General features: G+C 45.2%; 1 protein-coding gene and 1 long non-coding RNA gene across 6 annotated transcripts; one reads left to right on the forward strand and one right to left on the reverse strand.

The window, feature by feature from the left end:
- The first annotated feature begins 7,809 nt into the window (after positions 1-7,809).
- On the forward strand, positions 7,810-22,670 carry LOC140460889 (uncharacterized). Its single transcript, XR_011954375.1, has 3 exons — positions 7,810-8,068; positions 19,413-19,608; positions 21,946-22,670. It is a non-coding gene; the product is annotated as an uncharacterized lncRNA (long non-coding RNA).
- On the reverse strand, positions 13,827-40,765 carry LOC140460844 (uncharacterized). 5 transcript variants are annotated; one of them, XM_072555527.1, is made up of 2 exons: positions 40,640-40,765; positions 13,827-17,222 (listed from the first exon to the last, which is right to left on the reverse strand). In XM_072555527.1, exon 2 carries the CDS (start codon positions 16,815-16,817, stop codon positions 15,390-15,392), a length of 1,428 nt encoding a protein of 475 aa, XP_072411628.1. In that variant the 5' UTR covers positions 16,818-17,222; positions 40,640-40,765; the 3' UTR covers positions 13,827-15,389. The 5 variants fall into 5 exon arrangements, with proteins under 5 accessions (XP_072411628.1, XP_072411630.1, XP_072411627.1 ...); XM_072555529.1 differs by lacking the exon at positions 40,640-40,765 and adding an exon at positions 36,363-36,435; XM_072555526.1 differs by lacking the exon at positions 40,640-40,765 and adding an exon at positions 32,844-32,998.
- Between the last annotated feature and the right edge of the window lie 31,324 nt (positions 40,766-72,089).

Here is a 72,089-nt window from a genome sequence, read left to right on the forward strand (position 1 = left end):
GTAATTTTTGGATCGGGGTGCCTACTTGTTAGACACCCGTCTTGCAAGAACATTTCAATAAAATTCACTGCTTCAGAATTTGACTCGGACTGAAATTTATTGATGCGTGAACTTTGTTTCTCACAGTCATGTTCACAATTAAAATGGTAGTTTCTCATGGAACTGAGCAGCATCTAAAGGATTGGCACATTGATGCAAAATGTAGACACATGTTGCTTCATATGGTGTGTATCTGATATTCTAGGCTGTTGTGAAAGCTTCTTTGCAATTATTCTTCACCTTCTAATTTAGAAATGGAGTTACATCTGGTGTTTCTTGTCATCTTTTTTATTTAATAGTACAGCAGGAAGTCATTCAGCAACTTTACTGGCTTTCTTTTCTCAAGCAGCCCTGACATTTCATTATCACGTCCTTGATTCAGCTCCATTTCCAGCACCTTTGAAGGCAGCTTGTTCCAGGTCATTGTCACCAAAATGAAGTTTTCCTCCATACACATTTAAGGCTATCTGGCTGCATGAGGGTTTTCAGTTTTCTGTGTCCTGGATAGTAAGAGATCAGCAGGCATCTGGCAATCTATAGCAATTGCCACCAATGTTATGTTTATTTTATTGTACTGACAGTGATTACTTACGTTGTGAATTTTTTTTGCAGGCAGACATGCGGAAAGAAATCTGGAAGCAATTGCTACATCGACCTTTGATGGACCCACTTGATTCATTGCGACTTGAATATCAGCAGCCATTCAAATCGAGAAGAAATGTCTGTTTGAGAGATTTTGGACGCTGGTGTGGCAGGAAGAATACTGAGACACCTGACTGAGGGCGATTCAGTGTGCTGACTGTGAAAAGTGCTTCAAACCATTAACTCAGCTTGGGGGAATCGAAATCTCACCCCTCACGGTGGGGAGAGACTGTGTATCCATTTTGTTTGTAATTTCAAACCCAGAGTGACACAAGGAAAGCTCTCCCCATGAGGAAACCGTGGAAATGTGGGGAATGTGGGAAAGGATTCCCTTCCCCTTCGGTGCTGGAAATGCACAGACACGTTCACACCGGGGAGAGGCCATTCACCTGCTGTGTGTGTGGGAAGGGATTCAGTGATGTCAGCAACCTGCGGAAACACGAGCGGGTCCACACGGGAGAGAAGCCCTACACATGCTTGGTGTGCGGGAAGGGGTTCGCACAGTCAGCTGCCCTGCTGATCCACCAGCGGGTCCACACAGGGGAGAGGCCGTTCTCCTGCCCTGAGTGTGGGAAGACCTTCCGTCATGTGAGCAACATGCAGAAGCACAAGCGTGTCCAAACGGGGGAGCGGCCCTACAGGTACCCCAACTGCAGGACAGCGTTCGCTTGTTCGGCTAACCTGCTGATCCACCAGTGGGTCCACATGGGGGAGAGGCCATTCACCTGCCCTGACTGCGGGAGGGACTTCAGTCATGTGGGCAACTTACGGAAGCATCAGCGGGTCCACACCGGGGAGAGGCCATTCACTTGCTCCGAGTGCGGGAAGGGATTCATTGATTCTTCCGGCCTGCTGACCCACCAGTGGGTCTACACCGGGGAGAGGCCGCTCACCTGCTCTCAGTGTGGGAAGAGATTTACCTGTTCCTCCCACCTACGGAGGCACCAGCGAGTTCACGTGCCATCGCAGGGGGATTGAAGAAGAGACGGCCATGTGCCATTATCGACTGGACTACCAACCCAGTTCTGGGGACAGCCCGGTTCGAATCCCGGCATGGCTGATGGCGGAATTGGAATTCGGACAGAATCCTGGCGTACGGAATCTAATGATGAAACCATATTCTGGGAAAAAGAAACTCCATCTGATTCACTCTTGTCCTTTTTTTGGGAAGGCAACTGTTGTTGCAGGAAAGGATTCACTCAGTTGTCCCATTGTATCTTTTACCTGGTCTGGCCTACACATGACTCCTGACCCACAGCAATGTGGTTGAGTCTTGACCAACGCTAGTATTGTTAGAAAATGTAAATTTTTCAGGAGTGCAGGAGTTTCATCGGCATTGTAAAGTTTACTGGCAGCACCGGGAGGTGTGGGCTGTGTTCACTAGAAACAATCGTGGAGGAGCCAGTTTTGGACTGGGTTGGACAAAGTTAAAAATCACACAACACCAGGTTATAGTCCCACAAGTTTATTTGGAGGCACTAGCTTTCAGAGCGCTGCTCCTTCATTGGATAGCTGTGGAGCTGGAGCATAGGACACAGAATTTACAGCTAAAAATCACAGTGTCATGCAACTGAAACGATATATTGAACAAACCTGGATTACTGTCAAGACTTTCATCTTTTAGAATGGGCTGCATGTTTCGGTTCATTAGTATGTCAATCTCAGAGGTTCTTTTAAGTTACATTCTCGCCATAACTTCTTAGATTCCCTAGGTGGCATGGTGGCACAGTGGTTAGCACTGCTGCCTCACAGTACCAGGGTCCCAGGTTTGATTCCAGCTTCAGGTGACTGTCTGTGTGGAGTTTGCACATTCTCCCTGTGTCTACGTGAGTTTCCTCCGGGTGCTCCGGTTTCCTCCCACAGTCCAAAGATGTGCAGACCAGGTAAATTGGCCATGCTAAAATGCCCTTAGCATTTAGTCAGAGGGAACTGGGTCTGTGTGAGTTAATCTTTGGAGGATTGGTTGGGCCGGAGGGCCTGTTTCCACACTGTAGGGAATCTAATCTAATCCAATCTTAACAAAAAAAAAGCCAGAGATCCGGGTTCAATTCCCGCCTCAGGCGACTGACTGTGTGGAGTTTGCACATTCTCCCACTGTCTGTGTGGGTTTCCTCCGGGTGCTCCGGTTTACTCCCACAGTCCAAAATGTGCAGGTTAGGTGAATTGGCCATGCTAAATTGCCTGTAGTGTTAGATGAAGGGGTAAATGTAGGGTGATGGGTCTGGGTGGGTTGCGCTTCGGCAGGTCGGCGTGGACTAGTTGGGCCGAAGGGCCTGTTTCCATACAGTAAAAGAAATCACTTAATGTTTTATTAAAAAAAAGTGACATCTCAGCTCAGATGATGCATGAAAGGTGTGAGGTTAAAGTCTGTCTGTGTCCCAATTTTGAATCAGACTGGCTCTATTTCCAAGGTAGGAATTTATAAAATATTACATGGATTGACTACCTGCATTGACTGCCTGCAGATTGTGCGCTGTTTGAGCAAAATACATCTGCAAATTCACCCCACTGACATATATATGTGTGTGTGTATGTGCGCATGCATGTGAGTGCGAGTAAGAGAGTGTGTTTGCGTGTGTCCATGCTTGGTAAAGTGTGTGTGTGATGGAGTATAAGTTTGTGAGAGGGTATGTACGTGGGTGAGAGTGTATAGTGTACTGTATTTGGGTCATCTGTAGTGCGACATCAACCCAAGTCCCGGTTGAAGCCATCCTCACCCAACTTGGCTTTCAACCTCTGCTCGACCACTAGAAACAATGAAGCAGTTGCACAACACACAGTGGAGAGGGCAGGATGGGGCTTATCTTTTGATTTGCAGAAGGTGGGAGGCATTGGTGTCTGTCTGGTGCCAGGATTCGGGAACAGATGTGCTCCAGGCTGGAGAAGTCCTTTATATTTATAAAATGATTTGGATATGAACATAGAAGGTACAGTTTGCAGATGACACCAAAATTGTAAGTATAGTGGACAGCGAAGAAGGTTACCTCAGATTACAACGGAGTTTTGATTAGATGAGTCATTGGGCTGAGGAGTGGCAGATGGAGTTTCATTTAGATAACTGCAAGGTGCTGCATTTTTGGGAAGGTGAATCTTAGCAGGACTTGTACACTTAATGGTAAGGGCCTTAATGGAGTGTTGCTGAAGAAAGAGATCTTGGAATGCAGATTCATAGCTCCTTGGAAATAGAGTCGCAGGTAGATAGGACAATAAAGGTGGTGTTTGGTATGCTTTCTTTATTGGTCAGAGCATTGAGTATAGGAGTTGGGAGATCATGTTGCGGCAGTACAGGATGTTGGTTAGGCCACTTTTGGAATATTGTGTGCAATTCTGGTCTCATTCGTATTGGAAGGATGTTGTGAAACTTGAAAGGGTTCAGAAAAAATTTACAAGGATGTTGCCAGGGTTGGAGGATTTGAGCTATCAGGAGAGGCTGAAAAGTCTGGGGCTGTTTTCCCTGAAGCATCGAAAGCTGAGGGGTGACCTCATACAGGTTTATAAAATCATGAGGGGCATGGATAGGATGAATAGACAAAGTCTTTTCCCTGGGGTGGGGGAGTCCAGAACTAGAGGTTTAGGGTGAGAAGGGAAAGATATAAAAGGGACCTAAGGGGCAACTTTTTCATGCAGAGGGTGGTACGGGTATGGAAGAGCTGCCAGAGGAAGTGATGGAGGCTGGTACAAATACAACATTTTTAAATGCATCCAGATGGGTACATGAATAGGAAGGGTCTATCTCTAATTCTTTGACTCTCTGATTCTCTCTCTCACTCTCTTGCTCTCTCATTCTCTGTCCCACCCAGTCTTTCTCTTCCCCACACCCTCTATCCCCACGTCCATTTTCTCTCTCTCTCTCTCCCCACCCTCTGCCTCCCTGTCCATTCTCTCTCCCTTCTCCTCTCAACCCCATCCCCATCCTTTCTCGTGCCTCAAGCCCTCTTTAATCACTGTATCAAGCCCTTCTAAGAGACAGAGATTGGATGGAGGTTCCTCTGCATGGGAGGTGGGGGTGCATGAGAAATTGATGATCTTTAAAATTGAGAATAGCTAAAATGATAATATTCAGAAACATCACTAAAGTCTGAAAGCATGTTCAATTTTCTAAAAAAAAAGCTGCAGACATCTTTCTGGAACTTGCATTGAAATATGCACAGTTGAGGACAGGCTGTAAGGGGCCTATTCTTAGTCTTGTAAAATTGGTTTTGACTATGTAGAAATAGAGCCATCGAGTTACAGAGCATGGAAACAACCCTTTGGTCCGTGCTTGTGGTAGCGTGGCCGAGCGGTCTAAGGCGCTATATTTAAAGGGTGGCACGGTGGCTCAGTGGTTAGCACTGCTGCCTCACACAGGTCCAAAGATGTGCAGGTTAGGGTGAATTGGCCATGCTAAATTGCCCATAGTGTTTGGTGCATTAGCCAGAGGGAAATGGGACTGGGTGGGTTATTCTTCGGAGGGTCGGTGTGGACTTGTTGGGCCGAAGGGCCTGTTTCCACATTGTAGGGAATCTAATCTAATGTCCTAAATTAGTCTAGTCCCATTTGCTACGACTTTGCCAATGTCCCTCTAAATCTTCCTACTTGCATATGTGAGAAACAAAGCTCACACACTTCAATAATTGCAGTCCGAGACAAAATCTGAATCAGCAGTGTCCTTTATTTTACACTTGCAAGAGGGTGAGATGTCCAGTGCCTATAAGGCAGAGGACATACACACACCAAATTCAATTCATACACAATATTTATATGATTTGGTTTCTTTTGTTTTACATTGCTCCTCCCCTGCTTACATCTTCCACTTCCCTAAGACCGGCCCCCATTACCCCTGTTTATCTCTTACCTTATCCGGCATTGTCTGTGACACAATGCTTATTTCTGGCCTCACAAGGCCGTTTGACCTCATCCCGCTATAGGTCATTGTTGGGCATATTCTTTCTTCATCATTATCTACCCCCTCCATCTGTGCCTTTCCCGAGGCTGTTCTGATCCCTATGACCCTTTTAATTGGGGTTTGTTCCTCTGTCTCTGTAAAAGTGGGAAACAGATGTTTATACCTACTGTTTGTACAGGCGTATCTAGCTTAACTTCATCCCCTCACAACATCTTATCTACTTGCCCGTAATGTCTACCATTGTTTTGCAGTCACATTTCATTCTGACATACAATTTTAGCTAATACAAAAACAATTATATATTTCCTCCACATCGTTTCCATTCTTGTTGACTCAGCTCTTGGCTAAAACAATTACACACTGGTGTGAGTTCATTTTACTTTGTAAAATGGAATTGCAGAATTGCAGAAGTAACATTAATTTACCCATATCCCACACATACCTGTGAGAAACAAACCCCACTTAATCAATAATTTTCAGTCTGATTCAAAGAGTTCCGAAGCAGCATATTTATTCAAACATCTTTAAAAGATGGGTGGCTCTACGAGGAGAGACACACCCGACAGTAAAATACAGACACTTTTATACTTTTCTGGGGGTCTCTCGACACCCCTACACTGAGCAATAAACCTATCATAAGTGTCTATTTCATTCTATCCCCTTATTTGATTATTACTTGCACCCATTATTCCTTCATTTGGTAATTCCCTGCATCCAAGCCTAAGCCTATCATACTTATTAATTACCTCACTTGTTTTTCTTTAAATCTGCCTTATTTGGCTGTCCTTGTTCATTCCAGCCTTCCTGTTATTTTGTCCAGTTCCTCTTATCTTATCTAACCTTCTGACTTCTGAGATCATCCTTTACTATCTTGATAGTCCAAAAAGCGGACCTACAAACTATGAGCTTATTATGAAATGCCCCTCCTGCTTCTTTTTTCCTTTTGTGGTCAGCTACAACACTCAAAGTAATTTCTTCGCTTAAAACTATTTCTTAAGAGACCCTCTATAATCGTTAAAGTCAACATACACCTGACAACCTGAAACTTTTCTCTCTCATACCCATCCAGGTGTCTTTTAAAAGTTGTAATTGTACCAGCTATTTTCTCTGGCAGCTCATTCAATACACACACCAACCGAGACGTGAAAACGTTGCCCCTTACGTCCCGTTTAAATCTGTCCTCTGGTTCTGGACTCCTCCATCCCAGGGAGAAGACCTTATCTGTTTATCTTATCCATGCCCCTTATGATTTTATAAACCTCCATAAGGTCACCCCCTCAGCCTCCTGACGCTCCAGGGAAAACAGCCCCAGCCTTATTCAGTCTCTCCCTGCAGCTCAAACCCCCCAACCCTGGCAACCTCCCTGTAAATAATTTCTAAACCCTCTTAAGTTTCACCACATCCTTCCTGATGAGTCAGTAATAGGCTGTGAACAATGCATATTGCTCAGGTCCTAAGACAGGGCTTTTCTTGAGGTGAATTAACTTTCACACTTCTTTTCCCCCTAATCCTTAGGACCCTTTTAAATCTTTCCCCTCTCACCCTAAACCTGTGCCCCTCTAGTTTGGGATTCCCCCTCCCCTGAGGAAGAGACACACAAAAGGAGTGAGATGTTGCAGTCACAGGGACAAAGACAATTGTGGCTCCCGCCTTTTTTTATCCCAGATTGGCGATTGGACACAAAGCCTGTCAGTAACACCCAGCGCCGGCCGCCATTGGTCAGCTGGAGTAAGGTGCGCTCTGATTGGAGGGGGCGCGGATGACGCGCGACGCGGAAGGAGAAGACGGAAAAGAAGAAGAACAACAAAGATGGCGGCGCGAGGTGACAGGTCGGAGCGGAGGCTTGAAGCCCTCTCCACCCATCCCAAAACCGGCGGTCAGTGCGGACGAATCGGAGAGCGGCATTTGGGGGAGGGTGGGACAAACGGCGACGGCAAAGCCGGCCGCCATTGGTCAGCTGGAGTAAGGTGCGCTCTGATTGGAGGAGGCGCGGATGACGCGCGTCACTGAAGAAGGAGGCGGGGGGAGACGGAAAGAAGAAGAAAAACAAAGATGGCGGCGCGAGGCTGCGGTTTTCTCATCGACTCAGCGGGCGGTTTCTGACGGACGGAGGGAGGGGGGGCAGACAGGCATCGTTTACCTCAGAAAATACCTTTAAAATACATTTCAAATTAAAGCCGGAACTTTTCAAACGAAAAGTTGTGAAGAAAAGGAGCCAGTCCCCGGTGGTGGGGTGGGGGGGGGGGTTTATTGTTTATTTTTGTATAATTTCCGGGGCCCGGGAAGGGGGAGGTGACGGTTACCGGGTGAACGAGAAAACAAATTTAAAAATGTCGGCGGTGGAGGAGAGAGAGCCGGCGCCCGCGGCGGGAGGTGGAGGAGCGGCGGCGGCGGCGGCGGCGGGGGGTAAAGTCCGGCGCGGATCACAAGCTGGAGGAGAGGCTGCACTCGGTGCTGTGCTGGACCGTGTCCCTGGAGCTACCCGCGGCTTCACTCTACCAGGTACCGGGCTGGGCTGAGGGGGAACCCGGGGGATAAGGCGGATCACCATTAACCTGGAGCCGCAATCACTCCCATTCCTAAAACAAACATAATTTATATTAGAATCACCATCTAATTCTCCAGACACCTTCTCATCCTCATCCAGGGACCATCTGACTGGACTTGATCCTGTAGTTCGTTTGTGTATAATGTGTAGTTATTAGAGATGTACGGCATGGAAACCAGACCCTTCGGCCCAGCCCGTCCGTGCTGACCCAGATATCCCAGCCCAATCTCGTCCCACCCGGCCCATATCCCTCCAACCCCTTCCTATTCATACCCCCGTCCAACTGACTCCTAGATGTTGCAGTTGTACCAGCCTCCGCCACTTCCTCTGGCAGCTCATGGGCGGCACGGTGGTTAGCACCGCTGCCTCACAGCGCCGGAGACCCGGGTTCAATCCCCGCCTCAGGCGACTGACTGTGTGGAGTTGGCACGTTCTCCCCCCCCCCCCCCCCCCCATGTCTGCGTGGGTTTCCTCCGGGTGCTCCGGTTTCCTCCCACGGTCCAAGGATGTGCAGGTCAGGGTGAATTGGCCATCCTAAATTGCCCGTAGTGTTAGGTAAGGGGTAAATGTAGGGGTGTGGGTGGGTTGCGCTTCGGCGGGTCGGTGTGGACTTGTTGGGCCGAAGGGCCTGTTTCCACACTGTAAGTAATCTAATCTAATCTAAAGTAATCTAATCTAATCTAATCTCATTCCATACATGTACCACCCTCTGCGTGAAAACGTTGCCCCTTGGGTCTCTTTTATATCTTTCCCCTCTCACCCTCTAGTTCTGGACTCCCTGACCCACTTTGCCTGTTTACCCTGTCCATGCCCCTCAGAACTTTGTAAACCTCTGTAAGGTCACTCTTCAGCCTCCGAGGCTCCAGGGAAAACAGCCCCAGTCTGTTCAGCCTCTCCCTGCCGCTCAAATCCTCCACAACCCTGGTAACATCCTTGTAAATCTTTTCCGAACCCTTTCAAGTTTCGCCACATCCTTCCGATAGGAAGGAGACCAGAATTGCACACAACGTTCCAAGTGGCCTAACATAGGTATCCCTTTTTAAAAATAGACAATGTTATTTATTACATAGATTAGATTACTTACAGTGTGGAAACAGGCCCTTTGGCCCAACAAGTTCACACCGAAGCGCAACCCACCCAGACCCATTCCCCGACATTTACCCCTTCACCTAACACTATGGGCAATTTAGCATGGCCAATTCACCTAACCTGCACATTTTTGGACTGTGGGAGGAAACCGGAGCACCTGGAGACACGGAGAGAATGTGCAAACTCCACATATTAGATATAAAATATTGCAATACTTCAGAGTGCTGTATAAGGTCATAGGCAATATTGTGTGTGAGAGCCTGTGTAAACCTCTGAGGTTATGTTTTATAAATGTGATTTGAGGTAATCACCTATAAAATGTGGTCACATACAATCATTAGTTAGGTTTTTTTTAATGTGTGTCTATGTGTATAGGTATGTTATTTGGGGTTTTGTCTTGCCCAGTGATGGTTTGGCTATAGAGGAAGGGGAGTAAGGGTACTAACTAATCTTTTTATCAAATCCAGCATCTTGATCAAGAGCTTCACTTCTTAGCGATTGTCATCTGATAAAGAATCAACCTACCCAGCATTTATACAGACCCATGCATATGTATGATTGTGCCTGAATTGCTGGAAATCCTTTTTTTTAAAAAAATTATTGATCATATTTTTTGTTCTCCCTGCATGGCAAATTGGACACGTTTGATTTTTCTTCTCTTGCAAGTGTTGTGAAACGTAAGTTCTTCATAGATAACAGATCAATGTTTGTGAGTCAGACTGCTGGCCATCATGTCCTGCTCCAGCTTTGCAGTCTGCAGGTTGTTTGGCTCAGCACCCATCTGAAGAAGGGCTTATGCCCGAAACGTCGATTCTCCTGCTCCTCGGATGCTGCCTGGCCTGCTGTGTTTTTCCAGCACCACATTTTTCAACTCTGCACCTATCTTCCAGTCCGCTGGCTGTTAGTTCCACTCTGGGTTTTCAGAATTACCATAATTGTTTTTTTTAAATTATTCAGTTGGGCTTCTGCTCATGACAGGGTATGAATTTTGACAGGCACGAATTTCTGCCCCTCAAAAGTAGTATCCATGTAATAGTCGACCCCCTTAATTTTACCTTAAAAAAGTAGTCAAAAAATTACTATTACTGGAGTATATACAGGATTAATTAATTAATGTTAATTGCTTCTTTGCTTTACACTATTATGAATTATGAAAGGTTTCATGGGAAAGCACTATTTATGGATAGTGGGGGAAACCTGTATCAATACAATACAGCACAGTCACAGGCCCTTATTAGGTTTAGGCACCCCCACCACCAAGTTTGTGCCAATTCCTAATCCTTAGACCCACTACTTATTGACCATGCACAGTTTCTGTTCGCTTCCCATTCGTGTATCAATCAAGATACGCTTGGTAGTCATGATTTGGAGATGCTGGTGTTGGACTGGGGTGTACAGTTAAAAATCATACAATACCAGGTTATAGTCATGAATCCATGTAAGACTTTGTTAGCTCACTTTTTAGATTAGAATCAGTCTAAACATTATGGCACAGACAGGGAATACAGGGGGCTAACACCATCAACATGTTATCGGGCTGACTCCAATTGTTACAGTTAACCTTAGAATGTAACTTTTTAAAAAAAAGTTTTGTGATTTACATAAGAAAGAAGTGAAACTATCATGGTCATTCTAACAGATGAGAGACTCAACAAACAATCAAAATATTTTTCAATATATTATTTCAGTTACATCACACTGTAAACTTTTGCTATAAATTCTGTGTCTTACAATTGTGTCCTCCACAATCATCTGATGAAGGAGCGGCGCTCCGAAAGCTAGTGTGATTCCAATTAAACCTGTTCGACTATAACCTGGTGTTGTGATTTTTAACTTTGTACAGCACTGGTAGGGTGTTCCAGGCACCCACCATCCCTCTGTGAAAAACCTTCCCTTCCACTTCTCCCCTAGACTGACCCCTCTTGCCTTGAACCTGTGCCCTCTTGTAGTTGACCATTCCACCCAGGGGAAAAGAAAAAAGCCTTTGACGATCATAGAATCCCAACAGTGTGGAAAAGACCATTCAGTGCAACATATACGCACCAACCCTCCGAAGAGTAACCCACCCAGACCCATTTCCCCTACTCTTATTACACAACATTGACTCATGACTAATGCACCCTAAGCTGTGCATCCCTGGACACTATGGGTAAGTTACCATGGCCAATCCACCTACACAACTTTGGACTGTGGGAGGAAACCAGAGCACCCGGAGGAAACCCACACAGACATGGGGGGAGAATGAACAAACTCCACACAGGCAGTCGCCCTGTGGCTGGAATCAAACTCAGGTCCCTAGTACTGTAGGCCACCGTGCCACCCCTATCTGGCTGATCTGTGTCTCTCATCATTTTGACGAGGCTGCCCCTCAGCCTCGATCTTTTCAGTGAAAACAATCTGGGTTTATCCCACCTCTGTTTGTTGTGAGAGTCCTCCAGACCAGGCAATGTCCTAGTGAACCTTCTCTGTGCCCTCTCCCAGTATCCATGTCCTTCCAGTAGCGTGTCGACCAGAACTGCACACATTTCAAATGGGAATGGAATAAACAGCTATAACATAACTTGCCAACTCTTACACTCAAAGAAGGCAGGTGTGCTGTGTGCCTTCTTGACCTCTGTTGCCACTTTCAGGGATCTATGTGCCCAGATCCCTCTGCATGCCAGTGCTTCTAAGAACTCTGCAATTTATTGTACAATTCTTGTGTTTCCTTCTATTCCTTTCCTTTCTCCCTCATGTCTGTATCCAACTTCTCTTTAATTCTACTCCCCTGTTCATCCCTCCATGCATCGGCGAATCAGAAGACCATAGGAGGCGAAAGTAGGCCATTCAGCCGACTGAGTCTACTCTGCCATTCCATCATGGCTGTTAAGTTTCTCAACCCCATTCTCCTCGTAACCCTTGATACTCAAGGACGTATCTATCTCCGTCTTAAATATGCTCAATGACCTGGCCTCCACAGCCTTCTGTGGTAGTGAATTCCATAGATTCATCACTCTCTGGCTGAAGAAGTTTCTCCTTATCTCTGTTCCAAAGGGTCCTTTAGTCTAAGGCTGTGCCCTTGGGTCCAAGTCTCTCCTACCAATGGAAACAACTTTCCAACATGAATTCTATCTGGGCCGTTCAGTATCTTGTTGATTTCAATTGTATCTCCTCTCATCCTTCTAAACTCCATCGGGTATAGGCCCAGAGTCCTCATACGTTCCTCATATGTTAAGCTTTTCATTCCTGGGAGCATCCTCCTGAACCTCCTCTGAATGTGTTCCAGGGCCAGTACATCCTTACTGAGATATAGGGCCCAAAACTGTGCACAATACTCCAAATGTGGCCTGACCAGAGCCTCAGAAGAACATCCCTGCTTTTATATTTGTCTTGTCAAAATAAATGCCATTGTTGTATTTGCCTTCCTAACTCCTGACTCAGGAGAAAGTGAGGACTGCAGATGCTGGAGATCAGAGCTTTTCCAGTAACACATTTTTTAAACTCCTGACTCAACCTGCATGTTTACCTTGAGACAATCCTGGACTGGAACTCCCAAGTCTCTTTGCGGTTTGGATTTCTTAATTTTCTCCCCATAATCCTTCTGTTCCAAGGGTGACGATCTGGTGTCAGGGCAGCACCAGAGATTTCCCGACACACAGATTGTATTTGGGGATACCAAGGGATCTGAGGAACTGCCAGTATCTCAGGAAGAATCGTTATTCTTGGAGGAGGCGGAGAGGAATGTGGTGTGGTCCTGTAAACTCCAGAACTTTCCTAACTTCATGAGTCAGCAATAACTCTTCCTGGGCCAAGAAATGAAAAGGCCAATGAGAAACTGCTACAAAAGGAGTTACAAAACAACACGCTAGTTAACCATCCCTGGGAAGGAGGAGGCAAAACAAGCTGTTTCTTGGGAGAGATGAGATATCTGTGTTTAATAACCCCATGAAAGAAGGACAAATAAGTCTGCCTGTAGAAGGAAGGTCCTAACATAAAGGGGTTAATTGCAGGACAGGCTGTTTCAAACACACAGCTAACCCTCAAGGATAAAAAGGTAAGCTACAGACCCAAGGTCTCCAGAAGTATTGGGAGGTAGTGTTAGAATCTAAAGAAACATCACATCACAAATGTGAAAGCGAGGAAACTCCACCAGAATTCAACTCCAACAACAATGCAGCAGCAGCAGCACTTGGAAGTAGTATTTCCAAGTTCTGCACTTCCAGAAACGGGCACTTTTGGTGGAAACCCACCTAAATTCTGCCATCAATTGGGTGATAGCCAAGTTGGTGCGTGAGGTTAAACTTGTTTACCTCAGAGGTTTTAGTTTTGATTGCTATGTGCAAATAAAGTGTAAATCATAGTTTCAGCAGTTGAGTCTCTGTGTAGTTTCTGAGACAGTAGCCAAATAAAAGCGACTCACCCACAACCAGAGCGAGAGGCTGGGATTAATATCGACTCCATTGCATTCAGCAGGATGTCATGTTATAAAGCAAAGGCTGACCTCCATCCCCTGCCACCTCCCCCTCCCCAACCACCAAGATCTCAATGCGAAACACCCAAAGAGAAGCGCATTGCTCTATAATCTCTAAAATTAGCATGAAAAATAGTGTAACCTGCTCTAGTGATTAAAAAAATTGTCGACACTTTAAAATCAACAAAAAGCAATTTATTTATCCAACTATAAATGGTGAACAAATGGACTAAATTATTTACAAACCAAACAAATCCCTTCTAACTACTGACTATACCTGAATGAAATAAGATTCTTGTGGTATGTTATTCCAATAAATAAGAGTCCCAACGATACAACAAAAAAATAGAATTTAGTCTCTCGGATTACAGCCATGTTACATGAGTTCTGGAATATTCAGCGCCTTCTTCAATGGAGTATTCTGTCAGGAATGCTGTTGTCTGTTTTTTTTTTAAAAACGATGCTTTCTCTAATATGCAGATGACCGTTAAAGCCAACTTCTTTCTCTAGAGCTGAGGACTCTTAGCTCTAGTGAAGGGGGATTAGATTTGGGGCTCTGTACAAATGCCCCCTTCTTTTCTACATTGATATGTCTATTTTGTTTCCAATGGGGGAGGGGGGGGGAGCTGTAAAAGATAGAGGTTCCAATTCATCTGGGATTGAGGACTTCACAAATGGCTAACAGGTAATGGCTGGGGCAATAATCAGGGAAAAGGTTTGGAGGTTTCTTTTCTAAAAAGACTTGTACAATGAAAGGACAGTTCTCCCTTTTCTCCCCTCGTTTGGTTTGGGTTTTAGCAAGCAATCTGTCCGAAGCTGCTGGGTGGGGGGAAGAAAGGTTCCCTGATTCAACAGGTGTTTTTGGCTAATTCTCCTGTAAAAACCTGTGTTTGAACTGATCTTTTTTTTTGCCAGAGGGTTGTGTTTATGGGAATGTTGCAGAAATTGGAACAGCTCCTTTCTCGGTGGCATGTAAATAAATATTGGTTTTCCTGGAAGCCAAGTGGCTTGACCAACTATTTGGGTCTGGGCTACCTGTTTTGAGGAGGTCAGGCCTGGTTCATATCACTGTAAACCTGCAAATTGTGTCTCCAGGAAGGATGTTGTGAAACTTGAAAAGGTTCACGAAAGATTTACAAGGATGTTGCTGGGGTTGGAGAGTTTTAAGTTATAGAGGCTGCGTAAGTTGCAGGTATTTTCCCTGGAGCATCGGAGGTTGAGGGATAACCTTATAGAGATTTATAAAATCATGAGAGGGGCACAGATGGGTGGAGGAATCCAAAACTAGAGGTTTAATATGAGTGGGGAAAGATTTAAGAGGGACCTAAGGGGCAGCTTTTTCATGCAGAGGGTAGTGTGTATATTGAATGAGCTGCCAGAGGAAGTGGTAGATATAACACATCCAGACCCATTCTCCTACACTATTAATCTATATTTACCCCTGACTAATGCATCACACCTACACATCCACTATGCAACAATTTAGCTTGACCAATTAACACTAACCTGTACAGCCTTGAACTGTGGGAGGAAAGCAGAGCACCCAGAGGAAACCCATGCAAATAAGGGGTGAGAATATGCAAACTCCACACAGTCGCACCCAGAGTGGAATAGAACCCAGGTATGCCAGCTGTGAGCCACTGTGGGGGGGGGCGTGGGCTGGGTGCAGTCCAGCAGAAACAAAAAAAACCCCACCAACTCTGCCACCACACCCACTGTCAGAACGGGCAGGAGGTTCAGTCTGGGGTGTGATCCAGAGCATTGTCACTGGCAGAATCTGATCTTTGGGAGCGCTGGTGTCCCTGCTGGTGTTTCCGCAAGTTGCAGGACAATGTGAACCTCCGCCCACACTCGGGGCAGGCAAACGGCCTCTCCCCAGTGTGGACCCGCTGGTGCCTCAGCAGGTCAGAGGAATTGCTGAAGGCCTTCCCGCACTCCGGGCAGGGGAAGGGCCGCTCGCCAGTATGGACCCGCTGGTGGGCCAGGAGGGCTGAGGCCTGGGTGAAGCCCTTCCTGCACTTGGGGCAGCTGAAGGGCTTCTCACCCGTGTGGACCCGCCGGTGGGTCAGTAGGTTAGAGAAGCGGGTAAAGCCCTTCCCGCACTCAGGGCAGGAGAACGGCCTCTCCCCGGTGTGGACGTGCTGGTGCCTCAGCATGCTGGAGGAATTGCTAAACGCCTTCCCGCACACTGAACAGCTGAAGGGCCTCTCCCCCGTGTGGACCCGCTGGTGGGTGTGGAGGTGGGAGGACTGGGTGAAGGCCTTCCCGCACTCGGGGCAGCTGAAGGGCCTCTCCCCCGTGTGGACCCGCCGGTGTCGCAGCAGGTGGGAGGAGACAGCAAAGCCCTTCCCACACTCGAGACAGGGGAATGGCTTCTTGCCTGTGTGGACCCGCCAGTGGGTCTGGAGGTGGGAGGCCTGGCTGAAGCCCTTGCTGCACTCGGGGCATGAGAACAGCATCACCCTGGTGTGGACCCGCCCGTGCGCTACAAGGGTGGAGGCTTGGGTAAACCCCTTCCCACACTCAGGGCAATGGAAGGGCCTCTCCCCCGTGTGGACCCGCCAGTGCCTGAGCAGGCCTGAGGACTTGCTGAAGGCCTTCCCGCACTTGGGACAGGAGAACGGGCTCTCTCCAGTGTGGATCCGCCGGTGGGTCAGCAGGACGGAGGAATCACTCAAGGCCTTCCCGCATTTAGGGCGGGAGAATGGCTTCTTGCCTGTGTGGACCTGCTGGTGTCTCAGTAGATTGGAGGAATTGTTGAAGGCCTTCCTGCACTCAGGACAGTGGAAGGGCCTCTCCCCCGTGTGGATCCGCCGGTGGGCTAGTAGGTCGGAGGAATTGCTGAAGGCCTTCTTGCACTTGGGGCAAGAGAACGGCCTCTCCCCCGTGTGGACCCGCATGTGCCTCAGCAGGTTGGAGGAATCGCTGAAGGCCTTCCTGCACTCGGGACAGCTGAAGGGCCTCTCCCCGGTGTGGACCCGCTGGTGGTCCAGCAGGTGGGAGGAGCGAGTGAAGCCCTTCCCGCACTCAGGACAAGAGAACGGCCTCTCCCCGGTGTGACTGCGCCGATGAGTCTCCAGGGCAGATGGCACACAGAAGCCTTTCCCACAGTCACCACACTTCCACGGTTTCTCCACGGGGCGGGATTCCTCGGGTTTCTCCATGGCCGAAGCTTCAGCCGCGCACAAACGTGTGTGCGGCCCCTCCCCGGTGCGAATTCCTCTTTCCAGACTGTATAACTGTTTCAGGCTCCACACTCAGGGCACTGCAATGGTAGGGTCTCTCATCTAGTCCCACTGATGCTGGGAACGCACTGAAACAGGAGCCAAAAATCCTTGCTCCTTTTCTCACAGAATCAGATGAAAATCGTTGCAGTCCCGATGGATTGAGTGACTGTCAGACATTGACGTGAAAATGAGGACTGCAGACGTTGGAGAGTCACAGCCGAAAAATGCGGTGCTGGAAAAGCACAGCAGGTCAGGCAGCATCCGAGGAAGAGAGTCAACATTTTGGGTATGAGCCCTTCATCTGTTGATTTTGAAACTTGCGTCTTCAGATCTTCAAATATTCTGTAAGAAGGAGGTTAAAAATGTCACTGTCAGTCCAGGATAGAAATTCAGAACAAGCAATTCTATTTTCTGCGGAACATTCTTTTCTTTTGTTATTCCACAAAATTAAAAGCAACATCCCACTCAATCCCTTTATTCTCACTCCACTCTTAACTAATTCTGCTGAAGGTGCTGATTCAGGGTCTTGTAGGGACAGAAAGGCAAAAATGACAAACTGACATCTTTTGAATTTTGGATAACTCCACCTGCGAGTTAATATCTTTCACGACATTTGGGATACTGCTGAGAGTGAGCAGGTCTGATTTTGGGAAGCAAAAACTGTCAATTCAGGCTAAACCTGCAACGCAACTTCTTCAAAATCAACCAGACAACAAAGTGGAAATGAGACATCAAGGCACTGGCACCAGAGAGAAACTGAACATACAGACGTGACAAATGTTAGTGGCAGGCCAGAGTCAGAAATATACAGCACAGAAACAGTTCAACTCATACGTGCCGATTAGATTGCCTAACTAATCTATTCCCATTTGCCAGTACTTGGCCCATATGCCTCTAAACCCATCCGGATATCTTTTAAATGTCACTTTTACCAGCCTCCACCCAGCATATGCATGGGTTTCCTCCGGGTGCTCCAGTTTCCTCCCACATTCCAAAGATGTGCTAAATTGCCAATAGTGTTAGGTGCATTATTCCAGGGTATGTAAAAGGGTAGAGGAATGGGTCTGGGTGGGTTACTCTTCGGAGAGTCGGTGTGGACTTGTTGGGCCGAAGGGCCTGTTTCTACACTGTAAGTAATCTAATCCACCACTTCCTCTGGCAGCTCATTCCTTACGTACACCACCCTCTGCGTGAAAAAGCTGTTCCTTAGTTCCCTTTTACCCTTTCCCCGGCATCACCCTAAACCTTCTATGCCCGAAACGTCGATTCTCCTGTTCCTTTGATGCTGCCTGACCTGCTGCGCTTTTCCAGCCACAGATTTTTAAGCTCCAGCATCTACAGTCCTCACTTTCTCCTATTACCTTCTAGTTCTGGACTCCCCATCCCAACAAAAAGACCTTATCTGTTTACCCTACATGTCCCTCTCATAATTTTATAAACAATTTTATAAAGGTCGCCCCTCGGCCTCCGGTATGCTCGGGAAAACTACTCCAGCTTATTCTGCTCAAACCCTGGCAACATGCTTGTAAACCTTTTCTGAACATTTTCAATTTTCACAACATCCTTCCCATAGGAGGAAGGCCAGAATTGCACACAATATTCCAAAAGTGGCCTAACCAATGTTCTGTATACTCAGAGGATAGGGAATGTTTTCTACAACCCTCAAAAGGCAACCAGGAAAGAATGGAGGGACAAACCGAATTTTTGAGTGTCAGCTTGGAAGCGTCAACATCGCGGGGCGGGAGTGGGAGGGGGGTAGGAAGCCAAATGTTCTGGAGCCAAGGTGGAGGAAGAACAGAAGATGCAAAAGCTTTGGAGCCGACTTGAAGCTGCGATGAGGAATATTGCATGTGCTGTACTGGTACCTATTGCATTTATTTATGGGAATCGGGTGCATTTTAAAAATAAAAACAAAAGATTTCTCCCCCTCCCCAATCTCTATTATGACAAGAAATCAGAGCCATTATAACACCATGAGATTTAGCAGCATAAAATAGGCCATTCGGTCCATCAAGTCTGCTCCGCCATTCAATTATGGCTAACACATTTTTCAACTCCATTCTCCTGCTTGATCCCCTTGACAATTAAGAACTATCTCTGTTTTAAATATACTCAATGACCTGGCCTCCAACACCTTCTGTGGTAATGAATTCCACAGATTTACCGCTCTCTGGCTACAGACGTTTCTCCTTACTTCTGTTCCAAAAGTGTTCCCTTTACTCTAAGGCTGTGCCCGTAAGTCCTAGTCTTTCCTGCCAATTGAGACATCTTCCCAATGGCCATTCTGTCCAGTAGTCTGCAAGTTTTAATTATATTCCTCCCTCTCCCTTCATTGAGCATAGTCCCAGAATCCTCAAACATTCCACAACTCTTCATCCCTGGGAACATTCTCGTGAACCTCCTCTAGACCTTCTCCAGGCTAGGACATCCTTCCTGAGGTATGGGGCCCAAACTTGCTCACAATATTTTAAATGTGGTCTGAACAGAGCTTTAATAGACCCTCAAAAGTACATCCCTGCGTTTATATTCCAGTCCTCTCGAGATGAATGACAACATTGTGTCTGCCTTCCTAATCACCGACTCAACCTGCAAGCCTGCTCTGAGAGAGAAACATGGACTGGGATTTGCAAATCCATTGGCACTTCAGGATTCCAAATGGGAAGAAATTCAGAAAATAGAGCATGCCTCTATTCCTCCTACCCAAGTGCACGACGAGTTAGAGTGAAAGGTAAGGCTGGTATGATTAAAGAACTGTGGATGAATAAAGATATTGAGGTGCTAGTGAAGAATGGAAGAGAATCATATTCTTGGATTCAAATGGATTTCTTCAGAGGGAGATCAGGAAGGCAAAAGACGATATGAGATAGCCTGATCTACAACGGCTAAGGATAATCCAAAGAGATTCTCCAAGTACATATGGAGCGAGAGAGAGAGAGAGAGAGAGAGAGAGACCTTAAAGATTAAGGAGGTTATCTGTGTTGAAACTCAGCACATGGGAGAGATATTAAATGAATATTTCACATCAGCTTTCTGGCCCCTACACTGCACCTGCTCTGGATGATCAGCGGGCTGGCCCACATGGTGCTTGCACTGCCCTGCAGCAGTAAGGGAGGAGAGCACAGTTTGCAAACATCCTTTCCCTTCATAGAATCCCTGCAATGTGGAAGCAGACAACTCGGCCCAATGGGTCCCTCCATTCTCCTACCCCTATTGCTCTACATTTACCCCTGACTCATGAACCTAACCTGCACATCCCTGGACACTGTGGGTAAATTAGCACTGCCAATCCACACATCCCTGGGCACCATGGGGCAATTTAGCACAGTCAATTCACCCCTAATCTACGTATACCTGGAAAGCATGGGATAATTCAGCACAGCCAATTCACCCTAACCGACACATCCCTAGACACAATGGGGCAATTTAGCATGGCCAACCCACCCTAACCTGCACTTCTGAAAATAGGTATGTCCCCTGGGCCGGATGGGATTTATTCTGGGATTCTCTGGGAAGCCAGGGAGGAGATTGCACAACCTTTGGCTTTGATCTTTGTGTCATCATTGTCTACAGGAGTAGTGCCAGGAGGATAGCAAATGTTGTCCCCTTGTTCAAGATGAGGAGTAGAGACAATCCTGGTAATTACAGACCAGTGAGCCTTACTTTGGTTGTGGGTTAAGTGTTGGGAGGTAAAGTGATAGGACTTGTAATCACCTAGAGAGGAATAAGTTGATTAGGGATAGTCAACATGATTTTGTGAAGGGTAGGTTATGCCTCACAAACCTTATTGAGTTGTTTAAGATTGTGACTGAACAGGTGGATGAGGATAAAGCGGTTGATGTGGTGTATTTGGATTTCAGTCAGACATTTGATAATGTTCCCCAGGGTAGGCTATTGCACAAAATACAGAGGCATGGGATTGAGCGTGATTTAGCAGTTTGGATCAGAAATTGGTGGTGGTTGATGGGTAATGTTCATCCTGGAGTTCACTTACTAATGGGGTACACCAAGGATCTGTTTTGAGGCCACTGCTGTTTGTCTATGAGAGCATAGAAGGTTAGTAAATTTGCAGATTACATTAAGGTCGGTGAAATTGTGGAAAGTGCTGAAGGATGTTACAGGTTACAGAGAGACATAGATAAGCTGTCGAACTGGGCTGAGAGGTGACAAATGGAGTTTAATGCGGAAAAATGTGAGGTGATTCACTTTGGAAGCAGCAACAGGAAGAGTACTGGGCTAATGTTAAGATTCTTGGTGGTGTATATGAGCAGAGAGATCGGAGTGTCCACCTATATAGATCCCTGAAAGTTGCCACCCAGGTTGATCGGGTTGTTAAGGTAGAGGGTAGGTTAGCTTTTATTGGTTGAGGGATTGAGTTTCGGAGCTACGAGGTTATGCTGCAGCTGGAGAAAACTCTGGTGCGGCAGTACATGGAGTATTGCATACAGTTCTGGTCACCGCATTATAGGAAGGATGTGGAAGCTTTGGAAAGGGTTCAGAGGAGATTTACCAGGATGTTGCCTGGTATTGAGGGAAGGTCTTATGAGAAAAGGCTGAGGGACTTGATGCTCTTTTCATTAGAGAGAAGAAGGTTGAGAGATGACCTAATTGAGACATACAAGATAATCAAGATAAGGTGGACATTGAGAGCTTTTTTCCTCAGATGCTGATGACTAGCATGAGGGAATATAGCTTTAAATTGAGGGGTGATAGATATAGGACAGAGGTAGTTTCTTTACTCAGTAGTAGGGGGCATGGAACTCACCAACTTTAAGGGCATTTAAATGGTCATTGGATAACTATATGGATGAAAATGGAATAGTGTAGGATAGGCAGGCTTCAGACTGGTTCCACATCAAGGTCGGCGCAACATCAAGGGCCGAAAGGGCCTGTACTGTGCTGTAATGTTCTAGTTTTGGATTGAGAGGGGAAACTAGAGGAAACTCACGCGTTAATAATGTATTATGGTTTGGTTAATGTGACAATTAAATGCATCTATCTTTTCCAATGTGGCTGGACAGGCCACCCAAAATAATGAACTAATAATGCACAATGATAAACTTACCAGGGAGTGCCAAAAAATGGACAATGATCAGAGCGTGCTGGGAAACAGAACCCAACCTTGTCTAAACTGTCAATCCACGTGCTGCAGAATTTAGACAGGCTGCAGCTGCCCTCAGATGGTTTGCAAACAAACTGGACAGCTGCAGACCCTGCAATACACACCTGAAGTTGGACTTGAATGGGACAATGGAGTATCGACCTCAGGACAATCGGGAGCATCGAGTTATTCACTAGACACTGAGGCACTGAGTACCCTTATTTCGAGCAGGCTATGTGCATCCAGCACCAACATAATGGACACCTAAGAGCCACCTGCCATCAGTGTGCCAACACCTGACCAAGTCTGATCGATCAGGGTAATCAAACCTCAGATCCTCAGGACCCTCCCAAAAGGGCACAAAGACTCAGAAGGAGAAGAATCGTCACAAAACCCCACTCAGCGCGGTGACTTGGGAATACCCACCCCCAAGACCATCGGAACAAGAAAACATCATCAACACCTGGAGCTCGGCTAAGGTCTAGTGTGGTGGTATCCGATCATACAGAGTGGAGTTAAAGCATAATGTAGTTTATTGTTAGTTGACAGCGTACTTTACTATTCAATTATTAATTGTGATCAATAAATGAATATTATTGCTTATCAGAGTCAACTCTTAGTTCTTTGCTCGAAGTATGAGTTTAAACACACAGGCACAACACCAAGAAGCAGGTGTAACCCAGGCCATTGTGATAAAGATGGAAAATAAGCCAAAACGTATCAGAAGTGATAATGAATGAATTGTCAGTACTTAAAGCTGACTAAAACATTCACTTACATTCTCTCACTACAGACTCAGCTTAACCTGCTGAATTATTTGAGCATGTCCTGTTTTTTCAGATTTCAGCTGCTCCAGTATTTTGCTATTATTTTGTTGTTGGCATTTCTCACATCACCGAGTCTGGAAGCACAGATGCACCAAAAATGAGCTGCTTTATACCAGGGGGAAGTGTTAGATACAGATGGTGATCCCTAGCCTCCAGCATAAGTCCACTTTTAAATGGAGTTTGGATAATTTAGCCCATCATGCTCTATAAGGGTAGATCAGCTCACCCCACTCCCCAGCCCTTTCACGAACAATACTGGCAGATATTGTCAATCTCCAGTTGCCTGTGGAGATGATGAAGTTTGATCTTCTTGAACTGCTGCAGTCCACGTAGTGAAGCTGGTCCCAGGTTACTGTTCGGTGAGGTTATTCACCTCGCAATAATGAAGGAACTGTAAAGTATGTCCAAATCAACAACAACAAATTGTATTTGTACGGCATCTTCATTATAATAGAATGTCCCAAGATGATTGACAGGACATTTGACACTGAGCCACTTAAAGAGGTGTTTGGGCAGATGACCAAGCATGTTTTTGCAGTTCTCTCTCAATTACTTATTTTATATTTTAAATCAATTTTACAGGCGATTAGAAGGATTGATCTGCAATCAGGAGATCTGGATCAAAGATCACAGCAAGGTCTGATGGAATCAGTTCATTTTATCGCAATCTGAACATCATGACGTTTTGAACATGAAAGGAAAAAAATACCATTCAAAGTGGAGAGAAACTCTATACATGTTGTGACAACAGGCCTGTCAAGACACAAATGGAATCACAAGGAGAAATGCTGGAAATGTTCAGGACTGTGGAAAGGGATTTAGATTCCCATCTGAATTGGAAACTCATCATCGCCGTCATACTGGAGACCTTTCACCTGCTCTGTCTGTGGGAAGGGATTCACCGATTCCTTCGACCTGCAGATGCATTCGCGGGTTGACAGTGGGGAGAGACTATTCATTTGCTCTCAACATGGGAAGGGATTCAGAGATTCCTCCATCTTATGTCCCATCAATGTGTTCACACTCATAGGGGACCATTCACGTGCTCCCACTTTGGCATGAGGTTCAGGCGTTTTACTGACCTCAGCAGACACAAGTGGACCCACACACCGGAGAGACCTGCCAAGAGTATGGGAATGGATTCACTCTGTCAGTCATCTGGCCTGCTGACATCGGCGAATTCACACGCCAGAGGCCATTCACCTGCTGTAAGTGTGGGAAAGGATTCACTGATTGATCCAACTCATCAGCAAGTTCCCAGTAATGAGAGACCATTCAGATGCTCCCACTGTGGGTCTCGCTTCAACTGTTTATTTGAACTCACCAGCCACCAGCAGACTAACACTAGGGAGAGACCATTCACCTGCCCTTAGTGTGGGAAGCAGTTCACCTGGTTATCCAGCCCACTGAGACACCAGGGATCACACCCTGGGGAAACAGATTTTACTTGCTCTGACTATGGAGAGGGTTTACTCAGTTATCCAGGCTGCTGAAACTGCAGGGAGTTCATACTGACGAGCGATTATTTAAATGCCCAGACTGTGGAAAGTGTCAAAGATTCCAGGGCATTGATGTCCCTTCAATCTGTTCACACTTATGAGAGACTGTTAAGGTGATCTTACTGCGGGACTGTAGTCACACAGTCATACACATTGGGGAGAGGCCATTGAACTAAATATGTCTGAGGGAAGGGATTCATTCTGTTATTCAACATGCTGAACCATCAGTGATTTCATCAGTAATTAGAGTGTTTGGATTTTGCTGTTAATCTCATACAAGTTGGACCCCTGTTCACAACGTCTGTATTAATGTTAATGAACCCCAACCCAGTTATAGTCGTTAATCACTGAAATCAGGCACCTTTGGTATTGCTGTAAACAGACATATGTTGCAGATATTTTCTCTTACACTCATTGGGAGAATTTGTAAGAATATAAACTTAACTACAGAACCAATGTTTATACTGTATGAGAAATGAGCAAGAGTACTTTGGTGGAGGCATTGCCATGAAGGATGCATCAGCTAACAATGATTGACATCTAACTGCCAGGGTTGAAATGGGTGGAGTGCATATACATACCCTCTCTGTCCATGATGAACAGAATTAGTGATGTATATGTGGGCACAAATTAAGGTTGCCCAATTTGATCGTGCTAATGTTTTAACACATCTGCATACGTACAGACTGCCCTAGACACAACTAAAGCAGTCTACTTTTATGTTCTATTTCATTTTTGACCAGTTCTATCACACATAAAGGCACCAAATGTTTGCATGAATTGCTGCAACCAGTTGTCAACAATTTTTCCATTTCCACAGGGAAAAATTCTTCCCCTTTTGCAAAGCCCATATGTGATGTCAGTATATCCAGTAATGTAATGACCATGTGCTGAGTTGACATTGTGAGGCTATTCACCAATGAGCCATCGGCATCTGCACTGCAGCACCAGATTGAGGTGATCTCGATACAGCAGCACCGTGAGAATCAGAAGTCATTGAATTTACAAGCTCTCAAATTGGCAGGACCAATTCTGGGTTTACCCTATCAAACCTCTAAGAACCTGAAATTTTCAGCATGGTCTTCTGTCATTCTTCTAAACTCCAATGAGTACAGGCTCAGCTTGCTCCATCTCCTCTCCAGAGGATATCCTCCCATGTCCAGGATCAATCGCCTGAACATTCTAGGAACTGTCTTTCCTAAAATAAGGAGACTAAAGCTGTTCACAGTATTCCAAGAGTGATCTTGCTAGTACCTTATACAGTTTTAACACATTCCTATTTTTTCCCTCATTCTCTTTAAATAAAGGCCAAAAGACCTTCCTGATTACCTGCTGAGCTTGGGTGCGAGATTTTTGTCTTTTAAGCACAAAGACCCACAATTTTGTCTGTTCTGCAGCTTCAGTGTTTTTCTTCATTTAAATAATAGTCTCCGCTTCTAATCTTACGGTTAAAGTGCATAAGCTCCAGTTTTTTCCCCACATTATAATCCAAGAGCTGAGTTTTTGTCCACTTGCTTATCCAGTCTCTATCCCTCTGTGGTCTCATTGTGCCATCCTTACTACTTGCCTCCATTTTTGTGTGTTATCTGCAAATTAGGCAACAGTACATTCACTTCTGTCATCTAAGTCGTTCATACAGATTGTCGATAACTTGGCACCTATGGGACTTCACAAGTTACAATGTGTCATCATGAAAATGCCCTTTTTATCTCAACTCTTGCCATCAACTCATTACCTAATCCTTGATCAACGTTAATATATACCCCGAACAGTGTGGGTTCAAGGGTTCGTATCTTCTGAAGTAGTCTTGTTATATAATACCTTACTGATCACTTCTTGGAAAACTACATATTTCATCTTCTGGTTCCCCTTTATCTGTCTTGCTTGTTACCTCAAAATATTTTAACAAACTTGTCAGCTATGATTTCCTCTTCACAAAACCACAGTGACTCTGCTTGATTGTATAAATGTATTTGTAAATGCTCTGTTATTTCAATTTCTATAACAGATCTCTAACATTTTCCCAATGACAGAGCAAGTTGTGAAATTGAGTTGAGTTAATTTGATAGTTTCTGGGGCTGGGCACTCAAAATGTGAATATGAAAGCTACCAATTGTCACTAAAAACCCAACTGGTTTATTTGCACCCTTCAGGGATGGAACCTGCCACCCGGTCTGGTCATAGACACTCTGACCTCCATGGAATGGTGGGGATTGGGGTGGGTGCAGGGGGAAAGAGAGAGGACTGTGAGGAGGTTGTGGATGGGACAGGTATTCACCAATAACTCAATCGTAACTTTCACTAACCTTCCCAAAACTGCCACTTCCACCACCACAAATGACTAGGGAGCAGGCGAATGTGACTATGACCACTTCGACACTCCCTCCAAGTCACACAACGTCCTGCCATCTAATGCTGGATTAATAGAAATTTCCTCCAATCCAGTCTAGAACTAGGGGGCTTTGTCTGAAAATTAGGGCTGGACTGTTCAGGAGATGTTAGGAAGCAATGTCACTCACAAAAGGGTGGTGTTGGTTTGGATCTTTCCTCCAAGAAAAATTGCAGTTGATACTCAGTTGCTTGTTTTAAATGTGAGATAGATAAACTTTTATTCAGTAAAAGGTTTTCAGGGATATGGGCCAAAAGGTGGCTATATCCAGTTAGGCCACAGATGAACCGTGATTTTATTAAATAGTGGGACAGGCTCAAGGGACTGGAAAGTTAGGCAGGAATTTAAAAAGGAGGCCCTCAAGGGTAGTAATATCTGGATTGCTCCCAGTGCTCTGAGCTAGTGAGGATAGAGCAGACAAATGTGTGGCCGAGGAGCTGGTGCAGGGGAGAAGGTTTCACATTTTTGGATATTTGGAATCTCTTCTGGGGTAGAAGTGATCTGTACAAGACGGACGCATTGCACTTAAATTGGAAGGGGACTAATATACAGGCAGGGAGATTTGAGAGAGCTGCTCAGGAGGATTTAAACTAGTAAGGTGAGGGAGGGAGGGAGTGAGGAGAGGCAACCTAGGGAAATAGTGAGGAAAGAGATCAATTTTAGACTCTTACAGCTGAGAAAAGAAGAGAGTCAAACAGTCAGGGACAAAGCAGAGAACCAGGTAGGACTGATGCATTGATATAAATGCAGTTGAATGTAAGAGGCCTAACAGGGAAGGCAGACGAACTCAGGGCATGGTTAGGACCATGGGACTGGGATATCGTAGCAATTACAAAAACATGGCTCAAGGAGGGACAGGACTGGCAGCTTAATGTTGCAGGATACAAATGCTACAGGAAGGACAGAAAGGGAGGGAAGAGAGGAGTGCAGAGTGGTATTTTTGATAAGGGATAGCATTACAGCTGTAATTAGAGACAATATTCCTGGAAATACATCCAGGGAGGTTACTTAGGTGGAACTGAGAAATAAGAAAGGGATGATCACCTTATTGGGAATGTAATATAGACTCCCTAATAGTCAGCAGAAAATTGAGATACAAATTTGCAAGGAGATTTCAGTTATCTGTAAGAATAATAGAGTGGTTATGGTAAAGGATTTTAACTTTCCAAACATTGACTGATACTGCCATAGTGTTAAGGATTTAGATGGAGAGAAATTTGTTAAGTGTGTACAAGAAAATTTTCTGATTCATTGTGTGAATGTACCAACGAGAAAAGGTGCAAAACATGACCTACTCTTGGGAAATATGGCAGGGCAGGTGACTGAGTGGGGGAGCACTTTGGGGCCAGTGACCATAACTCTATCAGTTTTAAAGTAGTGATGGAAAAGGATAGACCAGATCTAAACATTGAAGTTCGAAATTGGAGGAAGGCTAATTTTGACGGTATTAGGCAAGAACTTTCAAAAGCGAGATTGGTGGCAGATGTCTGAGATGTGGGGCAGAACATGGGGGTTGCATCTGTGGGGCAGGGGACCATACTGATACGGCTTGGGGGTGTGAGACAATCGGATGTAAGTCATGCGGGCCAAGGCAGTGCGGGGAATAGAGTGAGCTGCCAGAGGAAGTGGGGGAGGCTGGTACAATTACAGCATTTAAAAGTCACCTGGATGGGTATGCGAACAAAGTAAGGGCTTAGAGGGATATGCGCCAAGTGCTGTCAAATGGGACGAGATTAGGTTAGAATATCTGATCGGCATGGACCAAAGGGTCAGGTTCCATGCTGTACATCTCTTATGATTCCATAACTTCGATCTGAGACAGGTACAGCTGAGAACGGAAGTGAGTCAAACAGCCAGGGCAATCAGGGACAAGGCAATAAATTAATATAATACATTCCCGAATACATTAAGCTGCATTTATTTCAATGAAGTGGCCTAACAGGGAAGGCAGATGAACTCAGGGCATGGTTAGGAACATGGGACTGGGATATCATAGCAATTATGGAAACATGGCTCAGGGATGGGTGGGACTGGCAGATGAATGTTCCAGGATACAAATGCTACAGGAAGGACAGAAAGGGAGGCAAAAGAGGGTGAGTGACATTTTTGATAAGGGATAGCATTACAGCTATGCTGAGGGAGGATATTCCCGGAAATACACACAGGGAAGTTATTTGGGTGGAACTGAGAAATAAGACAGGGATGATCACCTTATTGGGACTGTATTATAGACCCCCAATAGTCAGAGGGAAATTGAGAAACAAACTTGTAAGGAGATCTCAGCTATCTATAAGAATAATAGGGTAGTTATGGTAGGGGATTTCAACTTTCCAAACATCGACTGGGACTGCCATAGTGTTAAAGGTTTAGATGGAGAGGAATTTCTTAATTGGGTACAAGACAATTTTCTGATTCAGTATATGGATGTACCTACGAGAGAAGGTGCAAAACCTGACCTACTCTTGGGAAATAAGGCAGGGCAGGTGACGGAGGGGTCAGTGGGGGAGCACTTTGGGTCCAGTGACCATAATTCTATTTATTTTAAAAGTGATGGAAAAGGATAGACCAGATCTAAAAGTTGAAGTTCTAAATTGGAGAAAGGCCAATTTTGACGGTATTAGGCAAGAACGTTCGAAAGCTGATTGGAGGCAGATGTTCACAGGTAAAGGGACGGCTGGAAAGTGGGAAGTCTTCAGAAATGAGATAACAAGAATCCAGAGAAGGTATATTCCTGTCAAGGTGAAAGGAAAGGCTGGTAGGTGTAGGGAATGCTGGATGACTAAAGAAATTGAAGGTTTGGTTCAGAAAAAGGAGGAAGTATGTGTCAGGTATAGACAGGATAGATCAAGTGAATCCTTAGAAGAGTATAAAGGAAGTAGGAGTATACTTAACAGGGACATGAGATGGCTTTGGCAAATAGAATTAAGGAGAATCCAAAGGGGTTTTACAAATATCTTTAGGACAAAAGGGTAACTAGGGAAAGAATAGGGCCCCTCAAAGATCACAAGGCGGCCTTTGTGTGGAGCCACAGAAAATGGGGGAGATACTAAATGAATATTTTGCATCAGTATTTACTGTGGAAAAGGATATGGAAGATATAGACTGTAGGGAAATAGATGGTGACATCTTGCAAAATATCCAGATTACAGAGGAGGAAGTGCTGGATGTCTTGAAACGGTTAAAGGTGGATAATTCCCCAGGACCTAATCAGGTGTATCCGAGAACTTTGTGGGAAGCTAGAGAAGTGATTGCTGGACCTCTTGCTGAGATATTTGTATCATCGATAGTCACAGATGAGGTGCCGGAAGACTGGAGGTTGGCAAACGTGGTGCCACTGTTTAAGAAGGGCAGTAAAGACAAGCCAGGGAACTATAGACCGGTGAGCCTGACCTCTGTGTTGGGCAAGTTGTTGGAGGGAATCCTGAGGGACAGGATGTACATGTATTTGGAAAGGCAAGGACAGATTAGGGATACTGGATTAGTGGTGCTGGAAGAGCACAGCAGTTCAGGCAGCATCGAACGAGCAGCGAAATCAACGTTTCGGGCAAGGGCTTTTGCCCGAAACGTTGATTTCGCTGCTCGTTCGATGCTGCCTGAACTGCTGAGCTCTTCCAGCACCACTAATCCAGTATTTGATTTTCAGCATCTGCAGTCATTGTTTTTACCTCCCAGATTAGGGATAGTCAACATGGCTTTGTGCGTGGGAAATCATGTCTCACGAACCTGATTGAGTTTTTTGAAGAAGTAACAAAGAAGATTGATGAGGGCAGAGCAGTAGACGTGATCTATATAGACTTCAGTAAGGCGTTTGACAAGGTTCCCATGGGAGACTGATTAGCAAGGTTAGATCTCATGGAATACAGGGAGAACTAGCCATTTGGATACAGAACTGGTTCAAAGGTAGAAGACAGAGGGTGGTGATGGAGGGTTGTTTTTCAGACTGGAGGCCTGTGAACAGTGGAGTGCCACAAGGATTGGTGCTGGGTCTTCTAATTTTTGTCACTTGTATAAATGATTTGGATGGGAGCATAAGAGGTACAGTTAGTAAGTTTGCAGATGACACCAAAATTGGAGGTGTAGTGGACAGTGAAGAGGGTTACGTCAGATTACAACAGGATCTGGACCAGATGGGCCAATGGGCTGAAGTGGCAGATGGAGTTTAATTCAGATAAATGTGAGATGCTGCATTTTGGGAAAGCAAATCTTAGCAGGACTTATACATTTAATGGTAAGGTCCTTGGGAGTGTTGCTGAACAAAGAGACCTTGGAGTGCAGGTTCATAGCTCCTTGAAAGTGGAGTCGCAGGTAGATAGGATAGTGAAGGTGTTTGGTATGCTGTCCTTTATCTGTCAGAGTATTGAGTACAGGAGTTGGGAGGTCATTGTTGCAGTTGTACAGGACATTGGTTAGGCCACTGTTGGAATATTGCATGCAATTCTGGTCTCCTTCGTATTGGAAGGATGTTGTGAAACTTGAAAGGATTCAGAAAAGATTTACAAGGATGTTGCCAGGGTTGGAGGATCGGAGCTACAGGGAGAGGCTGAACAGGCTGGGGCTGTTTTTCCTGGAGCGTCGGAGGCTGAGGGGTGACCTTATCGAGGTTTACAAAATTATGAGGGGCATGGATAGGATAAATAGACAAAGTCTTTTCCTTGGGGTCAGGGAGTCCAGAACTATAGGGCATAGGTTTAGGGTGAGAGGGGAAAGACATAAAAGAGACCAAAGGGGCAACTTCGTCACGCAGAGGGTGGTTCGTCTATGGAATGAGCTGGCAGAGGAAGTGGTGGAGGCTGGTACAATTGCAATATTTAAGAGGCATTTGGATGGGTATATGAATAGGAAGGGTTTGGAGGGAAATGTGCCGGGCACTGGCAGGTGGGCAGGTTGGGATATCTGGTCGGCATGGACGGGTTGGACCGAAGGTTCCGTTTCCATGCTGTACATCTCTATGACTGTGACTAACTGCAATAGTTGTTCCTTCCTGTCTGAAGGAAAAAGGTGGCCCAGCCACGGCTAACAAAAGGATATTATTGATAGTACTGGATCCAAAGAAGTGGCATACAAATTGGCTAAGTAGTAGCAGTAGATCTGAAGACTGGGAGCAGTTCAGGCTTCAACCAAAGTATTGACTAAAAGGGGAAAATGGGGGATATGAAGAAAAAAAAGGATTAGTGAAAACAATTACAGTTAGAAACAGGCAAAGTTCTAATGTGGAACAAAAAAATGGCAGACCAATTAACCACATATTTTGCTTCTATCACAAAAGAGGACACAAGTAACATGCCCAAAATGTTGGGGAACACATGGTCCATTGAGAGCAGAACTGAAGGAAGTGAGTAGTTATGAGGAAATGGTGTCAGGAAATTGATTGGATTAAAAGTTTACAAATCCCCAGCACCTGGTAATCCAAATCCCAGTCTATGGCCTGAGATTAGTCATGCAATTGTTAAGTTTCAAACTTGTGACATCCTATAAAAGAAATGTACAAAAGACATTACTGGGATACAAGGCTAAAAGCTCAGTAGACAGTTCTACTTTCTATGGAACGCTTTTCCTTATCTACGAACTGAAAGTATTAAATTCAAATCCTACACATTATCCCTCCTCCTGCAATGAAGTTCAAATCCATCTTCGTCATATCTTTCCCCCTCTCCCGGTGTTCTCCCTTTTTTTCCTGTCTACAAAGTGAGAATAACATCAACACCTCAATGATTTTGCTCTCCTGGTCACTGCGATCTTGAAACCACCCATTTCCTGTTCCAGCGCCCACACATTTATCAGATTCAGTCACTTCAAAAATCACAGCCTGCCTTTGGTATTTTTCCGGATTTCTCTCTCACACACACTCCCTTTTCCTGTTTTAAAGGACACACACAGACCCAGCTCAGAAGCCAGGTCTCTTCAGAGTGAAATGAGGAAATCCTAGTTGACACAAAGGCTGCCACGAGGTTGGAATTCTCTCCCAGAAACGACAGGGGCTGGTGCCTTCACCAAGATGGCGACACGCTCCTTACCATCACAAAGATGGCGGCCAGTTATCCAAGAGGTCCTCCCCCAGTGACGTAATCACCGGGGCTTGTATTCAAGGCCTCAGGCCTCCCCCTAGGCGTTTATAACCTCCCCAGCATCCCCCGCGGTGTCCAATCCTACCCTGTCTCCTCTCCCCGGGGGCCTGGCGAGCTCCCCGGGATGCTTATAAAACATGTCGGACTTGCTCATCTTCTCCAGCGGGTCGTCTTCTTGCTCCTTCAGCCGCCGGCGCCATTCCCCGCCCACACTCAGTCACACTGCCTTTGTCCCGCTGCAGCACCCACACTGCACATGCGCGAGTCCGCAAGGGGCGGGGCGCCGGCGTCGCGTCACCAATGAGGGTAGCGTGATTGGTGGAGATATCCAACCAATCAAACAACGGGGCGGGGCGATCGCTCCCGCCACTCTTGCAAGAAACCTCAGAAAGTGTTTAAAGTTAGAACGTAGTTGTAAAGAAATTTTTCAGCCTGTTCAGAAATGTTACTCCCGCACCTGGGAAGGCGGAAACGTTGGGAAACTTTCAGACACTAACAAAGGGATACTAAAAAAAAAGAATAAAAATACGTAAGGCAAATCACAAAAGAAACCTAGCACAAAATATCAAAAAGTACAGCAAAAAGCTTCTGCTGGTATGTTAAAGGGAACTGGGTCGCTAAGGTTAAGTGTTGGTCCCTTCGAAGATGAAACCGGTGAGTTCATAAGGGGAACACTGAAATGGCAGAGATGCTAAATCAATACTTTTCCTCGGTTTTCAGGTTGGAGGACAATAGTGCCATTCCTATTGGAACGGGCAAGTCAGAGGCTACAGAAAGGGTAGAACATAATCAACGTCGAAAAGGAAAAGCAAACTATGAGGATTGAGGGCAGACATGTCCCCTGGGCCTAATGGCCTACATCCTGGATTACTAAAGATAGTGGATTCATTACTTAGAATATTCCAAAAACCCATGGACATGGGAAAGATTAATTGAGTTTATTTAAGACTGAGGTAGATAGGTTCTTGATTGTCAAGGGGATCAATGATTATGGGGAAAAAGCGGTAAAATGGATTTGAGAAACTTCTCCGCCATGATCGAATGATGGAGCAGATTCAATGGGCTGATTGGTCTAATTTCTGCTCCTATATCTCATGATGGGCAGCACGGTGGCACAATGGTTAGCACTGCTGCCTCCCAGCGCCAGATTCCCGGGTTCAATTCCTGCCTCAGGCGACTCTCTGTGTGGAGTTTGCACGTTCTCCCTGTGTCTGCGTGGGTTTCCTCCGGGCGGTCCAGTTTCCTCCCACACTCCAAAGATGTGCAGGTCAGGTGAATTGGGCATGCTAAATTGCCCGTAGTATTAGGTAAGGAGTAGATGTAGGGGTATGGGTGGGTTGCGCTTCGGCGGGGCGGTGTGGACTTGTTGGGCCGAAGGGCCTGTTTCCACACTGTAAGTAATGTAATCTAATCTAATGATTCCAGTGGATTGGAATAATACTGATATAGTTTTATGAAGGACAAATCATAATTAACTAATTTGCTAGAGTTCTTTGAAGATTTAACAACCAAAGTGGATACTGTGGATCCTGCAGATATAATGTACCTGGACTTCCAGAAGGCATTTGCTAAAGTGTCACACAAAAGGTTAGTTGACAAGGTTGGATCATATGGGATTAGGGGTGATTTATCAGCTTGGAAAGGTGACTAGCTGATGGGCAGAAGACAGGCAGTCTGAATCAATGGCTTTTTTTTTCTGGGTGGCAAGATGTAACGAGTGAGGTGCCATGGGGTTCAGTCCTTGGACCCCAGCTTTTTACAATCTACATTTGCGACTTGGACACAAGGATAAACGGCTCGATATCCAAATTTGTGGATGACACAAAAATAGGCGGGATGGTAAATTGCAATGAGGAAATAAGAACTTTAGATATGGATAAAGATAGTTTAGGAGAGTAGGCCAAAATGTGGCAGTTGGAGTTTAATGTGGATAAGTGTGAGGTCATGCATTTTGGCTGAAAAAACATAAGGCAACCTCTTGTCTAAATGGGGAGAGACTTTGGGGTGCTCTGGTGCAGAGGGATCTGGGTATCCTCATTCATGAGTCACAGAAAACTAGCATGGTACAGCAGGTAATAAAGAAAGTGAATGGAACATTGGGTTTTATAACAAAAGGAAGAGAATATAAAGGTAACTGTACATGGCAGTGCTGACTGCACCTTTAATCCCATGTTTTGAAAAGGATGTAGTGATATTGGAGGGAGTTCACGGAGGTTTCACTAGATTGATCTCAGAGATGAGGGGCTTGTTGTACAAAGATAGATTGAACAGTTTAGGAAAATACGCTCTACAATTTAGAAGAATTGGGAGCAGATCAAACTGAGGCGTTCCAGATGATAAAAGTTATGGATAAAATAAACATGGAGTGGATGCTTCTTCTTGTGGGGCATTATGGGATGAGGGGTCATAGATTTAGAATAAGTGGTAGCAGATTTAAAACAGAGTTGATGGGAAATTACTTCTCCCAAAGGGTTGTGAGTCTGTGGGATTCGCTACCACAAAGTGGTACATGCTGGGACAGTGAGTAAATTTAAAGAGGAGATAGACAGATTTTTAATTAATGATGGGTTGAAGGGTTATGGGGAGAAGGAAGGAAAATGGGGGTGACGAGCATATCGAATGGCAGAACAGACTCGATGGGCAGAATGGCATAATTCTGCTCCTATATCTTATGAACTCCGGAGCAGGCAGGAATTGAACCCGTTCCAGGTTTAGGTCACTACCTCTGGGCTACAAGACATCTGTAAAAATATCAAATCCTTCCCCAGCGGGGAATTGAACCCCCAGTCTCATGAGTCGCAGGTGGGGATAGTAGCCACTACACTATCGAGGACGCTGGTCAGTTGCAAAATGATGGAGATAAGGGTGGAGAATGGGTGGGTGTTTCAGGAACTATTATAGACACAACAGGCTGAATGGCCTTCTCATATATAGTAACATTCTAATTCAGCCAATGATCTGAACACAAGTACAGTCCCCTTGGGGAGATACCAGAGGTATGTATAGGTTGTAGGAAGGGATCCAATTCCCTGGAAAGTAATTCCCACATGCAGGCCAGGGAGAAGTGATCCACTTGCTCCTCCACATGTGGGAAGGGATTCACCTCGTCATCCAATCCCAAATACATCAGCGACTTCCTACTGCACAGAAAGGATTGAACTTCTCAGCTTTATAAAAAATTCAATTTTTATAGTTGTAGTGAGAATCACAGTTTTCCCAATGGTGGGGCGGTTCTAGTGATGTTGAGAGACCAGGTTTTGAACGGACAACCGCTCAGGTAACACGGGTTGCTGTGGGGCTCAGTGATGACTGAGGGGCCATCCCTTCAGATGCTCAGTTGTTTCTTTGTTGTTGCTGGGCTTGGCCTAGTTGACTGCTCTCTGAGGCTGGATTGTTTCTGCGAAACAAAATGCCAGCGAGAGGAAGGTGTCTTGTTGAAAAGAATTGATTTCTTCAGTAATTAGGATTATCTTGCAGCAACAACCAGCATGTTCAGTCGCAGCATTGTGTACCACATTCAATATGCTTTGCAGAAATTTACCAAGCCTCTTTAGATAACTCCTTTCAAACTACTGCCATTAAGAAGGGCAAGATCAGCAATTACCTGCAAGTTCTCTTCCAAGCCACTCACCATCCAGACTTGGAAATAGTTTGCTGTTTATGTGTTGGGCCAGATCCTGGAATAGCAGAAAATGTGTTGCTGGAAAAGTGCAGCAGGTCAGGCAGCATCCAAGGACCAGGAGAATCGACGTTTTGGGCATGAGCCCTTCTTCAGGAATGAGGAAGGTGTGTCCAGCAGGCTAAGATAAAAGGTAGGGAGGAGGGACTTGGGGGAGGGGCATTGGAAATGCGATAGGTGGAAGGAGGTCAGGGTGAGGGTGATAGGCCGGAGTGGGGGTGGGGGCGGAGAGGTCAGAAAGAAGATTGCAGGTTAGGAAGGCGGTGCTGAGTTCAAGGGATTTGACTGAGACAAGGTGGGGGGGGGAGGGGAAATGAGGAAACTGGAGAAATCTGAGTTCTTCCCTTGTGGTTGGAGGGTTTCTAGGCGGAAGATGAGGCGCTCTTCCTCCAACCGTTGTGTTGCTAGGGTCTGGCGATGGAGGAGTACAAGGACCTGCGTGTCCTTGGTAGAGTGGGAGGGGGAGTTGAAGTGTTGAGCCACGGGTGGTTGGGTTGGTTGGTCTGAGTGTCCCAGAGGTGTTCTCTGAAACGTTCCGCAAGTAGGCGGCCTGTCTCGGGTGCAGCGGATGATGTGTGTGGAAGTGCAGGTGAATTTGTGGCGGATATGGAAGGATCCCTCGGGGCCTTGGAGGGAAGTAAGGGCGGAGGTGTGGGAGCAAGTTTTGCATATCTTGCGGTTGCAGGGAAAGGTGCCAGGAGTGGGGGTTGGTGGGGGGTTTGGACCTGATGAGGGAGTCACAGAGGGAGTGGTCTTTTTGGAACGCTGATAGGGGAGGGGAGGGAAATATATCCCTGGTGGTGGGTTCCATTTGGAGGTGGCGGAAATAACAAAGGATGATACGATGTATCTGGAGGTTGGTGGGGTGGTAGGTGAGGACCAGTGGGGTTCTGTCCTGGTGGCGATTGGAGGGGCGGGGCTCAAGGGCGGAGGAGCGGGAAGTGGAGGAGATGCGGTGGAGGGCATCGTCGATCACGTCTGAGGGGAAATTGCGGTCCTTGAAGAAGGAGGCCATCTGGGTTGTACGGTATTGGAACTGGTCCTCCTGGGAGCAGATACAGCGGAGATGAAGGAATTGGGAATATGGGATGGTGTTTTTACAGGGGGCAGGGTGGGAAGAAGTGTAGTCTAGGCAGCTGTGGGAATCGGTCGGTTTATAGCAAATGTCTGTGTTGATTCGGTCACCCGAGATAGAAATGGAAAGGTCTAGGAAGGGGAGAGAGGAGTCTGAGACAGTCCAGGTGAATTTGAGGTCGGGGTGGAAGGTGTTGGTAAAGTGGATGAACTGTTCAACCTCCTCGTGGGAGCACGAGGCAGCGCCGATACAGTCATTGATGTAGCGGAGGAAAAGGTGGTGCCAGTGTAGCTGCGGAAGATGGACTGTTCCACATATCCTACGAAGAGGCAGGCATAGCTGTGGCCCATGCGGGTGCCCATGGCTACTCCTTTGGTTTGGAGGAAGTGGGAGGATTGGAAAGAGAAGCTGTTGAGGGTGAGGACCAGTTCAGTCAGTCGAAGGAGGGCGTCAGTGAAGGGTACTGGGTGGTACGGCGTGAAAGGAAGAAGCAGAGGGCTTTGAGTCCTTCGTGACCGGGGATGGAGGTGTAGAGGGACTGGATATCCATGGTGAAGATAAGGCGTTGGGGACCGGGGAAGCGAAAATCATGGAGGAGGTGGAGGGCGTGGGTGGTGTCCCAAACGTAGGTGCAGATCCTGGAATAGCAGAGTGGGTGTACTTATGGCACATGGACTGCAGCATTTCCAGGAGGTAACTCACAGGGAAGGGATTCCAGGCCTTATGGCTGAGCCACCAATGATGAAGCAATCAAAACTGGGAATCTGTAAAAGGCCAGCATTGGAGCAGCCCATACATCTCAGCACAGGGAGATTACAGAGATAAAGATGGGAGAAGCCATTGGAGGGATTTGAAGACTAAGATAAGAATATTAAAATTTAAATGTTGCTAGTAAACAACAACAATGTCTTAGATGATTTCAAGTTGACAGAGGGCAGAATGTGTATATTCATTGAGTACGGCATTGAAGTAGTCGAGCCTGGAGGTAAGGAAGGGAGGGATCAAAGAGGGTTCCAGCAGCAGCAGCTATTCTGAGATAGGGAAAGACCCAAATGAGATAACAGAGACGGTTACAGAAGTCTTCGTACTGGCACAGATCAGAAGCTCCTCTCAGAATCAAATGCAGCAAGTTATGAACAGCCTGGCTGAATCTCAGTGAGTTACAAGGGAGAGAGAGAGATGGAGGCAGAATGAAGATTGGTGCAGAGACTGGAAACAGCAGCTTGATTCTTCCCCAATGTTTAATTGGAGTGGATCCATCAATATGAAGAATATCAGGAACTAGAATAGACCATGAAACTATTGAAGGTTCAAATTAGTTTCAGCTGGAGGGAAGGAACATTGGGAGGTTTAGGGAAACCACCTTCACATGAACAGTTCCAACAGTGAGAAATTTCAGCCATGACTTTAGATTGGAGAAGGCTGACAGAAGGTTTAAAAGAAGTTGTGAAAATCATGAGGGGTCTACCTGGAACAGACAGTGAGATACAGTTCACCGTGATCAAACCATTGAGAATAAGAACGCAGATTTCAAATGAATTACAAGGAAGAAAATGTGATGTGAGAAAGAAATTTCATACAGTGAGTAAATAGATCTGGAACACATTGCATGGAACAACAGTTTAAGCAGGTTCAATTAAGGTCATTGGATAATTATTTGATGACAAGCAATATACAACTTTAAAAGGAAAAATCAGGACAATGGCACAAGGTGAGAAAGTTCATTTAGAGCACTGCACGGACACAATGGCCTGCTTCTGTGCTTTAGTAATTCAATGTTTGATAATTACTCATCAGATCTCAGTCACTTATGAACATCAGGCTGACATCTGCTATTTTGTATGGTCAGTCAGGGAGGATCAGTCAGATCAATGTTTTACAATGATTCATGATTGGGGAACTGCAAGGATTGGGACTGGGACCCCAGGTATTCACAATATATGTCAATGATTCAGATGAGAGAACTAAATGGAATATTTCACAATCTGCAGATGACACAAAGCTGGGTGGAAAGATGAGCTGCGAGGAGGATGCAGTGATATTTGGACAGGCTGAGTGAGTGAACAAATGTATGGCAGGTTGCAGTTTAGTGTGGATAACTGTGAGGTTTGGCAGCACAAAGGGAAAGACAGATTATTTGAATAACTGTAACCTGGGAGATGGGAATGTTCACCAAGAACTAATCCAAGATGGAGGATGGGAAAAAATGTGGCTGTAAGAGCTGTTCCTTTCTTGATATATTTTAGGTGTTGGTGATGATTTTGTTACATTCCAGGAGCAGCAATTACTCTTTTATATGCTGTTGCATTGTTTTGGAACCTTGCAGTAAAAAAAGTCAAAACAAGAGCATTTTTAACATGGAGAAAGACAACCAAAGGCAGTGAGTACATGGTCTGTAAAGGACAGAGAGAAAGAAACCTACACTGCTAACTGACACAGCAGTGAATCTGCGTCATCACTGCCTTTCCTGTTTCAACTCGTGTGTCTGTGGACATCGGAGTGCATCCAGGAAAAAAAAATACAGCAAAATTCACAGCTGACCTCAGAGGAACCTTTGTGGGAGAGCTCATGGCACAGGAACAAATAAGTGCATAGTTTTTAAACTTGCTGTAAGTCTACAGTAGTGAACAGAGTGGGTTCTTTCTTCAGCATGAAGTTAGCCTGGAGCACATTTATTTAAGAGCAAACAGACGGTGCTATTTTCTGAGTCTGTAGATTGTGAAGGAGCAAAAATGGCCTTTCGTAGAGTGATATGCTCTTCTCGTCAAATGGGGGATTGTCAGGAGAGTTTCCATGTTACTGTGTATTATGTCTGCAGGAAGTGTCTTTGGTTGTGAATCCAGATTGAATGGATCTGTTAGAGCCACAATTAGAGGCAACGAGGAATTTACAAGAGCGAGGGGTGGGGGTGTGTGATCGATGGCTGTTAAAGGAAGGGAGAAAAGTCGCAGATAGATGGAAGACTCCAGGAAAGGTAGGAAGGGTAGACAGGTAGTGACCCACAAAAAGTGACCTACACAAAGGCCAGGGAGCGACTTCCACATCCAGCTGCCACCCTGATGTAAAGCAGCTCTTTAACTAATCCGTCTGTGGTTCTAGACTGGGTTGTGGGATTCCACTCACTGACCTTCATATTCCAATAACCAGTCGCTCCAAGATGCTCCTCACCTCCGGGGCTGAGGCCGTTCTGACTCGGGGCTCTGGGAGCTCCCGAGACTCGGTGTCACTGAGGCTGTCTTGATGCTTCCAGGAGCCGCACTGCGCATGTGCTGCAGGGACAGTCGCTCTTCGGAGACAAGGCAACATTGCGTTTGCGCAGTAGCGCCCCTTAGCGGAGATAGACCGTATTCATTTCCGCGGAGGATTCTGGGTTCTCCATGTACCCAGACTCCTCAGTAAACATGCACGTGAAGGTGACACGTGAAATCTGCAGCGGCTCTTCTGCAGAGAAACATTCCAGTGATCGCACTGACGTATGGACAGAAACTGGTTTGTTCAGGACTATATTCACCGGAAGTTCGGAGAGTGATGGGGATCGCAGAATAATTTCAATAATTCTGACAGGTCTGGACAGGGTGTTGCAGGAATGTGTTCCAGATGATTGGGGTGTCCTGAAGAACCTTATTCAGACGGAGATGAGTGAACCTGTGGAATTTTCTGTCGTAGTAAGCGGTTGAAGCTATTACATTGAAAGTTTCACATGCAGTTGTTAACGCTAAAGGGTCAAAAGATATGGAAAAATCGGGAATAGGGCACTGAATTCGCGGAACAGGCATGATAATATTAAACAGTGGAGCAGGCTTAAAATGCCCAAATGCCCTACTCCTGCTCCTAGTTTCTACGTTTCCTCTCAACCTCAAGGTAGAAACAAACTACCCTGAAACTAGAAACTAGAAATAAATGCAGAAGATGCTGGAAATACTGAGAACTCTGGAGAGACGCAGAGTTAAATATAAAGGTCATCATCTTTTCCAGGGAACTGAGAGAAGTTTTTTCAGCAAGTAAGCGAGGAAGTAGATGGAAAAGGTTACGAAAGCTCTCCACTGTTGGGGATAATTTGAAACAAGTATTCATCACTATAGAAACAAAGGTCACTGCACGCTTGCACATCGTTTGGCGGAGCACCTTCGATTTTATACTGTCCCATCCATATAAAGCCCTGCAGTAATCTCCCACATTGTTTCAAACAGCAATGTCCGCCGGGAGACATGAAAAGTCATGAATGATGAGATTGTTGGTTATAATTTCCTGCACAAGACTGATTCTGTCCAATTTACTCCTTCCCTCTTCCAATGTTTAAGAGGGAATTGCAGACCGTATGCCTTCTCCCAGCACTGCCTGCAGTGGACGGAAAAAGTTTAATCCATCTGCCAATGGAAAGAGCCGAATCCCGGGGGGAAGGGACAAACAACACCGTCCCGGGAGCAGGGAGACAGAATAGAAAGAGGCTGGTCATTGCTGCTTTCACTGCCCCAGGCAAAGGGATTTAATTTTCTAATCAATCCGTTCAGAGATGTTATTAACCACCACTGGAGCAGACAGAACTTGAACACGGTCTCCCACTCCTGAGTAAGGGAGACTACCTCTGAGTATGTGCCATCTGGTTTAGTGATAAGTAGCGCTCCCTGATGGAGACTGGTTGGTCTAGCGGTATGATTCATGCTTCGGGTGAATGTCGAGAATGCAAGAGGTCGCGGTTCAAGCCCTTGTTTGTTCAACTCGGCCCTTCATTCATCTTTTAAAACAAATCTTTGAGTCTGCGTGAAGGTGGCTTTTTAAAAATATGTCGTTCAGCCCCTCTGATTCTAGAGCCCGAGTTAGAAATTACCAGGGGTTTCTCGCTGATTGTGTTCAGAGTCTTAGTCTCGAAGAGACCATGACTCATAATTTGAAAGTCCTTTTCACTGGAATGGGTCACGAGACAGTGCAGTGACTGTGAGTAAAACATGGGAAGTTCCAGCAGAGAAGGAGGGGACACTGAAGCAGGAATCTGAGGACAAATGTGTTTCCTTTGCCAGTGAAAGGCACTGCTTCACAAAATGGGGACTATTGAAGTGAAGCAGTGACGGTGATCATCTTTGCTGGCTGTTCACCTTGTGAATGTTGCCATTGCTGTGTTAACATCAGAACTCTGCAGCGAGGCGGCCTGAAGTGTGCATGGGGCCAGTGTCTGACCACACATCAGCAGATCGTAGGGTCAATTCCTACTTCACCCGAGTGCAGGTCACGGCTCCGTTATATATCCAAACTCATCTTTCTCGTTGTCCTGAAGCCGAGATGCAGTTTGAATTCCTGATGGGTCGGAAGGAGAATCCTTTCACTGTCTCACATCAGTAAATGTCTCCGAGAACATCAGAGTCAATCTCACAGCGCTGTTAGAGGAGGGGAAGCTGAAATACTCCCACATGATGCTCATGGGCACCATTCCATTTCCCAAAGCCACCGACCCAACCGCTGCAGCTCCTGGGAATGGAAAGAAAATAAAACAGCAAACCCAGTCTCCAACTTTGTGAGTGTTTAGAAACTCTTTGGGAAGCGGATTCAGAGGGGAATGAGAGATGAACTGAGCAGATGGAGCCAAGGCAGCTTCCCTTCACTTCAGAGGCTGCGACATTGTCTCTGATGTTGTGGGGGAAGTTCCTGTCACAGCTGGTCCGCTACTGCTCCCGTTAGGAACAATAAACCCAGATTCCTTGGGCAGGGATTGAACCCAGACCGCAGTGGTCCAATGCCGAAGCCTAACCACTAGACCAACAAGAATAAAATTGATAGCACACGCATCATTTTTTTAATGTCACAGCTTTTGAACTTGTGTTGACTGGAGATAAGTTTCTCCTCCAAAATGCTGGAGGCATGGAGCTTTTCCAGCACGGAAAGGGGCCCATCATCCCAGTTTGCCAGCACTTGTCCTATAGCGAGCATACTCTGACGTTTCAAGTGTTCATCTCAATGAGAAGTTCCAAGTAATGTTTTAATCTCAACCGACACAACGAATGGGACTGAAGTTTGAGATGGGAAAGCGCCCCCTCGGGGAATTGCACCTCGTTTTCACCCACAGGATGAAACACACTGACACATTCCCCTGAGACTGACAGGGGCCTCAGGAGAGACCAACCCGCACTAAGGTAGGATTTCACTAACTTGGCTTATACTGCTCCATTTCAGACTTCAAAACCAAAGGCTGGTTACAGCAAAGAAGGGAAGCATTCAGCCATTCCCCTGTCCGTATTCCTGCTCTGTATAATGACTGAGCTACCGAGGCAGTACTGTGTGTTTTGAGAGAGGGGTTCTCATGCACTGGAGGCTGCAATGATTGGACAGTTTGTATGTTTAAAACATGTTCCAACAAAACGGAAACAGAGTCGAGGGGATCTTGTGTAGAAGGATGGGAGACTGCAATGCCGAATCAGACAGTGTCCAGAGTGATATAAACAGAGATCATCCCGGGTAGTCTCGTCATTCGGATTCAGTCCTTTCACTGCCATGGTCTGTAAATGGGTAACATTTATAGTAATCAATCTGAAATACCGCCTGATCTTTCGAAGCAGTATTATGTTGCGGACATACACACATAGGTTGTGAAATTGAGAAAAAATAATCTGATCCTTTGTAGATCCAATACTTGGGCTGAAACATTACCATCTAAACTCTTGGATTATCATTCAAATCCAATATTAAAGACCGTCACTGTTTTCACAAATCTACAAAAACTACGGGCAGGAGCTGGGAGATACAGGACTGAAGGGGACAACTGATCCTGTTTTCTCCCCACACCCTCTGATCTCTTCTGCCCTAAGAACAAGGTGGAAACCTGATGCAAAAAAAATTGCTGGGAATCCCCATCAGTGTGATAGAAGTCAACACCAACACAACCCGATTATCTTCACTTTGCACCCACGATATCTCATGCCCTATTCACAACTCATTCAGACACATCACGCTGGCTTTAAATCTCCATTACTACACTGCTCCTCGGATGCTGCCTGACCTGTTGTGCTTTTCCAGCACCACTCTAATCTAGACCCTGGTTTCCAGCATCTGCAGTCATTGTTTTTATCATTTTATTTTGCCATGGGAAACCTTGTGTTAATTAATTCGGCACTGACTGGACAGTCAGTTAACCCTGAGAAACATGTTAGAAAGGGTCACACTGGAGAAAATGAGGAGCCACTTCAAGATATTTGGGGTTCATTCAGGAAAGCTAAAGTAGAATTGTTCACAGAAAGTTGTGATAAAACGTCTCTCGAGTTTTTTGTTTGATAAGAAGTGTTGACGATGCTAATCCAATCGACAGGATGAACATAGATTGGTAACAGTATTCCGTAACTGTTCTGTAATAGCACTGTGAGCGAAATCTAGATCTGAAGGAATAAAAGGGACAGTATCAACATCAATCTGAAACTGGCTCTGGAAACAGAGGCATCATTAACAGTTGGCTTCTGAACAGGAGGAATGTTTCTAATGAAATTAGTTTGAGGTATGCAAGATCAAGATAATTTACGTAAAACAAAGAAATGCTGTTCTCGTTAGCAGACAGTGAAAGGATTACAAGACACAGATTAAACACTTTCAGCAAGTGATACAGGGGACTGGGATGATGAGTATTATAAACTGTGAACAACACAGTTCTGGAGCACAAATGCCGATAATATCCAGGTCCACTTAATCAAGTGTCACTATCAGATTGTATTGTGGTACTTTTTGCAAAACATCCACTTGCAAAATCCTGCAAAAGGAATAGCAAAAATCCTCCCTGTCAGCCCAGCATAGAAAATCCGAAGGGATGAACAGTTTCCTTATTTTCTGAAGATTCTCAAAGCTGAGACTGGGTTTTGGTGTTTGTTTCCTTTCCACTCCCGGGAGCCGCAGTGTCCCAGGGCGGTGACAGTAATGCGAGACAGTGAAAGGATTCTCGTTCCTGCAGATCAGGAATTCAAACCGCATCCTGGCTTCAGGGCAATGAGAAAGATTCGTTGGGATGTGTGCAGACTGTGAGCTGCATTTCAAACAGGGAGGTGGACTCAGATGGGTCATCCCTAGCGGCCCTGGCCCTGTGAATCCCCAACCCCGTCTCGCTGCAGAGTTCTGACGTTAACACGGACATGCGCAGCAAGAGCAACATTCACAAGGTGAACAACCAGCAAAGAAAATCACCGTCACTGCTTCACTTCAATAGTCCCCATTTTGTGAAGCAGTGCCTTTCACTGGCAAAGGAAACACATTTGTCCTCAGGTTCCTGCTTCAGGGTCTCCTCCTTCTGTGCTGGAAGTTTCCATGTTTTACTCATAGTCACTGCACTGTCTCATGAACCACTCCAGTGAAATGTACTTTCATGTTGTGAGTTATGGTCTGTTCAAATCAAGGCCCTGAACCAAATTCAGCGAGAAACCTCTGGTCATTTCTTGCTCGGACTATAGTTTCAGACGAGTTGAACGATGCCTTTATTGGTGCCGCCCCTCCACCGCAGCTCAGCGCCTCAAAACGAGCCCCTGTCAGCATCATCCTATTCTGTACCTTCCTGCAGTACATCTGCTGAACAACATCAAATTATCACAGCTCCGCTTTCTTCACACTGAAACCCAAGGCGATAATATGAACTGTTCGCAAACCTGGGGAGAGAATCATTGCTGCTGAAGGTGGTTATGAAGAGTGTGTCCAAGTCAGGTCACTGTCAGCATCATTGGGGTTCCCTGCTTGGGAGCCCGAGTTTACATCACCCAGACCTGGATACAATTCCCAGTCAGGAAATGAAGATAAATTTCTCTTCTTGTGATTTATCCGAATGAAACGAATTCCTTGTTACACACAGACTCCTGCCGGAGTCACTGCAGTGATTGTTAGCATCCATCCATCCCACTTTAAATCCCCCTCCAATCATCTCACCAATCTGAGTTGGAAATATATCACTGTTCCTTCTGTGTCGTTGGGTCTAAATCCTGCAACTCCCTCCCTGGCGACATCATGGCTTTACCTCCGTGCTAAAGGAGTTCAAGGGTTCAGGAAAGTAACTCCATCATGCCCTCCATCTCTGGGGTAACTAGGGACGGGCAGTGAATCCTATCCCACTGAATGGGGTCCATATCCCAGGAATCCATTTCTGAAAGTTGCAGTTTCTAACCAAACACCTGCAATCGCTCAGGAACAAGTTGAGAAGCGGAGTGGGAGAGTGAAATAAAAGTGAAAGGGGCAATGATGTCTGGGCGACACGGCGCAGGAAGTGAGTGTGGAGCCGGTGGTGCAAGGCTCAGTGACGATTCCTTTACTGCCCACTGTTTACAGTGACTCAGACACCACGCCTGGTCAATTCACCACATTGACCCCCAGTTCCTCTTGGTGGGAGGTTCCCTCTGGGTGTATTAATGTGGTTCATGGGCCCCAGGAGGACGCACGCATGTTCAGTTTAAAATATGAGTTTGAAACCAATGCAAGAGGAGATTATCTATCCGCGCATTTTCAGTGGAGAGTATTCAACGGAGAACTGTCTGTTTTTTGCAAAAGCGAGGGTTGATTGCAATTCTCACTGAACAACATTGTTACAGAAATAATATCTTCGAGTTACTGTGATTGATTCATGAAGGAAAAGCATATATCGATGAGATAAGCCACATGTACTGTGGTGCCATAGGTCAGTTGGATAAAGTGCCTGTCTCGGAGATGCTGGATTCAAATCCTGGTGGCGCCAGATCCTACTGTAAGAAGCGAAGTGTTTTCAGTTCTCGCACATACTGTGTTGTTGATCCAGCCTTCCTTTCAAAGGAAATAACATAGCGTTAGTCCTGTGGTTGAACTCAGCCTGTTATCATTTGGTGTGACCCACCCCTGTCGCCTGCTTTGGTCCCATCAGTGAATGTTCTTTCTTGCTCACCACTAATTCAAACAGGAGTTTCTTTCCTCTGCTTCCCCTCCTCTTTTATTCTCCCTCCTTCATTCCCAGTTTGTTGGGGATAATGAGGTGACGCAGGAGACACTGCAGACTTGCTGCGGAATGTTGTGGTAACGCCACAGACATCACAAGCTGATCCCCCTCGTTCTTTAGGGTGGCACGGTGGCTCAGTGGGTTCGCACTGCTGCCTCACAGCGCCAGCGGCCTGCCTGTTCCGGTTCCCTCCCACAGTCCAGAGATGTGCAGACTCGCTGACTTTCCCATAGTGTTCAGGGATGTGTAGGTTAGGTGCATCAGGTGGGGTAATGGGGGAGGGGGGCGGAATACACCCCGAAGGGCCTGTTTCCACACTGCAGGAATTCTAATGCTCTGCTGTCACCATTCATTCATTTCACACCAACAGTAAAGGGATCATTGGAATCCGATCATTGTGGTGGAATTGCGGTTTTTTTTCCTGATGGATCATGATTTCTATTTAGAATTCTAAACGCTCATACTATTTTGATGGAAGAAATGTCTCCTTACCGCAGGCCTCAGTGACAGGCAGATTATCCAGAGAATGTTCCACACACTCCAGCCAGGGGGAAGAAAGCCTGTCAGCAGCTCTACTCTCAGACTGTCTCCAAACTGTTCAAAGAGCAGAAATGGGAAATGAGGGATATGGACGGACAGAGAGTGGGAGAATGGGAAAGACGGTCAGGTGGATACACAGAGACAAAGATAGACAAATGGTGACATATATTGAGGGAGATACTGAAAGGACGAATTCTCCATTCGACATGGATGCTAACTGACAGAAAGGAAAATAATAAAGATAACCATTTAAGCACAGCCTTGCACCAGCTCAGGGCAAAAGTAACAGCATTAGACCCAATAATGTTGTGGTTCTGTTCGCCGAGCTGGGAATTTGTGTTGCAGACATTTTGTCCCCTGTCTAGGTGACATCCTCAGTGTTTGGGAGCTTCCTGTGAAACGCTTCTGTGATGTTTCCTCCGGTATTTATAGTGGTTTGTCTCTGCCGCTTCCGGTTGTCAGTTCCAGCTGCAGTGGTCGGTATATTGGGTCCAGGTCGATGTGCTTATTGATTGAATCTGTGGATGAGTGCTATGCCTCTAGGAATTCCCTGGCTGTCCTCTGTTTGGCTTGTCCTATTATATATATTATATATATATAATATATAGTTGGTGTTCATGGATGTGGATCGTTAGCTCTCTTCCTGTTTGTCCTATGAGGTGTTTTGTGCAGTCCTTGCATGGGATTTTATACACTACATTGGTTTTGTTCATGCTGGTTATCGGGTCCTTCGTCCTGGTGAGTTGTTGTCTGAGAGTGGCTGTTGTTTGTGTGCTGTTATGAGTCCTAATGGTCGTAGTAGTCTGGCTGTCAGTTCGGAAATGCTCCAGATGTATGGTAGTGTGGCTAGTCCTTTGGGTTGTGGCATGTCCTCATTCGTTGTCTTTCCCTTAGGCATCTGTTGATGAAATTGCGCGAGTATCCGTTTTTGGCGAATACATTGTATAAGTGTTGTTCTTCCTCTTTTTGCAGTTCTGGTGTACTGCAGTGTGTTGTGGCCCTTTTGAACAGCGTCTTGATGCAACTTCTTTTGTGTGTGTTGGGGTGGTTGCTTTCATAGTTTAGGACTTGGTCTGTGTGTACGGCTTTCCTGTATACCTTTGTGGTGAAATCTCCTTTAGGTGTTCTCTGTACCATCTAGGAATGGGAGTTGGTTGTCCTTTTCTTCCTCTCTAGTGAATCGGATTCCTATGAGTGTGGCGTTGATGATCCGGTGTGTGTTCTCTATTTCTGTGTTTTTAATGATTACAAAGGTATCATCTACATATCTGACCCAGAGTTTGGGATGAATTTGCAGTAAGGCTGTTTGTTCTAACCTTTGCATTACCGCTTCTGCTATGAGTCCAGAGATGGGTGAGCCCATGGGTGTGCCGTTGATTTGTTCATATATTTGGTTGTTGAATGTGAAGTGTGTTGTGAGGCACAGGTCCAGTAGTTTGAGTATGCCGTCTTTGTTGATAGGTTCAATGTCCTGTTGTCTGTTCTGTATATGCAGTAGGTTGGCTATTGTTTCTCTGGCTAGGGTTTTGTCGACAGAGGTGAACAGTGCCGTTACATCGAATGAGACCATAGTTTCTTCCTTGTCTATGTGTATATTTCTGATGATGTCCAAGAATTCCTGTGTTGACTGTATAGAGTGTCTGGATCCGCTGATCAGGCAGTGCGAATTATCTATTCTAGTCCCAGTTTCCACCATTTGGCCCATAGCTTTGTGTCTTCTGATGTTTCCAGGACTAATGTCAATGAGAGTCTCCCTGTGATCTCACAATGACACAACAATGGGCCTGAAGTCTGACGTGGTCACACTGTGTTGAAACCCCCTTGAGGAGATGATCCTCATTTTCACCCACAGAGGGAGACACACAGACACATCCCTGAGAGGGGCAGAGGTGTCAGGATTATACCCACTCCATGTGCTACGTGTCCCCAAAGAGCGCTGACAAAAGACAGCTTCAGACAAGCCACTTCTCCGGACGATGAGAGCCGTTGCGGTGAGCTGGGGTATGAAATGGACAGTGAGTTGAAATAGTCCCACACGCGGCTCATGTGCAACTTTCAATTTCCCAAAACCCATTGACTCAATCCCTGTGCGGCTCCTGGGAATCTGACAAGACAGCGCCAGGCAGACACCCCTCACTAAAAACAGCTGACCCACGGCAAACTCGGAACACTTTCACATCGCGTCTCTTTCTGCTTCTGTCCCTGTCTCACCTCCAGCACCCTCTGACCGCCCAGCTCCGAGATCAGTGAGCTGCTTGATACAAGCACAGGCAGATGGTAAAAATAATATTTCCCTGGAAAGGAGGGCCAGTGAATGTAAGACATAAGATATTGGGAAGCGATAAGCTTGCACACGCCTGAGTAAGAAGACACCAGCATCTCATCGCCCTGATTATCCCAGAGACTGATTCCAGGAATAACTGCACAGTGCCAGTTATCCCCAATCCCAATGTCCCAGTGGATACCGTGTACAGGCAGATCAGGGGAGAGTCGGTTCAACCCCTTCCAGGCTCGGGTACATTCTGCAAATATTGTCATGTCATTTCACAAACTGAGCTCATCACAGCTGGACATGGAGGTCTCCAGCACAGAAAAGGTCATTTGGCCCATCAAATCTGTGCTGGTCAAAGACAAACCCCCCCCCCCCCCCCCCCCCCCCACACACACACACACACTGTTCTAGTCTCATTTCCAAACACTTGGCTCATAGCCTCCAAAGAAGTTGGTGATGGAAGTGTGCATCTCAATGTGTCTTAACTGCTCTGGGGGTTCCACCCAGACAGGCAGTGGGTTGCAGATTCCCACCTGTCCCAATGTGGGTGAAATGTTTTTTTTCTCTCCCTGCATTGATTTGAATCTTAGAGAAGAAACTGGGGAGCAATTTCCCTTTCTTTTTGAAGACATTTCTCAACTATAATCGGCAGGGTTCACACCTGCGTAAGGAAACCCCAATAAATTTCAAATCCATCGCATTAACCACTCGGCCCACAACTACACTGACAGCTTCATTTCCCAGGTCTCTCCTCATCAGGTGGAGCTGAGAAAGAGTGAATCATTGCTGGGTTTGTTTGAATCCGATCACTTCACAGGTTTCAAAAGGTTTAAATGTCTGTGCATGGTGGGTTTGGGTGTTTCATCCTGAAAAATGAAATGGACATTCAGTTAAGAACAAAAACAGAAATTGCCAGGAGAAACTCAGCAGGTTTTTTTTTTAGATTAGATTAGATTACTTACAGTGTGGAAACAGGCCCTTCGGCCCAACAAGTCCACACCGCCCCGCCAAAGCGCAACCCACCCATACCCCTACATCTACCCCTTACCTAACACTACGGGCAATTTAGCATGGCCAATTCACCTGACCTGCACATCTTTGGACTGTGGGAGGAAACCGGAGCACCCGGAGGAAACCCACGCAGACACGGGGAGAATGTGCAAACTCCACACAGACAGTCGCCTGAGGCGGGAATTGAACCCGGGTCTCTGGCGCTGTGAGGCAGCAGTGCTAACCACTGTGCCACCGTGCCACCGTTCTGGAAGAATCTGTGGAAAAAGAATCAGAGACAACATTTCAGAACTTCATCAGAACTCTGTTTTCTCCCACAGGTACTGCCACGACCTGCTGAGTTTCTCCAGCAGTTTATGTTTTTGTTTTTAAGTGCTTGTCCATTATCAGTGTTCCAGGCCTGAAAGAAGGGGAAGGTACCCAGACTGTCTCTGCTCGGTCGGACAGTTTGTCCTTCGTTCTCCTCTGATTCCGCTTCCCAAAGAGTTTCTAAAGATTCACAAAGCTGGAGTCTGGGATTTCTGTTTTGCCTCCTGAACATTTTTCCACATGCCAATACTTTCCCAAAATCTCTTCACAATCTTGCACCATATCCAAGAATGAGGAATTTGCGTTTTGTGCAGAGATTCCTAAAGTTGGGAATGTTTTCATTGGAGCAAAGAAGTTTAACCGGAGATTTCCTGGGGCTGTTGACAATGACGGGAGAAGGAGCGGTGGGAATGGGCAGGTTAATGGTCTGGAGAACCGGTTGCCACTGACCAGGCAGTTACCAGAGGACAGGGATTGAAGATATTTAGTGAAAAGCAGCATTTGTGCAGAATAAACACAGAAAATACTGCAGCAAGTCAACGGGTCCAGCAGCATCTGTGGGAAGGTAAACAGAGCTGACGTTTAGAGTCTGGTGCTTTTTATGTTCAGATCAGAACTCGAGTTTCCTGCATGGCAACAAATTGCCAGACATGAGAATAGATAGGCCGATTGAGAGGGGTCTTGTGAGGTTTGAGCGAGAACGCAAGCAACCGGAAGTCATTTAAAATCGCCAGCGAAGGCAACATAGTCGGCAGGATTCAAACCTGCTCGGAAAAAAACCCCAAAGAGGTTCTCACCCATCACCTTAAGCATTCAGCCACGACGTAAAACAGCAAAATTCAGCTTAACATTTCTCATGGAATGGTTTCAACAGGAAAGGGGAGTGTTCAAACTGTCCTGTCCACGCCATGACCCCCATGTTTCCTGTTCTCCTGGATGTGATCAGAACAGAGCAGGTTGATGGGAGATTGAATTGAACTGCACACATTTATGACAGATAGAGTGGGTGGGAAAGGGTCCATTTCCATGTGTGTGAGATTCATAATCAGGGCCATGAATCGAGAAAGAAAGATGTTTTTCAACTTTTATAGCGCCTTTCACTTAGACCTGAAATGCAATCCGTGAAGTACTTTTGAGGCAGAGTCGTCATTGCAGGATACGACACACAGCAGCCACTGTATGGTTTTGAAATTTAATTGATATAATTTTAATACAGGTTTTAATAATTTTAATATTCGAACATTTTATTGATATGAAGTTGGAGGCAGATAACAAGCAGCTAAGGGAGGCTTAAAGTTGTAAATAGTTGTTGACTAATATTCACTTTTTGAGTTAAAGAATAAATTGATATTTTTTCTTTAAGTAGTGGAATTTAGGAGTTCTCCGTTACTCATACTTTAACAGATTACGAGGCAAGATGAGCTTGTCTGGGTGTTTGGTTTAATTAGCAGAAGGATTCACTGCTGTGTCATCATAATACCCAACCTTAGGGGTTTGTTCTGCTCTGATATACACTGTTTGTTCTGCTCTGATATATACAGTGTCGACCAGAGGGCCTAATTTCAGGGTTGCCCATTCAAGAAACAGACCAGGAGGATGTTCTCTCTTTCAGCAGGTAGCAAATCTGTGGATTTCTTTATAACAGAGGGCTGTCAAGGCTGGGTATGTTCAACGCTGAGATAGACAGACATTTAGTCACTTCGGGAATTGAGGGCCATATGGGATAAGGCAGAAAAGTGGAGTTGAGGATTAACCAAATCAGCCATGTTCTCATTAAAAGGTGTAGCTGACCTGATGGGCCAAATGGCTTCCATCTGCTCCAATATCTCATCTGTCATTTGGAAAAAGCTAGACACCATTGTAAAGGAAGATGATTAGGGGGTTAGATAGGGTTGACAGTGAGAACCTTTTTCCGCGTATGGAGTCAGCTTTTACTAGGGGACACTGCTTTAAATTCAGGGGTGGTTGGTATAGGACAGATGTTAGGGGTAGATATTTTACTCAGCGAGTTGTGAGTTCATGGAATGCCCTGCCAGTAGCAGTGGTGGACTCTCCCTCTTTATGGTCATTTAAGCGGGCATTGGACAAGCATATGGAGGTTATTGGGCTAGTGTAGGTTAGATAGGCTTCGGTCGGCACAACATCGAGGGCCGAAGGGCCTGTACTGCGCTGTATTTTTCTATGTTCTAAATTGCAGGACGTTTTAAAAAAAAATGTTTGCAATCAAACTGAGTCAAAATTATTTGTTGGGAGTAAACTCACACTGGACAATTTTGCCAGAGTTCTTTGCTAATATTACAAACAGAGCTGGTAGATGAAGTGTATTTGAATTTTTGGTGGGTACTCAATGAGGGTCATATCAAGTGTCATTGCACAAGGTAGAAGGTCACAGTGTTGGGTAATACATGAGCATGGACTGCCCATTGTTTATTGAACAGAAGGCACAGACTCGGGAATATTGGGTATTTTTCAAGTTCAAGATATGTTTTGTGAAGTGCTGGAATGATCAGTGATAGGACTTCACTATATTTATCTCTATATTTATTACTTGGAGGAAGTGGCAGAGTGAAAAGTTTCCAGTTTTGCTGACAAAACACAATCAGCGGGAAGGCATGTTGTGATGTGGATGGGGGAATCTGCAAAAGGATATCAATGGGTTGAGTGAGTGGGCAAAAACTTGACAGATGCAATTTCATTGAAAAATCATTAATTCCTGATGAAGGGCTCCGGCCCGAAACGTCGATTTTCCTGTTCCTCAGATGCTGCCTGACCTGCTGTGGTTTTCCAGCACCACACTCTCAACTCTGATCTCCAGCATCTGCAAACCTCACTGTCTCCTAGATGCAATTTCATGTCAGGAGTGTGAGGTCTTGCACTTTGGTCAGAAGAGTCAGAAGGCAGATTACTATTAAAATCAGAGAAACTCCAAAAGAGTGCGATGTACAGAAATCTGGGTATTCTTATGCATGAAACAAACAAAAGTTAGTGGCATAGTTATTTTTCTGGATGGCCTATTATCTTAATGCTCATAATTAAAGAGATGGTTTCCCAGGAAAATACAGGAACTATGTAGACTGTAAATTAATTGAAGGCCAAGATATGTCTCGTGGTCTTCTATGGGGCATATTTGATGTATTGTTTATGGTTACAAAACATGTATTCTGTTTTGGATACTGTTGAGGGGGTCGACTTACTGGGGCAAGCAGTGGGGCCCAGGTCTCTGACACAGAACCTGTCCCTGTTGCACAGAAGAGAAGGAGGGAAAGGAGGAGAGTGTTAGTCATTGGGCACTCAATATTTAGAGGCTCAGATAGAAGGCTGATTGGGAATGAACGAGACTCATGGTTAGTGTGTTGCCTCGATGTCTCAGATCGTATCTTTGGGGTCCTGAAGGGAGAGGGTGACCAGCCTCAAGTCGTTGTCCATGACGTAGGTAGAAAGAGGGGTAGGGATGTAAGGCAGGATTTTAGGGAGCAAGGGTGGAAGCTGAGAGCTAGAACAAACAGAATTGTTATCTCTGGTTTGTTACCCGTGCCAGCGAGGCAAGGCATAGGGAGAGATATCAGCTGAACACATGGCTGCAAGGATGGTGTGGGATGGAGGGTCTCAGGTTTTTGGATAATTGGGACTCATTCTGGGGAAGGTGGAACTTGTACAAACAGGACGGTCTTCACTTGAACCAGAAGGGTACTAATATCCTGGGTGGGAAATTTTCTGGTGCTATTTGGGTGGGTTTAAACGAGCTCAGCAGGGGGATGGGAACCAGAGGTGTAGTTGCAGTGCACAGGAGGATGAGAGTATGAAGGACAGGGACAGGATTTCAGGGTTACAGGAATGTGCTGGCAGACAGCAAACTGGTTTGAAGTGTGTCAACTTCAATGCCAGAAGTATCCAAAATAAGGTAGGTGAGCTTGCAGCATGGATAGGTACCTGGGACTTCAATGTTGTGGACATTTTGGAGAGCTGGATAGAGCAGGGTGAGGAATGGATGTTGCAGGTACCAGGGTTTAGATCTTTCATTAAAAACAGGCAAGGCGGTAAAAGAGGGGGAGGTGTGGCCTTGTTAGTCAAAGATAGTTTAACGGTGGCTGACATAACTTTTGATAAGGACTCATCTACTGAAGTAGTGAGGGCTGAGGTTAGAAACAGGAGAGGAGAGGTCACACTGCTTGGAGCTTTTTATCAGCCTCCGCAGAGTTCCAGGGAGGTGGAAGAGAGGATTAGCAAAATTATTCTGGGTAGGAGTGAAAAGAGCAGGGTGGTCATTATGGGGGACTTTAACTTCCCCAACATTGACTGGAAATGCTATAGCTCTAGTACATCGATGGATCAGTTTTTGTCCAATGTGTACAGGAGGGTTTCCTGACACAGTATGTCAAAGGGCCGACAAGAGGGGAGGCCACATTGCATCTGGTGCTTGGTAATGAACCAGATCAGATTTAGTTGTAGATGAGCTCTTTGGAGAGAGTGACCATAATTTAGTTATGTTTAATTTAGTGATGGAAAGGGATAGGTACATGCCACAAGTCAAGAGCTATCAATAGGGCAAGGGCAATTAGAATGCTGTTAGGCAAGAATTAGAATGGGGTAGCAAATGCAGGGGATGCAGACAATTGAAATGTGGAGCTGATTTAAGGAACAGATATTGCGTGTACTTGATAGGTATGTCTCTGTCAGGCAGGGAGGAAGTGATAAGGTAATGGTACCGTGGTTTACAACAGAAATTGCATCTCTTGTTAAGAAGAAGGAGGAGGCTTATGTGTTGATGAGACAAGATGGTTCAGATGAGGTGATGGAGAGTTACAGATCAGCTCGGAAGGATTTAAAGAGACAGTAAAGAGGAGCAAAAAGAGGACACGAGCAGTCTTTAGCAAATAGAATAAAGGAGAACCCTAAAGCTTTCTATAGGTATGTGAGGAATAAAAGGATGATTAGGGTAGGAATAGGTCCAATCACAGACAGAAGTGGCAAGTTGAGTGTGGACCCTGGAGAGATTGGAGAGGCGCTAAATGAACATTTCTTATCAGTGTTCAGTCAGGAGAAGGAGAATATTGTAGAGGAGAAGAATGAGATATGAGATATTAGACAGGAAATGATCAAGTTTAGTTATGCACAGGTGTTATCAATTCTAGAAGGACTGAAAGTAGACAAGTCCCCTGGGTCGGATGGGATTTATCCAAGGATTCTCTGGGAAGCTAGGGAGGATATAGCAGAGCCTTTGGCTTTGATATTTGAGTCGTCATTGTCTACAAGTTTAGTGCCTTAGGACTGGAGGATTGCAAATGTTGTGCCTTTGTTCAAGAAGGGCAGTAGAGATAACCCAGGTAATTATTGACCAGTGAGCCTTACTTCTGTTGTAGGAAAGGTTTTGGAAAGGATTATAAGAGATAAGATTTATAATCATCTAGCAAGCATCATTTTGATTTCAGATAGTCAACATGGTTTTGTCAAGGGCAGGTCCTCTCTCACAAACCTCATTGAGTTTTTTGAGAAGGTGAGCAAGCATGTAGATGAGGGTAGGACAGTTGACATGGTGTACATGGACTTCAGTAAAGCCTTTGATAAGGTTCCACATGGTAGGCTGATGGAGGAAATGCAGAAGTGGGGGTGATTTAGCAGTTTGGATTAGAAACTGGCTTTCTGGAAGAAGGCAGCGAGTGGTGGTTGATGGAAAATATTCAGTCTGGAGTCCGGTTACTAGTGGAGTGCCACAAGGGTCTGCTTTGGGACCACTGCTGTTTGTCATTTTTATAAATGACTTAGATGCAGGCATAGATGGATGGATTAGTAAATTTGCAGATGACACTAAAGTCAGTGGAGTAGTGGACAGTTTGGAAGAATGTTACAGGTTGCAGTGGGACTTGGATAAACTGCAGAATTGGACTGAGAAATGGCAAATGGAGTTCAATGCAGCTAAATGTGAGGTGATGCACTTTGGGAAGAATAACAGGAAGGCAGAGTACTAGGTCAATGGAAAGATTCATGGTAGTGTGGATGTGCAGATGGATCTTGGAGTCCATGTGTATAGGTCTCTGAAAGTTGCCACCCAGGTTGATAGTGCTGTTAAGAAAGCATACGGTGTGTTAGGTTTCATTGGTAGAGGGATTGAGTTCCAGAACTGCAATATCATACTGCAACTATACAAAATGCTGGTGCGGCCACACTTGGAATATTGTGTACCGTTCTGGTCGCCCCTTTACAGGAAGGATGTGGAAGCATTGGAAAAGGTGCAGAGGAGATTTACTCGAATGTTGCCTGGTTTGGAGGAAAGGTCTTAGCAGGAAAGGCTGAGAGACTTGGGTCTGTTCTCATTGGAAAGAAGGCTAAGAGGGGATTTCATAGAGACATACAAGATAATCAGAGGATTAGATAGGGTAGACAGAAAAAGACATTTTCCTAGGATGATGACATCAGCTTGTAACTACAAATTGAGGGGGTGATTGATTTAAGACAGATGTCAGAGGCAGGTTCTTTATGCAGAGAGTGGTAAGGGCATGGAATGCCCTACCTGCTAATGTAGTCAACTCATCCATATTAGGGAGATTTAAACAATCCTTAGATAAGCACATGGATGATTTTGGGATAGTGTAGGGGGACGAGCTGAGAATAGTTCACAGGTCGGCGCAACGGCTCGGGCCGAAGGGCCTGTTCTGCTCTGTATTGTTCTACGTTCTCTGAACTTTCTTTACAATGGAGCCTGGAATGGGAGTGGAATTAAGGTCACCCATGTTTATTGCTATTATGGCCTTCACCCATTTCCTGTTTGGTCAGACACGCCCCCCCCCACCCAATTCTCTCTGATTGGTTGGAGGACCAGCAGTTCCAGCGAGGTCCTCCAGCCCCGCCACTTGTTTGCAATGGGCCGTGTGACGTCATCGTGCGGACGGGCTGGATGCTGGAGCATGCGCACAGTTAATGTGGATTGTGAGCCAGGTGTGGTTCTTCCATTCCCCCCAGTATCAGCAAACTTTCAAAGATATTTTCTTATTTCCAGTATATTATGTTGCTTTTCTCAGAACATTCAACAATTTGAAAAACTGAATTGAAAACAAGAGACAGAGAAGACAGACTAGAATCTTCCAAAATTGCTCTGCAACTTGTCAAACTGCTGCGTCCATGTGATGAAGATGCTCCCAGATTGCTGTTGGTAAGGAGTTGGAGGATGTTCATTCATTAGTGATAAGGTAGTGCTGATATCTGTGTCAGTTACAATCATTTTGTTTTTATATCCCACCTTGAACAGAGCAGAAATGTAGAGAATAGCAACAGGAGAAGGTTGTTGTGGTGTTTGATCCTGCTCCACTATTCAGTGATGATCATTCCACTTAGTGGCCTGTTCCCTTTGATTTCTTTAGCCCTCAGAACTATATCCATCTTCACCTTGGAATCATCCTACGTTCTGGTCTAAATTGTTTTCTGTGGCAGCAAATGTCTCAGGGTCACCAGTGTCTGAGTTTTAAAAAGTCCTCATTTCAGTAACCTCATAACTGTAAACTGTGACTCCCCATCCCCCTGCCCCCGATCACCCCGGGTTCTGGACTCCCTGATCATTGAGACCTTACTTCCTGTTAGTCCTTTTCGAATTTTATTCGTCTCTGTGACATCCTATTTCATTCTCCTAAACTCCAGTGAATTTCATTCTAACCAATCCATTCTCCCCTCATATGTCAGTCCTGCCATCCCAGGAATCAGTGTGTCAAATCTTTGATTGTGCTGCCTTCGTAGACAGCGCATCCTTCATCAGATAAGGATTCCAAAACTGCACATAGCACTCCAAGTGTGGTCTCGCCAAGACCCTGTACAATTTCAGCAAGACATCGCTGCTCCTGTATTCAAATCTTCAAACATGCCATTTGCCTTCCTCACCTCCTGCTACACCGGCATGCTTACTTTCAGCAACTTGTCTCGTTCCTCATTTCAGCTTTGTAAATCCATGCTGACTGACTCTATCCAATCCTGTCACTGCTTTTCAGTGTTAGGCTAACTGGTCTATCGTTCCATGTTTTCTCTCCACCCCCTTTTTTAAATCGCTTCCAATCCAGGGAAATTTTTCCACAGTCTATAGACAAATCAATTTACTCAATGTAGATTCAAAAGTCAGTTTTTCAAATGCATTCACTATATCAAGGGTGAGTTTAAATAACCTGGGGTATAGATTAACAAGTGCTGGGATTTGTTGGCTTTTAACCCCATCAATTTCTCCAACCCCATTTCCCTTCTAATACTGATTTCCTTAGTTTCTCCTTCTCATGTGTTGCCCAGCAGTTTGGAGATATTATTTATGTCATCCTGTGAGATGATAAAACCAAAATATTTAGTTAATTCATGTGCCATTTCTTTCTTCCACATTATAACTTGCCCTGTTTCTCTTTGTAAGTGATTAATTTTCATTAATTTTTTTCTCATGATGTACCTTTAGGAGCGTTTACAATCAGTTTGTATGTTCTGCTCAAGTTTCCTCTTAGATTTGATATTTCCCTCTCAATCAATCAGTTAGTCCTCTTGTGCTGAAATATGAACTGCTCCCAGTCTTCAGGTCTGCTGCTCTTTTTAGCCAATTTGTCCTCCTCCTCCTTGGATCCAGTCCTATCCCTGGCAGGGCCACCTTTTTCTATTTTATTTTGGGCCAGACAGGAATGAACAACAGTCACTGTTCCTCGAAGTTCTCTTTCAATGTTTGTCATCCCTTTAAAAGTTATGTTCTCCAAATTATTGTGGTCTGCTTACCTTTCATAGCATCGTAATTTTCTCTATTCAGATTTGACCCCTCGTCTCAGAATCAAATCTGTCAGTCTCCATCATTCAGAGTTCTTCACTCTTCCACAAGGGGCCTCTCACAGCTAGATTGCCAGTTATTTTGAAATTTGAAAGTAAAGTTGCTGTAGTCCCAAGCGATCATAGGATCGCTGTCTCACTAGAGGGAGAGTGAGTGAGTGATAGATGACTGATGGTGCTTTTACCTGAGGGTCACTGTGCCTCAGGCAAGGAGCAAGGTTAAGGACCTCCATGGTGAGCTCAGCCAGTACAGGGACTGAGCACGTGTTGTTGGTGTCACTCTGCATCACAAACCAGCAGTCCACCCAACTGAGCTAACCCACCCCCAGCCATTATACAGTATGTACTTGAGAATGACCTGTCCTCCATTTGGGTTGGTATTCTATCGATCCAAAAACCATCTCATCAATACTCCAGGAATGTCTTCTATGGTATTATTACGGATTTGATTTGCTCACTCTATGTGCAGATTGAAGTCACCCATAAGATCATCAGATGCAGTATCAGTATTAGGTAATTTGGCCCATTGAGTCTTCTCCTCCATTTGATCATGACTGATATGTTTCTCAGCCCCATTCCCCTGCCTTCTACTTTCTCCCGTAACCATTCAAGAACCTCTCTATTTCTGTCATGTATATATATGCACTGACTTGGTGACCACAGCCACTTACACTTAAACAGAGTTGCACAGAATCACCACCCACTCACTGGAGAAATTCCTCCTCACCTCAGTTCAAAAGAGCCATCCCTTCACTCTGAGGCTGTGCCCTCAGTTGCTATTATCTCATACTCTTTGAAACATCTTCTCCACATTGACTCTATGAAGGCCTCTCAGTATTATGTATATTTCAATTGCATCAAGACATGGAGTCAGACAGCATGGAAACAGACCTCTCGGTCCCAATCAGTCCATACCGACCATGTTCCAAATGGAAAGTAATTCCATCTGCCTGCAATTGCCCATATCTCTTTCATGTACACATCCAAATGTATTTTAAATGTTGTAACTTGGACCCACATTCACCACTTTTTCTGGAACTTCAATCCACACACGAAACTCTGTGTAGAAAAAAAAAGTTGTCCTTCATGTCTTTTCAACATCTGTTTTAATTCTTTCTCTTCACACCTCAAATATTTCCCCTAGTTTTGAAATCCTTCACCCGAGAGCAAGAACATTTGCAGTTGACCTTATCTATAACCCTCAGGATTTTATAAAACTGTATAATGTTAAAATCCAACCTCCTATGCTCCTGTGAAAGAAATCCCAGCCTCTCCTTAGAACTCAATCCTTCCATTCCTAGTAACATCCTGGTAAATCCCCTCTGAACTCTCTCCAACTTAATAACATCCTTACTATAACAGGGCGACCAGAACTGGACGCAGTACTCCAGAACGACATGTACTGTACAACCTCATGACAATATCCCAAAACCAACACAAAAGGTCTGAGTAATGAAGGTAAACATACTAAAAGCCACCTTAACCATCCTGTCTACATATGATACAAACTTCAAAGAATAAGGTCACCGAACCCCTCAGTCTCTCTGTTCTACAACACGATCCACGGCCATACTTTGAATTGTACAATTCCTACATGCTTTGTTTGTTTTCCAATTAAACTCGATCTGCCACTCTTCAGCCCGTAGACCCAATTGATCAGTTTCTTTAAGTAAACTTAGGTAACCTTCACTTTCAAATGTACCACCAATTTTGGTTTCATCCGCACACTGACTAACCAAGTCTTCTATATTCTCATCTAAATCATTTGTATAAATGACAAAGAAAAGTATATCCAGCACCAATACCTGTGGAACACCGCTGGTCCCAGGTCTCCAATCTGAAATGTAACCCTCTATCACCACACCCCGTCTCGTGTTGTTAAGCGAATTTTGTATCCAGTGGAAAGCTCACCCTGAATTCCATGTGATCTAAGTTTACTCATTAGTCTATTCACCTTACCTATATCCCTCATGATTTTATAAACCGCTATAAAGTCACCCCTCGCCCCTCTTTCACGCTGCAGTGAAAGAAGTCCCAGCCTATTCAGTCTCTCCTCATAACTCAAACACTCCGGTCTTGGGAACAGAAAGACTCTAAGTGTAGCATGAAGCCACACACAGTACAAAGTCAACCCAGCCATCAGAAACATCACCGAGTTTCTGCTTCTTTGGTGTATGGTCAAATAGGAACTGTCCAGCTTCACATGGCTATCTTCACAATAAAAGCTGACATTAAATATTCATTTAATATCTCTCCCATCTGCTGAGTTTCAACACAGAGATAACCTCCTTAATTTTTAAGGTGCCTAACTCTCTCTCTTGTTGCTCTCTTGCTCCATATGTACTCTGAGAATCTCTTTGGATTAACCTTAGCCTTTGAAGTTTGCCTTCCTGATCTCCCTCTGAAGAAATCCATTTGAATCCAAGAATATATGATTCTTTTCCATTCTTCACTAGCACCTCAATATCTTTATTCATCCACAGTTCTTTAATCATACCAGCCTTACCTTTCACTCTAACTCGTCGTGCACTCGGGTAGGAGGAATAGAGGCATGCTCTATTTTCTGAATTTCTTCCCATTTGGAATCCTGAAGTGCCAATGGATTTGCAAATCCCAGTCCATGTTTCTCTCTCAGAGCAGGCTTGTAGGTTCAGTCGGTGATTAGGAAGGCAGACACAATGTTGTCATTCATCTCGAGAGGACTGGAATATAAAAGCAGGGATGTACTTTTGAGGGTCTATTAAAGCTCTGTTCAGACCACATTTAAAATATTGTGAGCAAGTTTGGGCCCCATACCTCAGGAAGGATGTCCTAGCCTGGAGAAGGTCTAGAGGAGGTTCACGAGAATGTTCCCAGGGATGAACAAATGCAGAATATTTGATGACTCTGGAACTATGCTCAGTGAAGGAAGAGGGAGGAATATAATTAAAACTTGCAGACTACTGGACAGAATGGCCATTGGGAAGATGTCTCAATTGGCAGGAAAGACTAGGACTTACGGGCACAGCCTTAGAGTAAAGGGAACACTTTTGGAACAGAAGTAAGGAGAAACGTCTGCAGCCAGAGAGCGGTAAATCTGTGGAATTCATTACCACAGAAGGTGTTGGAGGCCAGGTCATTGAGTATATTTAAAACAGAGATAGTTCTTGATTGTCAAGGGGATCAAGCAGGAGAATGGAGTTGAAAAATGTGTTAGCCATAATTGAATGGCGGAGCAGACTTGATGGACCGAATGGCCTACTTTATGCTGCTAAATCTCATGGTGTTATAATGGCTCTGATTTCTTGTTATCACACTTCCAAAAGCTTCTCACTTATCAGAATGTCCATTAACCTGTTAAAAGTCTACACCAGTCAACTTTTGGAAGTTCTTGTCTCACCATTTAAAATTTGCCTTACTTCAATTAAAACTTCAACTTTTATGGAAGGTTTATCCTTTTTCATAACTGTTAAAAATTGATACAATTGTGATCACTGAACCCAAAGTGTTCTCCTAATATCACTTCAGTCACTCACCCTGCCTTATTGTCTAAGAGAAGGTCAGGTTTTGCTCCTTCTCAAGTAGGAACATTCACATATTGATTAAGAATTTCTCTTGAACATATTTGATAGCTCTTCTCCATCTAAGCCTTTAACACAATGGTAGTCTCAATGTTTGAAAAATTATACTCGCCCAATATTACAACCATATTATCCTTACATATACCTGAAATCTTTCCGCATATTTGTTCCTCAGTTTCCCTCTGACTATTGGGGGGTGGTGGAGGTGGGGAGACGGGGGCGTTAGGGAGAAGGTACAATCCCCTCAAGGTGATCATTCCTTTCTTATTTCAACCCAGATATTTTCTCTACTTGCAGCAGCAATGTTTTCCTTAATCAAAAACACTACTCCTCATCCACTTTAACCTCCCTTTATATCCTTCCTATATTCCCTCATCATTCTATACACCGTCAAATACAGACCCAGAGTCCTCAACTGCTATTTTTATGAAAAGCCCTTCATCTTGGGATCATTCTTGTAAACTTACTCTGAGCTTCGTCCAACGCCTCACAATATTGCAAATGCAGTCTGACCCGTTCTGGTACAGTCTCGGCAGTACATCTCTGCTCTTGTATTCTGGCCCACTTGAAATAAATGTTCAAATGGCATTTGCCTTCTGAACTGCCAACTGAGCCTGCATCTTAACCTTAAGAGAATACCTGAACTAGGACTCTCCAAGTTCCGTTGCCTTTCAGGTTTCTGAAGCCTTTCCCCATTCAGAAAATTATCAACGCCTTTATTCTACCAAAGTGCGTAACCTCAGTTTCCCAAACTGTATTCCATCTGCCATTTCTTTGTCCACTCTATGGCCTGTCAAATCCTTCTGCTCCCTGCTCCCTTCCTCAACACTGCCTGTCCCTCCACTCACTTCTGTGTCATCTGCAAACGTGACAACAATGCCCTCTGTTCCTTTGTCTGGATCGTTAATGCATAATGTGGATAGTTGTGGTCCCAACCCTGACCCCTGTGGAAGTTCATGAGTCACTGCTGCCGTTTTGTAAAAGACCCCTTTATCCTGATTCTCTGCCTTCTGCCAGGCAGCCAATCCTCTGCCTTGCCACTAACACCTTATATAGCAGCCTGCTGTGCAGTACCTTAACAAAGGCCTTCTGGAAACCCAAGTAGATCACATCCACTGGGTCTCCTTTGTCGAACTTGTTTGTTACCGCCTCAAAGAAATCAAACAGATTTGTCAGGCAAGAGCTCCCCTTGATGAAGCCGTGCTGACTCTGTCCTATTTTACCATGCACTTCCAAGTACTCTGCAGTCTCCTTCTCAATAAGGGAGTCTAAAACCTTACCAGCAACTGACCTCGAACTACCCTGCCTACAGCTTCCTGCCTCTGCCTCCCTCCTTTCTTAAATAGGGGTTTTGCATTGGTTATTTTCCAGTCATTTGGGACCCTCCCTGACTCTGCTGATTTCTAAAGATCATCACCAGTGCCATTCCAATCTCCTCAGCTACCTCCTTCAGAACTCTGGGGTATAGTCCCTTCCGGCATTGGTAATTTATCCTTTGACCATTACCTTCACCTTACTGATGGCCAGTGCACTCACTTCTGCTTCATGTCTCTCCTGACGTTCTGGTATACTGCTAGTGTCTTCTGCAGTGAAAACGTATGGAAGGTACCTCTTCAAACCTGTCACCATTCCTTTGTTCCCCATTACTACTTCACTAGCCTTATTTTCCTGCTGTCCAGTGTGCACCCTTGCCTCTCTGTAACCTTTCAGATATCCAAGAAAATCTCCTGTAGTCTTCTTTCACATTAGTAGCTAGCTTACTCTCATATTTCATCTTTTCCTCTTATTGTTGTGCTTGTTTTTTGAAGCTATCCTCTGGGAAGCCTTTAAAGAACAGCAATCTTCTGGCTTCCACTAATCTTCACCACATTTTATGTCTTTTCTTTTGGTTTTCTGCTCTCCCTGCCTTCCCCTGTCAGTTATGGTTGTCTTATCCTCCCCTTGGTATATTTCTTCTTCCCTGGGATGTCTGTCTGCAGCGTCTCCTGAATTACCCCAGAAACCCCTGCCATTGCTGCTCCACTGTCTTCCCTGCTAGCCTCCCCTTGCAACCGACCTTGGCCAGTTCCATCCATGTCATTGTTTTCACCTTTCCACAATAGTAATACTGTTACATCTGATCAAATCTCCTTCTCAAACTGAAGGGTGAACTTTATTATGTTATGGTTACTGCCTCCCTAGGGGTCCCTTCACCTTGAGCTCCCTAATCAAGTCATGACACATTACCAAATCCAGGATTGCCTGTTCCTTAGCGGGCCCCTACCACAATCTGCTGCAAAAAAATGTGTAGACTTTCCACAACCTTTTTATTTGAAATCCACTGCTAACCTGATTTTTCCAGTCCACCTGCATATCGACTTCCCCAATAGTTATTGCAGTAGTGCATTTCAACTTCCTGCTATATTTTCTTTCCCACATTCTGACGACTGATACAAGACCTGTTAACAATGTTCATCATGGTCTTTCTCCTTTGTGCTTCTTTAATACTATCCACACGGATTGTCCACCTCACGACTCCATTTCACTTCTTGCTGTCAATTTAGTTTTATTTCTTGCTAACAAGGCAGCCTCGCCCCCATCTGCCTGTCTTCTCATACAATATCTATTCTTCGATATTTAATTCCCAGCCTTGATCCCCCTGCAGCCATGTCTCTGATACCCACATCATTGTACACGCCAATTTTAATCTCTGCGGCAACTCATTGACCTGGTTTCATATTTAGGTATTTAGGTACAACACCCTCAGTTCTGAGTTGACTGCCCCTTTTCTCACAGTTGTCGCCTTATCCTCTGTGCCTGAAGTGAGGTTCCATACTTTCTGTCCTATTACTTGTTTTGGAAACTTTAACCCCATGCTGAGACCTCCCCACCCCACCAACTCCCACTTTAAGACTTTCCATATTTTTCTGAGCACTTGAAGCCAACACCCATGAGTTTAGTTGAAACTCCTATCTACAGGCCCCAGTTATGAGATTCTCCAGGACCCTGGTCCTAGCATCATTCAGGTAAAAACCCATCCCATTGGAACAACTCCATCCTTCCCCAGTACTGACGTCAATATCCTATGAAATCCAAACCATTTAGATTTAGATTAGATTCCCTACAGTGTGGAAACAGGCCCTTCGGCCCAACAGGTCCACACCGCCCCTCGGAAGAGAAACCCACCCAAATCCATTCCCCTAACCTATATTTACCCCTGACTAATGCACTTAACACTGTGGGCAATTTAGCATGGCCAATTCACCTGACCTGCACATCTTTGGATTGTAGGAGGAAACCGGAGCATCCGGAGGAAACCCGCGCAGACACAGGGAGAACATGCAAACTTCACACAGACAGGCGGGAATCGAACCAGGACCCTGGCGCAGTGAGGCAGCAGTTCTAACCACTGAGCCACCGTGCCACCCAAATTTCTCCCACATGAACCTTTTAGCCACACATTTACGTCGTTAATCTTGCTGACCTGATACAAATTCCTTATGGATCAGGGAGTAATCTAGAGGTTATTACCTATTTTGTTCTATTTTCAATCTTAGCCCTGAGCTGCTCATATTCTTTTTAGCAGAACCTCTTTCCTCTTTCCGCCTGTATCAACAACTGGGTCGTTCCTCTCCCATTCCAAGATCCCCTGCAGCCCAGGTAAATATCCTGAAGCCAGGCTCCAGGCAGGCAGCACAGCCTTTGGGACTCTTGATTCTGGCAACAGGCAAGAGTCTTTATCCCTGACTACATTATCCTTGTTTACACCTACACTTCTGTTTTCTCCCCCCTCTTGATTAGCTCCCTGGACCACAGTGCTGTGGTCAGTTTGCTCATCTTCCCTGCAGCCTCCACTCTCAACCACACAGGGAGCAATAAATCTCAAACTGTTAGACAAGCTGAAGGGCTGTGGCTTGTTCAGCACTACCCTCTGCTTCCGTCTACCTGCTTCACTCAAAGTGACATACTTCTGTCCCTGACCACTGACTGAATTTATGTCATTAATCTCAGGGTTCTGACTCCCTCCTGAAATGGAGCATCCAGGTAACTCTTCCCCATCACTGATGTGCGGCAGTGTTTGGAGCTTAGACTCCAGCTCATCAACCTGAGCCAAAATTCCCCTCGCAACTAACAATTGCTGAGAGTGTGGTCACTATGAACCACAATGGGATCCACCAGCTCCCACATACTGCAGGTATGTTTTTGAATTATTTAATAAATTGATTTTTAAAAACATTCTTTATTGAAAGAATGTCCACCATTGATGGAGAGATGAATTGACCACACTGAAGAGGTAGGAATTAGACGAGTACACTTATCCGGAGGGATTGTGTGGCCGGCAGAGTTCACAGAGATGGGAATGATTGCTACCAGAGAAGAATTTGCAAACAAGGACGAGAAGCTTGTTTAAATTTTACGTTTTCTCAACTGGCGAGCTCTTCAGGTCAGAGAGCTCACAGTGAGGAGAATAAGACTCAGTGTAAGTGAGCACCCCGGTAGCGGAGTGTTGGATGAGCTGAAGATTGCAGGGAGGTTGACAGTGGGAGGTGGATCAGGAGTGCGGTGGGGTCATTCAATCTCGAGGTTACAAAGGCCTAACTCAACCTTTGGCCCATATCCCTGAGTAGCTTTGCTTGACAAAGCTTATCTATCTCAGTCTGAAAACTAACAACTAGTGATTGAGCATCAGCTGTCACTTTTGGAACATTTATCACCGTTTTTGCATGGGAGTGATTGCTAACACCTCTTCTGCACAGAATATGCTCCCAAGTTTGAGAATAAATTGGAGGAAATTTCTCTTCATCCAGCAATGGATGTCGGGGCATTGTGACTCAGAAGGAAGTTTGAGGTGGCGATGGTCACATACACCCGCTCCTCTGGTCCTGCATGGTGGTGGAAGTGGCTGGTTTGGAAGGGTTTGCTCATTATAGTTTACCTGTTGGTTGATAATACCCCTCTCATTTAGCACCTCCTCCTTCTAGACCTTTTCCCTTCCCCCTGATGCTCCAACCCCACCACCTCATGCAGGCCAGAGTCTCTCGGACCAGACTGGGGTTCCCTCCTTGAAGGACGTTTGTGAACAATTTGGGTTCTTGTAATGACTGGTAGCTTTCATAGTCTCCTTTCCTGAGTGCCCAGCCCCACAAATGCAGCTCAATTTCCCGACCTACCATTATTGGGAAAATGTTAGAGTCTGTTATTAAAGTTGGAACACAGAGCATTTAGAAATACATTATACAATCAAGCGGAGTCAGCATGTTTTGTGAAGGGGGAAATCAGAGCTGACAAGTTTGTTAAAATATTTTCAGACAGTAACAAGCAAGATAAAGGGGAAACCAATAGATGAAATAGTTGAATTTCCACAAAGTATTGAGTACAGTATTTTATGCGACTACTTCATAAAGTAAGAACCCATGAAGCCACACTGTTGAGGGTATATATTAGTCAAGCTTAATGATCAAGGTTTGAGTTATGAATTGAGGGCAGAGAATAGAGATAAAGTGGGCATTTTCATGATGGTAAATTGTAACTTGTGGAGTCCCAGAGGCATCAATACTGGGGCAACAATTATTAACTGTACGTACTAATCATCCGGATGATGGAAATGAATGTTCTGTTGCCGAGTTTGAAGATGGCACAAAATACATGGCAAAGCAAGTCGTGAGGGTGGCAAAACGAAACTACAGAGGGTGAGAAACAGGATAAGCAAGTGGAAAAAATCTCAGCGGATGGAATATAATGAGGGAGAAATTGAGGTTTATGCATTTGGCGGGAAGACTTGGAAAAGTGAATATTATTTAACTGGGGAAAACCACTGCAGAAAGCTGCAGCACAGAGAGAATTGTGGGTCCTTGTGCTTGGAAGATGAAAAGCTAGCATCCAGGTTTAGCAGGTAATCTGGCAGGAGATGGTCTGTTGGCCTTTATTTAAAGGGAATGGGGATCGTTGTTAAAACTACACGACACTAGTCAGATCACACTGGGAATACCGTGAGATGTTTTAGTTCCCCCTATTTTAGGAAAGGCAGTCCAGAGAGTTTTAACAAGATTGATCCCAGAAATTGGAGAATTTTCTCAGGAGATGAGATTGAGCAGACTGGGCCTGTCCTCATTGGAGTTTAGAAGAATGAGACAAGACCTTACGGAAAGACATAACATTCTGCGGCACCTGATAGGATAGATGCAGGGAGCATTATTCTCCTTGTTTGAGTCGAGGGCCAGAGGACATAATCTCAGAGTAAGGAGTCACCTATTTAAGACAGATGTGGAGGAATTCCTTCTCTTGAAGTGTACTGAATCTGTGGAAATCCTTACTGCAGAGATCTGCAGAGACTGGCTGTTCAATGTATCCAAGGCTGAGATAAACAGATTTTAATCAGGAAGGGGATCAAGAGTTAAGGGATAAGACAAGAAAGTGATTCTGTCGATTATCAGGCCAGCCCTGATCTCACTGACTGGTGAGAGCAGACTCAATGGGTTGAATTACCTACTTCTACATCTTGTCGTCTTTTTCTTTTTCTGCGTTCTCACTTATTTGTTTTACTTCCTTCAACTAATTTCACAGGACATTAGATGAAGAAGATTTGCAATGAGGAGACCAAAAACCAAAAAACACCTCCAGGATCTGACAGAGTTGCCCAGTTGACTGTAGCCTGGATATCATTGGATTGTGAACATGGAAGGAAAGAGCACCGTTCACTGAAGGGAGAAACCGTACACAGGTACAAGGCTTCACCAGATCATCTGCCCTGTATCAGAACATAGTCACACTGGGGAGAGGCCATTCAGTTGTTCTGATAATGGGAAAGCATTCTCTTGATCATCTGCCCTGGTGGAACACCATGTTCACACAGAGGACAGACTTTTTAAATGCCCAGAATGTGGCAAGTGCTTTAAAAGCTCTGGGGCACTGATATCCCATCAATGTGCTCACAGTGATGAGAGACGCTTCATGACATCTCACTGGGGTTGAGTTCATGCAATCGTTTGATCTCATTGAACACCAGGTGGATTCACACTGGGGAAAGAGCATTCACCTGCTCACAATGTGGGAAGACATTCACTCGGAAATCAATGGAATGAGCTGCCAGAGGAAGTGGTGGAGGCTGGTACAATTGCAACATTTATGAGGCATTAGGATGGGAATATGAATAGGAAGGGTTTGGAGGGGTATGGGCTGGGTGCTGGCAGGTGGGACTAGATGGGGTTGGGATATCTGGTCGGCATGGATGGGTTGGACCAAAGGGTCTGTTTCCATGCTGTACATCTCTGTGACTCTATGCTGAGTCACCAGCAAGTTCACACAAAGGACAGACCTTATAAATGTCCAGACTCTGCCAAGTGCGATAAAAGTTTTAAGGCCCTTACATTCCATCAGCGTGTTCACGGTGATGAGAGACCTTCATGTATTCTCACTGTGGCGCTGAGTTCAGACAGTCATGTGACCAAGTTAATCACCAGCAGATTCACACGGGAGAGAGACCATTCACCTGCTCACAAAGTGGGAAGGAATTTGCCTAGAAATCCACCCCACTCAAATACCAGCAAATTCACACAGGGGACAGACCTTTTAAATGCCCATACTATGCCAAGTGCTATAAAAGTTCTGGTGCCCTGATGTCCTATCAACGAGTTCACACTGATAAGAGACCGTTTAGATGCTCTCACTGTGGACTGGGTTCAAGTGGTCATCCCAATTCACTGTACACCAGTGAGCTCACTCTGGGGAGAGGCCGTACACCTGCACCGAGTGTGGGAGTTTGCTTTCAAATCCAACCTCCTGAAACACCAGCAAGTTCATGATTAATGACAGAGACTGGTTGTTACTGTGAATATCTCCCTAGTTCATAGTGTACCTGCCTCTCAGCCAGAAGATCTGGTTTCAAGTCCCACCTGCTATGGCGATATGTTAACAAGTTTATTTTTTAAAAAATTGATGGTCAATTGATGTCAATTGGGATCTGTTTCTGCTGAAGTTAATGAACTCCAGCTCAGTTAAAGGATTAACATTCTGGACGACAGTGAAATAAATCATCTTTGTGTTAAATGCATTGTATCAAACTATTTTAATCTCTCCATTATGCGAATCTATGGAATTCCCTGCCTACTTCAGTACTTAAGTCAATGTTTTTAAGGCCAGGAGATTTTTCTTTTGAACAATAAAGGAATTGATAGCTATGGTGACATGGCACGTAAGTGGAGCTGAGGCCACCAAA

This window comes from Chiloscyllium punctatum, chromosome 36, assembly GCF_047496795.1.
Source record: "Chiloscyllium punctatum isolate Juve2018m chromosome 36, sChiPun1.3, whole genome shotgun sequence".
Lineage (NCBI taxonomy): Eukaryota > Metazoa > Chordata > Chondrichthyes > Orectolobiformes > Hemiscylliidae > Chiloscyllium > Chiloscyllium punctatum.

Bases quoted from the DNA above. Each gene is read 5' to 3' on its own strand.
- LOC140460844 (XM_072555527.1), bottom strand. From the start codon at position 16,817: ATGGAGAAACCCGAGGAATCCCGCCCCGTGGAGAAACCGTGGAAGTGT.